This window comes from Prosopis cineraria, unplaced genomic scaffold (assembly GCF_029017545.1).
Source record: "Prosopis cineraria cultivar Desert tree isolate PC_DT_omini unplaced genomic scaffold, ASM2901754v1 PC6, whole genome shotgun sequence".
NCBI classification, from domain to species: domain Eukaryota; kingdom Viridiplantae; phylum Streptophyta; class Magnoliopsida; order Fabales; family Fabaceae; genus Prosopis; species Prosopis cineraria.
The window spans coordinates 21916825-21988913 of NW_026555337.1; the positions used below are offsets into that span (position 1 = coordinate 21916825).

At 27.8% G+C, this 72089-nt stretch overlaps 2 protein-coding genes across 2 annotated transcripts; both read left to right on the top strand.

The window, feature by feature from the left end:
- Positions 1–32595: 32595 nt before the first annotated feature.
- LOC129313995 (putative receptor-like protein kinase At3g47110) lies at positions 32596–48516 on the top strand. Its single transcript, XM_054957376.1, has 2 exons — positions 32596–32956; positions 48314–48516. The coding sequence occupies exons 1-2, from the start codon at positions 32596–32598 to the stop codon at positions 48514–48516; spliced, it is 564 nt and encodes a 187-aa protein (XP_054813351.1).
- Positions 48517–48987: 471 nt separating this feature from the next.
- On the top strand, positions 48988–51314 carry LOC129313996 (receptor kinase-like protein Xa21). Its single transcript, XM_054957378.1, has 3 exons — positions 48988–49587; positions 49990–50320; positions 50953–51314. The coding sequence occupies exons 1-3, from the start codon at positions 48988–48990 to the stop codon at positions 51312–51314; spliced, it is 1293 nt and encodes a 430-aa protein (XP_054813353.1).
- Positions 51315–72089: the final 20775 nt, after the last annotated feature.

A 72089-nucleotide genomic window follows, 5' to 3' on the forward strand; every position in this document is an offset into this window, starting at 1 on the left:
TTATTTTTTTGGCTTTGAAATTCACATTTAATTTTTTTTTTGTGAAATCACATAATTGATTTGAGGTAAAAGGATTTTTACAAGATTGTATTATTCACTTGACAAATTAAAAGCCGCGGGGTTAACTAGTAAACTTATTCTTGTTTTTGTGTTTGGCCAAAAAAAAATTTTATCTCAATTATTAAACAAACTACGATAATGATTGGACGCTTACAATACTCCAACATTAATATATAAATATATATTTAAACACATTTTAAAATTATCTCCAATTTGAAATTCTAATAAGGGTCTAAATAATAATTATGTAAATAATAACTTTCACTTTAGGCAAACTTTATATAACAAAAAATTATATATTCAACATCATTCCACAATTCTCTCTCTTTTTTTTAGATTTTTTCTCAAAAATTAGATTTCCAAACAAGCAACAAAGACTGACTTCTGAGATTGAGAGAAGTCGAAAGAACATAAGATAACAAAAACAGTAAAGGAGAAGTTGAGATAGAGCTATAAATTAAAGACATAGACAACCCATAATCTAATCGTTCAAATTAGAAGGAAAATCCTCAATGAATTGATTGTTGAAAAATAAATAGAAGAAAAAGAAACTATTGAGAGACTTAAATGAAAAGAGTACAGATTTGGAATGGTAAATCTTCATATAATCAATAACAATAAAGGATGCTTACCTCTATTTTGTAGTCCAAAAAACTGAGCAATACAATTCTATATTTGAAGGATACCAAAGTGTTGTAAATATCACAACACAATTCACGTGCATATAGGCAACGACTCTAAATGTGTAACTGAGGGCTCTAAAGTACAATGATATATGATGGTGAAGGTATAAATGTAAATAGTGCCTTTCTTGTCACTTGCAAGAGCATGGGAAGGTAGAAATTGTTGCATAAATAATTAGATAAATACAAAAAAGGTGCACTGTTGCATATTCGCATTGTTTTGTGCAAAGGCGGGGGAGGGAGAGTGGTATAGATTAGGAATGGAATCAATGGCATTTAACAAGAGTAAACAAGTAACTTTAAATTGCTAAGATGCTCTTTTTAATAAATAAAAAGTATTTTAGAATCTTTGATATAGTATTTTTTTTAAAACATTTAAAAATTAAATTTAATTGCGTATTTTTGAAAATAATGTGATGGCTTGTGTAATATTAATAAAATTAAATATAAATGAATATATTTCACTCTAAAGTTGAATCATAAATAATATGAAAATTTTCTAACAATATATCAAAATTTACAAAACACTTTGATCATAAAGACTTACATATATAAAAACATTAGAATTACTAGCAATAATTATAAGAAAGAAAATTAACTAAGATGTCTTTGTACAATCAAGTTTTTAATAAAGAAATTTAATTTAAATTCAAGTATAAGAGATGCCTTTGTAAGGAGAGATAGATTTTGTAAGTTTAAAGTTTCATGCAATGTGTTAAATGATACAATATGACTTTATGAGATGATTAAGGCCAATGCTCAGCTAGGCATCATCTTTCAAGTTTATAATTTTTTTATTTAATTTCAAGAATCATCCAATTCTTATAAAATATTTCATGGAATGTGCTTACAAAGATATGATGTTTATAATTATTATTCACAAAAAACGTGGAAAAGAAAAAATAATCATATACTTATAGTTTGATGATTACTGTCCCAATTTTCAAAATTAAAATATAACCCATGACACGTGGAAGTGGATGCCCTCCTACAATGCCAATTGCATGCAATTTTTTTCTTCTTTTCTTTTTCTCCCCTTTTTTGTTTCTATTTGCATTCAACGTTACACTCTTAATATAATATCACAGGCTACATGCAGCCAGGAAATAAAAAAGATTATATCATAAAAAACTAGTTATTTGTTCTATATAACATGCAAGTTGAATACTAAAATAATTTCTTTAATATTATACTTATTTATGTCAACGTGTAATTATTCGACGAAAAGAAAAGAACAGCTTTTTGGGCTATATATATAGTCTTTAATGTTTCAAAATATATTTTATTGAGCTTTACATAGATTCAAAAATATTAAGATTGAACGGTGATGGTCCACATAGGTTCTTCACAGTTATTTAATTTTACTTCACATAATGCATGGATATCATATTGGAAATATATGTAGTTATATTTATAATTATTTTTCAAAAAGGGAAATTGTGCTTGTTTTGTGTCAGAAAATTACTAAAAGATATCAGAAAATATTGAAGGATTAAAAAAAATGTCTGCGAAGCTGAATAAAATAATAATTTATTAATTAATGTGCGAATCAATAAAGGCACATCCATTTTGGCAGCAAATCCATTTTCCTCGCTATGAACGGAGCTTCGTTTGTTCCAATCAAACAAAATGCTCCACACGACATCCTAAACCGCATTTCTAAATTTATTGGAAAATAAATTGTTTTTGGCCAACCGGAACTAATATTTTACGGAAAATAAATTTTTTTTGTTTAAAGAATTGTTAGAAAAGAAAATTTCGCCCATACACATTTATTAAAACAAGATAACATTTATTAAAACAAGATAAAGTAGGAAAAAAATGCATGGTTTTTCATAGTAATAATGAGAAAACAATTAAAGAGAGGAGAAAACCTATCGTAGCCAGAATATCATAATTTGATGAAAAAGTTGCGTTGTAAATTATTATGTTCAAGACCTAGCACTTGAAGCATATCCAATTTTCCAATACCATTTGGTATATCACCTACAAAAACAAAAAAGTTAATGCTTAAAGATATTGAATTTAAATTGGTTACAGGTATATCTATTGAGAATATTTCCCATCCATGTGATAAAGACACAAAAAAGAATGCATATTAATCCTATGAGTGTCCATATATAATGAATCTTTTTTACCATGTCTAACAACACATGCAAATTATAGGCAACATATTGTGCAATAATTGTTTGAAAAATTTTACATGGTTTTAACGTAACTATAAAAGAAATTCCTAAACGTCTAAAGTGACAAATTGTCTAGCTAAAAGTGGATTACAAAGAACATTAGATTATTTTATCTGAACCAATTTAAAAAATTATTATCATCAATATGGCATTGAAAAATAACGGTTACAGAATTACCAAACATTAATTTTCTCAGGGGAAATTAATTTGAACAAAGAAGCAAACTTTTGCAAAGCTGTTTTCATCAATGCACAAAATAACCTAACTTTAATAATTTGAATACCCGTAGAGGAGGGCACGAAGTTGGAAAGGCAAATTTTAAAAAAATCAATAACACAGAAAAAATGTGTTTTGGATTTATATGCAATAGACTTACCCATAAAAAGCGTAAATTATTTTCTTTTATTTTTTAAATAGCTAAATAGATTTCATCACCACCAAAATTTATATCATATAAAGTTTATAAATTTTTCATTGCTAAACAGAAATCACTAATGTTAGAAAGGAATCCAGGGACTTTAGAGAAATTATGATATTTAGAGGAACCTAATTGTTATTTTTTTATTTTGATGGGATGTTATTGTCATTTTTCCAAGTTAATATGTCATTGATATATTTTATTTTTATACATTTGTATTTATAAGTTTTATATTTGCTTTCAGAATGTTTAGGTTAGGTGGGTTTGGGGGCTCACCAAGGCTGAGAGAAGCCTTCCTTAAAAATTACTTATAGATATACTTATAGATCGTTCACCAACAAGGCGTTTATAAGTTTTATATTATTATGCGCCATCAATTATATAATAACATTTCCCTCAAATCATAAAATTAGTAAATTACTTTTAAAAATATCAATACTATAACTTAAAAATGAAAATTCAAATATATACCACAGTTTATGTATATATTTATATATATATATATATATATTTTAAAAAAATCTCCCATCCACCTTTGATTCTCATTTCAGCCCCAATTCAAAATAATAGAGATAGCTTAATAATTTGGTTGTCTTTACAAATTTTTTTTTCCCCCATGCCATCTATAAAATTCTTACGTGTGAAAAGCTATCGGTTGGATAAATTGATTACACATTTTATGACCAGTCATCATATGTTTGATTTATTTTAGTGGCGGATCCATATATGATATAGCTTGAACTTTTTTTTTTGGCATTTTATGCTAAAGATTAATTTTTTTTCAAATAAATCCCAATATATGCCATGCTGCCACTCTAATAATTTTATAAAGCCCAATTAGAATTTGATTTCTTACCCGCTTATTCCTCTTATTAAAATTCTAATGCTGCTTATAGCCAATAAGAGCAAAATTGACTGTGATTGATAAGTAACGAAATTGGCTAAGAAAACGTTGAATTAGACGTTGGATCCATCCAAACTTTACTTTCTATTTACATATTAACATAACATTATGTATTCTTTCAGGTCCATTTGTTAAAGATTAAAAAATACATCATTATTAGATAATTTAGGGATTTTATAAAAGAATTATTTTCTATAAATTTTATAAAAAGCATACATTATTTTATGTTTGGTTACAATAATAAAAAATTAATTATTGACTAGTTATTTTTAAATTTTATAATATATTTATTGATTTTTTAAAAAATAATTTATTATTTAATTACTTTCAAATCTTTGTATATCTTCTTGCATCCCACATTTTTAAAACATTCTTTCTCAAAGTAGTTTTTTAAAATAATCAAAAAATTTATTTTCTATTCTAATTATTTTCAAAAATTTAAAGAAACACCAATAAAATCAGAAAATAATTTTTTTCAAAAAAATAAATTTCTTCATAAAATAAGCTAAAATAAACGGGGCCTTTTATCCCTTAAAATTCGTATAATTAACTAAGTGAAAACAATGAAAAAGAGTAAATATTTTGGATAAGTAAAAATGTGATATACTTTAAAATATTGAATCTAAATATACCAAAAATTTAATTATAAAATATAATATACTTTAAAATATTTAAACTAAATATATTATTTCATTGAGATTTATGGTAATTATAGTAAGTAGAACCTTTTAAGAAAAGGTAAGACTACAATTGTGGTGATAGAATTATCAAGAAAATTTCAAAAGTTATAAACCAACTTTTTATATAATTATGTATGTGTATCAATATAACAAAATAAAAACTACAATGCTACAACTGTTGATATATATGTTTAAAAGCTGCATCTATGAATGATAGATTTTATGCTTCTATCACCTAATGTACAGTGTCATTTTTGTTTGTATTTGAAGAGACATTAAATGGAAAAGTTAAAAAAGAGACACGTGCCAATATTTAGTTAAAATTTTTAAAATTATTTGTATTTAATTTTTAAATTAGAAAATTTGCATTTAAATCCCTAGAAATTTTATAAAATAAAAATTAAAAATTACAAAAATACTCATCTTTTTTAATAACATGCCCTTACTTTATCAAAATTGGATTTAGTAAATATTCTTGATTTTTAATTTCATTAAAGTCGTTTGAAATTTAAAATCAAGCATATTGTTGTTGGTTCTAGCAGGATGGGTGTCTACTAGTTAAAATTATTTGCCTGATCTCTCATATGTTGTTGTTGATTCTGATTTTTCTTTGTTGCTTTCCTTGTTTTATTTCTCTGTTGTCGCTTGCGGTTTCAGTTGTACTGTACTGGTTTATTTGCCTTAGGAATATATCAGCAGTTCGAAAAAGAAAAAGTCCTTTGAAATTTAATGAAAGTTTCCTTGCAAGAGACCTAACCGAGATTATCCCCTTTTATATTTGAAATCTTTGTAACAGGTTGTGTTCTCAATGACATTATAAAATATTAAAAATTATGTATAAAAATATAATGCAATTTTTGTTTTGTGAAAAAAAAGTTTATTCTAGACTTTTACATTTTGGGGTATATAATTAATAGCATTTTGACGAAAAAGATTGGCGTCTAAGTTCATAATTTCAAGTTGCAGGAGACAAGAAGTGAGAAAAAAGAAATGACCTATAGTGAATTATAATTTGCACAAGGCTTATACCTTGTAAATTATTGAAACCAAGATCTAATTCTTGAAGCAAAACCAAATTTTCAATGCTTCAAGGTATGTAGCCAATGAGTTGATTTTGAGCCAAAGACATAATTTTAAGATTTGAAAGATTGGCAATTTCATTTGGAATATCTCCTGCATTATCGCAATAACAAATAAAAATACTGACACTAGTGCTTGTTTATATATTATAGAAAATCATAGAAATACAATATAACTTTACGGAGATGATCACGGACAACATATGTTGTATAAAAAATCATATAAATTTAAGAAACATTAAAAAGTATCTCTTGCATTATGGCTCCATGAACCCAAATGAAAAGGACAAAAATTAATAAAAGCATGCAAAATATTTGTTCCTTGCAGTGCAGGGAATACTAAATGATGTTAATACACTATGTCGTGTTGAAAGCATAATGACAGAGTTACCAATATCACAATAAATTAAAATTATATATACTTTGTAGATTCATTTATTGCCCCCTACTCAACATAATCAATATATATATACCCCATTCCCCTCTCCAACAAAATCAATGTTGAATAAGAAAGTGTAAATAGCTTATTCTATGACATTCTAACACGTATTAAATTTTTTGAAATGGTTTAGAGAAAATATATGAATTTATCTAATATTATTAAAAACACGCCTACTAAGGAGTTGTATGACATCAATTCAAGTGAGGATAAGTTAAAAATAGCTGGAGGTATTTTTCTTGAAATATCATTCCCTGCAAAACGTGAAATCTTTAAACATTGAAGCCTTCCAATATCAAGTAGAATAGATCCATGTATAGAACTAAAATTCCAAGCCAAGATCTCTAATTTTGACATATTTGATGACAATTGCAACTAATGATGACATAATCAAAAGAAAAGTCATGGTTTTCTAAACAAATTGGGCCATCCAATTCCACCTATTGTATTAGGAACTGGCTCTTAGTTTAGTCCTCTACAACCTTAAAAACCGAACACTCAAAGATAGGGATATCTAAAGAAGTTTTAGGGCCTAAGGTCAAATTATTTTAGAGGCCTAATGTATTATTATCTTACCACTTCAAATTCTATAAAAAATTAAGACAATAAGAAATAAAGGTTAAAAGAGGAACAAACACACCGAATATATATGGCCATCTACAATTGGATTTCTTAATTCTTTTAATAGAAGTGCAAAACTCCTATGAACGAATAAAACGACTTGTGGACTTCATAATGACAAATGGAAAATCGAGTTATCAATCAAGCCGTGCCCATGGAAACGGCTAATCAAGAGCTATTTTTTAATAAGAAAACAACGGTAGAGAAAGAAATGATTTGGTTGTGAGAAAAGAAGAGATGAAATGACAAAGTGGTTGTGGCAGAGTATAGGCAGCCATAAATTTTTAATGAAGAGATATAATTAACATTAATGCTTAGTAAAAAAAATAATTGTTGGTTATCTAAGATAAAAGTAAGTACTAAATTCTTAATGAAAATATATAATTAACATTAATGCTTACCGAAAAAAAGAATGACCGATTGTATAGGATATAAGTGAATACTCCCTCCATTCCAAATTATAAGATACTTTCAGGAAAGATTCAACGTCATAAAATATAAGACATTTTGATGAAAATAAGGTTTCATTAATGATATTTTTTAATATTATCCTTCCCATATATTCTCTTTTTCAATATTCTTTCACCAATAGATTATTATATGAAAGGCATTTTTGAAAGTTTATATTTTTGTCCTAAAAAAATAAGGTAATAAAGTATATTTGATGAGTTTTATTGGTATCTGAGATTTTATCTAAAAGTATCTTATAATTTAGGATGGAGGGACTATTTTTTAGGTCTAAGATGGCAGCCTTAATGGACTAGTGGAGGGACTATTTTTAGGTCTAAGACGACAGCCTTAATGGACTAGTGTTACACACGGCCCTACTGATAGAACCAATGAAATACCAAGTAAGTGATAATATTGCAGATGAATTCTTATATGATAGATGATGTGGTTAACTATTAAGCATTACTAAGAAAAACAAAACAAGATCAATAACCAAATTTCAAAGTCTCTTTCTCTTTCTTTCACCTTTGCCCAACGCCTTAAATATAAATAAATAAATTTTGGCACTGTGTATAGCGGTATATGTTTACCTCTGTTTTTATCTCTTCAAATAGAGATAAATAGAATCATAAATCATTATTTTCCTTAGGGACTGATTCTTAGAATTTGGTAAAACTATAGGGATTAAAGTTTTATATTTTTTCAATTTTTTTACTTCTTCTTTGCAATTTAAGAGAAACAACTGAAGTGAAGACTTTATCTTTTAATATTGATGCACTCCATATTAAAATTATCACTCAAATGAATACATTTCAACTCTAATATTACATATAATTAATGGTATTTTGACTAGAAAGCCGTTAGCATTTAAGTTTATAATTATTAAGTTTCAAAAGACAAAATAACAACACAAGGGAAACAAAAAATTGATGATACAAAATTACAATTAACTAATAGTATACCTTGTAAATTATTGTGACCAAGAACAAATTTTTAAAGCAAACTCAAATTTCCAAAGCATCTTTGTATATATCCTTGAAAGTAACAGTAGTCTAGGGATTATCAAACATTAATTTTCCCAGGGGAAATAAATTTGAATAAATTGTGCTAACTTTGATCATTCGAATACCCATATAGGAGAACATGGAATTGAAAATGCAAATCTTCACAAAATCAATAACAATATTATATGCTCATCTCTATTTTTAACCAAAAAAAAATAGAGGTAAACAGAGTAATATTTCTAAACAATATTAGACAAGTATGGTTGACCGATGGACCACATGACCAATAATAACATGCAAAAATAAAACAAAATTAATAAAAAGTTCTATATTATGATGTTGAAAGCATATCTTCTTAGATATTATCATCAAGATATAATTCCTGAAGCATAGTCAAGTTTTCAATGCTTCTTGGTATTTGGCTAGCCAACTTGATAATCTCTAGGTATATAATTTTCATGTTTGTGAGAGCACCAATTGTTTTTGGAATATCTTACATTATGATAATGAGAAAACCACATTATTACGAGTTCTCATGTACAAAATGATTATGATAAAGAAGAAAAATAAGTAACAATAATAATTTTATGAACGCATTCTTTTAAGCTTATTTTGATCAAAATATTATCAGTCCTGATTTTGTATTTAGAAAATAGGAAAATGACAAAGCTCTTAAACCAAACAAGTTATTTTACGTGTAGCAGCTAATTTGAGCTCTTTTTTTAATTAATTTTCAACCAAATATTTTTGGACCAAATTTCATTAGCATAAATAGATAAATTTTGGACGTGTACTTTTTTTTGGGTATGCTGGAACTGTACTTATTTATTATGGTGCATAAATGATTGAATAAAATAAAAAAAGTGCATCATTATGTCGTGTGTTGCATGCGTTGTTTTGTGCAAAGGCAAGGGAGAGTGATATGGTTAGGAATGGAATTAATGGTTTGGGCGAATGGTATACTAGTAAGTTTAAATTGCCATGATTCACCTTGGAGAATCTTTGATAAATTACTTTCAATAGAGTTAAAAAAAATTGAAACTAAAGTGTGTATTTTGAAAAGTATGGGTTGGCTTCATTAATATTAAGAAAATTAAAGATAAATGAATATATTTTATTGTTCTCTTTCATGCCAATGCGAACCTCCAACTTTTTGGTTACATGTACAGAATCCAGTACACTAACCAAAAAAGCCAAATCCGTGTAGCTGAATATATTTCACTCTAAAATTAAAATCATAAATAAGATGACAAGTTTTTAACAATATATATCAAAACTCACAAAACATATATGAACAAATTTAGAATTGCTAACAATAACTATAATATAAAAAACGGGTGAAAATAGTGTATTATATATATAAAATATATATGTGTATTATACAAAGATATGAATAAAATATTAACTTTGTTGAATTTGTATCTTTACCATTCCTAAATCCTTAAAATGTTAATTGTTTTTATATTCTTCATATAGTTTTTCTATTACTCACGGATATCTTCTTATTGAAGGCAATCATGTTTGATATATGGGCCAATAAAAATTAAAATGAAAATTCAAATATCATAGTTGATGTATATATTTATATATTAAAAAGATCTCCCACCCATCTTTGATTCTACTGCACTGGTTCAAATGAAGATGGCTTGAAATGTAGTTACTTTTGAAATTTTTTTTTCCCACCCTATCAATAAAATTCTTGTGTGCGAAGAGTTGTTGATTGGATACAGTTAGAATGATAAGGACTATTGTGGGATAGATAGTAAATTTTAACTCAAGGAACAGTAAAAAAACCTTGGAAGCCCATAATGAATGTTTAATTTTAATTAATTTATACCCTTGCGATCATATTTGATTTACTGCCACACAGTAATCAATCTATATAGCTCACAAACCTACAACAATATTTGATTATATGTCCAAAGCATGTTCCTCTTAAATATCAATCCCCCTTCAATTAGAAGTTGGTAATTCTGTGCCTTACACCTTTTTATGCATCTCAGTTGAAATTATAATGATGTTTATAGCCAATAAGAGAAACAAAAACACAGAATTCACCTAAAAATTTACACTCAATACACGTTTCTTCGCTTCCGCTGACTTTTTATATAACTCTTATTTTGTGTTGTGTTTAGATTAACAAGGATTTGGATTTTGGATTGAATTCTTCATTTAGATATGCAAAAATTTATGGCTCCAAATATATTTCTCATTATGTTTCCTTTGTAATTTCAAATTTCCTCTACATCCTAATCATTTGAAATTTCAACCACTTCAAACATATTGTTTTTTCCTTTGTTTTCACTATTGATATCTCTATGACTCTCATTTTTTTTTATCTCTCATTCTTGTCTTTCATTTGAGTTTTTTTTAAACTACTCAAACCAAGGATTTTAAGTACATGAATTTTAAATGTGAGATTTGAAATGCAAGATTTCAAATCTAAAATTTAAATTCAAATCCATCAATCCAATCATTATCATAATTCTTTAGTAGAGCTTCCCTTCACTCCTATCATCTATTTGCTACACACACACACACACACACACACACATATATTTATATGAATAATGAACAAAATTGATTGTGATTGATAATGAACAAAATTGGGCAAATGAAGGTTGAACGAGAGATTGTAATTAATAGCTTATCTTATGATGCACTAACATCAACACAAAATTGTTTGAAATGACCTGGAGCAAATATAAATTTATCTGATATTATGTAAGGCATACCTTTTAAGGAGTTCGATGACAATGACATCAGCTCAAGTGAGGATAAGCCAGAAATAGTTGGAGGTATATTTCCTGAAAGATTGTTCCCTACTATACGTAAAATCTTTAAATGTTGAAGCCTTCTGATCCCAAATGGAATAGATCCATGGACGAAATTGTGATTCTAATCCAAGGTCTCTACTTTTGACAAATTTGATACGCTTAGAGGAATAACACCTCGAAAACTATTATCTCAAAAGATCAGGCGTTGAAGAGCAAACAGACTTCCAATCCACGGAGGAATTTTCCCATCAAATTCATTATACACTACAACAAAACAGTATATTTCTCTCAAAAATTTCTCTTAGAAATAATAAAGTGAGAAGTTCTCTCTGATTTTCTCTCGGAAAATCTCTTATATGAATGTTTTCACGAATTTTCTCTCAATTTATGAAATAGAGAGAAAATTGGAGAGAAAATCTAAGAGAAACTTGAGAGAAAGTAAGTGCGCTATGGCGGGAATTTATTCTCTCAAACAATATCGAGAGAAACATTTGGCAGAAATAATAAATAAAAAACAAAAAATTGTAAAAAAAATTTGCATAATGTTTCTCTTGGATAAATCAGAGAGAAGATTTCTCTCAGATTATTCGGAGAGAACCTTAATATTTTCTCTCAAAATAATCCCAGAGAAAGATATTTCTCAAATCTTTAATTCTCTTTCATTCCAAAAAGTACAGTTTATTTGTTTTCCAAAATTGCTCTATTTCTGGACAGAATTTGTGCCATACTTCAAAAATTCATAACTCAAGGTTTACACATCCAAATGACCTGATTTGTTAGAAACCTCTTTAAGACCATTGGAACTACTATACTTGCTCTTTTGACTTAAAATTTCACTTTTTCATTCTTATCTTCTAAAATTATTCTCTTGACCATTTGCCACTCAATTTTCCATGAGGAATTCATTTTTGAGCTCATATCTAATAAATAACAACTCTTTCGAGAATATCATTATTTGGCTAAAGGTTTAGGGTACTTGAACCTAAATCTTACTTTGAGTTCTATTTTAATTCTTACCACATTTTTCATAGCTTTAGGATTAGTTATAAATCATACTCCATATGGTTAAATGCTTAACTAATCATTCTTAATTCTTTGGAAAATTGGGCTGCACTTCCCATTGAAAATTGGTCATCTAAAAATTACATCAACCTTGAAATCAAGCCTCCATTCATCAATAATCATTAAATAACATCTCTATGACCATTTTCAAGCCCTTTCCTATCATTTAATCATAAAAAATAAAAAGCCTTATTATTTCTAAAAAACAGGGCAGCATCTCATCATCATGAAAACTCAAGAAACACAATGAAATATAGCTAAAAAAAAAGCTCTTGCATGCCTCTTCTCCATGCACTAACTTATTCTTGCTTTCCTTGTAATGACCCGAAATTTAATCAAATTTAAAATTGATGGTAAGGTATTTTAATATTTATAAATAGTTAAAAACATGTGACAATTATATAATTAAGGCTAAGTGGATTAATTTAGGGTTACGTTTCAAACCTCAAAGATATAATTGGTTTGGAATTAATGTGTAAAGATCAAAATCATATTCTAAATTGTGTGGCCAGATCACAAATTTAAGGCCTAAGTAAATTCTTAAAACATTATTAGGTTTATTTTGGTCCGTCAACTACCACGTAAAATTCCTTTTGCTTCTTTTCAGTTTATATATTAATATTATATTTCTATGCTTAAAACCATTTAAGGCAATGACCCCCTTGACCCAATCCGCAACCTTGTATCGTACTATGACCCAATGGTCTAGAACTATTAGAGATTCTAGCCCAATAACTTACAATGTAATTTAGCTTATATTCTACACATAAAGGACGAAGTACTTATAAATTATAATGAGATGGTTTGAAATAAGACAAATGGATTTTTTTATCTGAAAACTAAAAACAAAACAAAACAAAACAAATAACATTGATGGAAGTGAACGTAACGCTTCCCCCCCTCTAATAGTAATACGATTGATATACTCATTGAGTGGCCAAAATGGCACAATGATATAACACAAATGATGTGAGAATAATGTGTGTATATTTATTTTAGTGATGTGATCGATAATATTGATATTTTATAAATTGGGATGTGTACTTGTTTTAACTCGCTAATGAAACAAGTCACAGAATTTTTCTTAGTCAAGAAACTCATAGATCTTCCACAAGAAATAACGTGAAAAAAGAAAAGACAACTTGTATACCTAGTGCTGAACAAATAACACAATGATATGGAATTTTTTTTTTTTGACTTAGAATTTGAATATGCTGCCCATTCTCTAACAATTATTATTATAAATTTTTATTTTTAATTAGATGAAAACAAGAGTTGTTACTTAAAAAGTAGCCAAAATTAAATTAAGAATCATCAATGAAATACAATTACATCAAAATAAATTTTCAAATCAATATTTTATAGCTATATTGTAACATACCAAAATTCTTAAGACTCAAATTTATTTTAAAATAAAATATCTATAATTAAGAATAATTTAATAAAGGTCTAGAGTTCAAATTCTATATAAAAAAAGTTTGATTTTATTTAATTTTTAATTATGAGAAAAATTATCAAAGTTGTCTTGGACTTTTGTGTTATAACAAAAAGGCTTGGGCTCTTCCTTGTAATTTTTTCCAAATTGCTAAAGTCTGTTTTTTTAAAGAGGAAATCAACGCAGAAATGAAAAGAGAAACAAAGGAAAGGAACGAACAAAAAACAAAAGAGTGAGAGCAAGAAGAGATAAGAAAGAGAGGAAGTTAGGTTCAGATTTGAAAGGCTTTTCAGTGATTGCGAGCTTGGTTATGCGATAGATAAAGTTCCTCCTTCAATCCTCTTCTTTTTTTCTTGGTTTTCTTGAGTTTTTTGGAAGAGGTAAATTCTAAATTTTGATCCCAAAGGCTTTATTCTTGTAAGTTTTAGTTTTCTTAGGTCCTATAGAGGTTGTTTTGAATTTTTATATGGTGTTCTAATATTTTGAGTAGGTAATTGAATAAAAAAAGGTGTCTTGGGCACAAATTTAACCTCAAGAGATTGGGTTTTTTCTCTTTAATAGTTTAAGCCTATTGATTTAGTTATAATTGTGCTATTTGAATCTAATAAAATTTAAATTAAGCTTTGATTTTCATTATAAAGGCTAATTGTGAAAGTTGGTAATTCTAAATGAGGGTTTTTGATTAATTAAAAATAGTATGATTCGGAAATTAGCCTAATGATGGCTACTACATGGTTTTGGTGGTTAAGTGATATTATGAGAATGGTTGGTTTAATATTTGGACCATTAGGATGGATTATGGCTCATTGACCTAAGTTGTGTGGCATGAGTTATAATCTTCTTTTATGCCATTAGGATGGATTATGGCTTATATGTTGTAGGAATTGTTGGTGGAAATTTTTTGGAAGTTAAGGGACAAGCCAAGTCATATTTTTATATGATAGGAACCCTTTTGGTACAAAAGGGTTGAGGTAACAAGAGAATTTATATTTCTTATTACTTTTTTTATCTATTTTTGAGTAGATAATATTACATGTTTTAAAAAATTGAAGGAAAATAAAATGTGTTCTAGAAGGGTTTATGGGATATTACTTCAATAATAATGCATCTATGTTTACTATCTATTTAATAATGATGTTATTTATGGAAATAAGATTATTAGCATGCATTGTGGTCATAAAAATGAGGAGTTGCACTTAGGGAGTGCAACTGGGTTTCGTGCCTTAGATAGGCTAAGGAACCGCTTAAGGGATGAATTATGATTGTTATACTATCTTAGAGTGTTGAAGTGGTCAATACCCAGGAAAGGTATAAAATGGTAGGAGGCATAATCTTGATGGGAGTTCACTAATGGAGAGATGTGGTCTTGTGAGACTCTATGGCTCACTGTTAGTACTCAGTGTTGCCTTTCATATTGTGGGCTCAACATAATAAAGTTGTTAGTAGATTGAGTGTTTGACACCTCTCAGTGGGGATGGGAATTCAATATATGAAGTGTGAGGTTGAGTGCCTAGGCTAAAGTAGCCCTCACATGAAGAGTAAGTCAGGCAGGCTCTAGGAGGGAGTTAGTTTCAACTGCTCAAGATTCATGTCGAAAGGGCACAAGCGATTCAGTAGATTAGATCATGCCTTGATTTATATTTTGTACTTGTAGAGGTATAGTGGGTATAAGGTTTACCTGCAAGCTAAAGAGTGCCAAGGGGCATTTTGCTAGTCAGAAAAGGTCATATCTACCTATCTCATGCATTCAAGCATTCTAATTAGTTAATTATATGTTATTTTGAATTTACTATTTATTTACTTGACTATGACTTTCTTTGTAATAAGGAATATTGATTTCTCTGTTACTAAGACTTTAGTTGTCTCACCCCTTTCTTTACAATATTTACAGGTCTAGATAAAGGATCCAGGGGTGGATGGGAAAAAGAGCAAAACAAGGGATTTGTTTGTGATTTGTAAAGAACTACAACCCCTTTCTTTTGAACAAGCACATTGTATGTATTTAGGTTAGGGTGCCAGTAGGATGTGACTATACATATACATATATATGTGTGTGTGTGTTTGTGTGTGTGTGTAGATTGTGTGCGTATGTATGCATTTTTATCTGTTTGTAGACTTGTGGCTAGGAAACTTGGTTATGGTGTGTGGTTTTGATGGATTTATTTGATAAACTAAGTTTTCACTACAAGCAAATATATATATTTTGGTATATATGTGAATATATGTGATTCTATAAGTAAATGCAAAGTGGTTGTATTGCCCTTGGATAGAGAGAGTAGGTGCATGGGCCCCACGTGGATATCTAAACTAAGTGAAAATGTTTAACATGTGTATTTATATGAGTATATGGTGTTTGAATTAGTTTTTAACCACTCTTGTGTGATTTATATATTTTAGGGGCATAGGGTCAATTTTGAGAAATGGCACCCGGGTGGTCAAATTTTTATATAATGGGTTTTTCTGTCATGTGAATGTTCTATTAGGTACTACTAGTCCTATTTAATGTGTTCAAAGTGTTCCCACAAGTTTGTGACTCTTAGGATGAGATTTGGACAATTTTGAAATGGTTTTTACCAAAAACCTGTACTTTTACATCTTGGTGTTCAAATTTCAATCCAACTGTTAGAATTTTCTAAAATTTGGGTCACAGCTAAAACCTTTTATAATCTTCATGTGATCTTTTGAATCACCTCAAACAAAAATTAGACAGAGAAACGGTGCACTTCGAAAGTTGGTCTGGAGGTGCTGTCATGATAGTTATTTAATGCTGTCATGACAAAAAAATTGCTGAAGTTGTGACATGTACGAATTTCAATCCATCTATTGGATCTTTTCAAAATTTGGTATACTAGTAGTACTCTTTGAATGTGACATGCAGGCTCTAGAATCACTTCAATCAAAGGTTAGATGATGAAATGGTGCACTCTGGAATTTGGTCTGAAGGTGCTGTCATGACAGCAAAAATGCCAAACTTGAAACATGTTCAAATTTTAATCCGACCATTGGATCTTTTTAAAATTTGGAAAACTATTAATAATCATAAAAATTGACATGTGAGCTCTGAAATCACTTCAATCGGAGGCCATACGGTGAATTGGCGAAACCTGAAACTTTGCACAAGAGGACTATCATGATAGCAATTAATTGCCTCTATTTGCCCAAATTGCTTCCATACACTACATATTATTCCTTTATACTTTTCTAAGAGGTTTTATATGTGTGTTTTTTATTGTGTCAATTGTTTAGTGATTTAAAGGGTTTATTTCCTAAGTTAATTTAAGGATTAACTTCTTAACCATACTTAGCTTATTAGTTGTGATGTGCTTTTAGTAATACTCAGGACAAATGTTACATATATTCTATTGTCATTTTAAATTATCACCATAAATCTATTGACGTTCTATAAGTGTGGAAATTTCTTACACATTCAATGGATCATTGGTGTTCTGGCCAAAATTTCTTACACATTCCATAGATCATTAATTACAAAAATTTAACTGCAAACATGCATCCACCCAATTATTAAATAATTTTTAAATCACACTATTAAAAATTATTAAATGGTGGTTATCATTCTATTAGTGTAATTCATAGCAATTCATACACTTGTTGCATAAATAAAATGACACAATCATAGGTCAATGGAATAAAAATAATTGTTTATTTTAATTTTATTCATTTCATTAATAATGTGGAGGTTATATGAATTGTGTTGTTTTATTTCTTTTACACAACTCATTGATATGGCCAAAAATAAAAATAAGTCATAAATGGTGACCAATCATATTTTGTACAAATTTTACAAGTTTGGAGTCATGACATCTCATAAATCTATATTGTGGAAAAACATTACACAATGATGGAGATTTTTTTTTTGTTAGGATTTGACTATACTAAACATTATTCTCTAATAATTCTTATAATAAATTTGATTTTGTAATCAATAAGTGGTGTATTTCCAAGTCAAGTAAACTCATATGTCCTTGGTGTAGAGGAAATGAGGCAATAATATGTCTTTGTTGAAGTTTGAGTGTAATTGATATGTCAAGTAAATTCACAAGTCAAGTAAACTCATATATGGTTATCTTTGTATCAATATATAATTCATATCAATATATATTATTAATATATATTTTTGTAATCATTATATATTATTATCATTAATTAAATTTTTCTATAACTTTAAAAGTCAAATCATAATAAAAAGTAATATATTTAAGCTTATATATACAATGTATTTTAATAAAATCATATGATTTTTTCAGAAAAATATTTAATCTATAACTCTATCTTATCATTAATATTTTCTATCTTTTAATTGAAAATTCAATTATCCTTATTTGATTGAAAAAATACATTATTTAATATCTAGGTTCTTTCAATAATAAATTGTGTAAAATTATAAGCCACTAAATATTGATGATTTGGGGGAATATGATAAATAATGAATTTTTATAAAAAAATTAAATCAATATATATAATGAAATTTTAAAATCAACATTTGGCATACATAGAATAATATTAATTAATATTATATGCAAATTAAATAATAAAAAAATATACATTAACTCAAATGCTCAATTTTTATAATAAGTAATATGGTTTTAAAAATAATCTACTTAAAATAAAAAAGAAAAAAGACTTATGAGTATATGTAAATATTAAGTATAGTTCTTTTTTTTTATTAATGAAAAGTAGATGTTAATTAACAAAAAATATTTTAATTTTCTAATAAATTATGTACTTTTAAAAAGTGAAGAAGAATTTTATGCTTTATAGTGTGTGTGTTTTTTTTTCTTTTAATATAATACATATAATACATAATATTAGTGGAAGCAAGAAAGTAAGGAATGGGTCACTATTAAATAGGTGACTAAACCAATGTGGAAATTAACGGGAAGGAGGTGTGGGACCAATTGCATTTAATGTGGAATAAAAAGTTGATGTTCTGCCCCTAGCATAAAGAAAATGGCACAACATTAATAGGTTAATGGAATAAGAATAATTTGTCTGTTTACTTTAGTCATTTCATTGATAACATGGAAGTTTTATGAATTGGAATGATTTCTTGTCTTTTTATACAACTCATTAATAGGGCCAAAGAGAATAAGAAGTCATGAATGATGACAATCCATATTTTATACACAATTTTTCTAATCAAGACAATTCATATACCTATATTATGGAAAAACATTACACAATGATGTAGACTTTTTTTTTTTTTGGGTTAGAATCTGACTATGCCACACATTATTTTCTAACAATTCTTAGAATAAATTTGATTTTATATTCAAAGAGTGATGTATTTTCAAGTCAAGTAAACTCACATGTCATTTCAAGTCAATTTGTTTTTTTTTTTTTTTTGGCCAACAAATTAAAAGGGTTCATAACATGTGGACGTTTGAGTGTGATAACATCTCTCCCACTTGTCATGGGTTCAAATTGATACTGAAAAAGGAGAAGATTGACAGTTATCCATATCATGTATTGTACCACAGAAGGGAAAAGAATGTTATTATTTTACATACAAACTAACAAAAATAAACAAATAAATATGATTGCTTATTGATAGATTTGTTTGCTCCAATTGTAATTTTATAGTAATTTCAACACCCCGAAGTCATTATTATGTTGAAATTATGTGATGATAATATGTCCTTTTAGAGTTTGATTGATGCAATAATCAAAGAGGAAGTTAATTTATATATAACCATAATTTTAGAAGTAGCAATATTATGATTTTTTTTTAAGAATTTGAATACAGTACGTGCGTTATTCCGTAACGAATTCACTTTTAATATCCTATCTTATAATTGTGCGAAATAAATGTTTAAATTGGTAACAACAATGCAAGTCAATGCAAAACTTCTCAATGCTAAAAAAATGTTAATCCAGTTAACAAAAATTTGATCCATAATTCATAAGTCATGGATTTAAATCCTACAATCGATGTGAAGATCTTGTTATGAGATGCTAATTTAGCCATTAAACTATTCTAACCATGAATGGTGATCTTGTCAATCAGCTTTTATTATTACATTATTTTTTTATTGTCTATCTTTTTATTTATTATAAGAGGGTTTAAATCAACCTTGATTGTTGCAACACTTTCTTTTATTCTTATCATCTTTGCTACTGGAATACCTATGGTATGGTGGCTTCGTGTTGAAAACAATTTGAGAGTATCTTTACTTTTATGATTGTAATCCTCTACAACCAATTGATAAATACGCCAATGTTGTCAAGCTCAAGGATACTTGTTAGTTGTATTTAAGTTGATGAAAACAACTTTACCAAAAAATAATTGTTGGATATTATTTATGGCATTGTATACTTCCCTCAAAATTTAAGTTTCATGTAAACCTTATTATGAGGATTTGGTACTATGCACATTTCACAAAGATATCATAGGTATGCTAACAAGGGTGGATGATTAAATTTGTCAATTAGATAAAATCCATTAATCCTTCGTATATCAGTTCAATCGAGTGCTTATATGCATATAAACAAGAATTGATCATTGAGATTTTACTCAGTTAGTTGGGAAGAGGGATTCTTTAATTTATTTGGTTGTTTGTCTGACTCGTCATTTATCAATGTTAGTTCTTTAAATATTGTGCTAATATAGTAAGTAATTTTTTTCATTTAAATCTCTTGAATCCATCTTAGCTTAAAATCAAAATTGGATATTGTGCTGATATAGTAATCTTAAAATTAAAATTAGAGATTGCTTCTGAGATTCAAGAGATACCATATGAATCTTACTCTGTTTTAACCAGTTGACAAATTAAGAAATTACATATATTAACCAATTCAACAGATAAAAGTGGGGATTGCTTATGGGATTTAACCATTTATTAAAATTTCATGCATGTTAACCAATTCAAAAGATGAAATTGGAGATTCAAGGATTAATAAATCAATATAAATATGAATGTAAATCTATTTGTGATAGGATTAATAATTTGTTACCCATTCCTAAGATTATATGAGATTTGTTATAAGATATTTATTATTCTTTGCTCATTGTGATATTTATCTTCAATAGATAAACTCAAAATATTAATTAACCCATTTTAGTTATAATAAAATCTTATGTATCATATTACAACTTATAAATTAGCATCCTTAGCAATTTTACTGTCACATTTTTAAAAAGAGTTTAGTTTTTTGCTTCTTCTCCATTGTTTTTTTTTTTAATGCCTTCTTGGCTACCATGACAAACCTGATTCCTATCAGTTTTCCTATATCTTCTATGTTTCAATTGCTATAAGATTTTGATCACTCTAAACCCAGTGCCAAAGGATATCTTTGATATTTGCTGCTTTTTTTTTTTTTTGCTAGAAATTTTGTCAAGTTTGCAAATGATATTAGAGTTCCTTGAACAGTCACGGAAAATGATAAAAGCTACAAAATTCACTCACATAATATTTTATAATACTTCTATTCATGCAATGTCTTGAGCGATGTGCCTTGGGTTTTATAACAACGGTTATAATTTTTTGAAGAATTATAAAACTACTTGTTTCAAGGTGTGCAAAATTTAAGCTGATGTCAAAAGAAATAAAGAGATTGATATATTTGATTGAGGAATGTACAAGGCATGTTCAAGTATTTAACAGTGAAATCCTAATCATGCACTGAAAATATGAAATTGATCAAAACAAGGGAATTTTGATCCCTAAAGGTTATGTTTTAATGCTTAATGATACAGTGGACTGAACATATATAAACATTGAAAAACATGTGACAATTATATAATTAAGCCCAAGTATAGTGGTCTAATTTTGGGCAACGTTTTAAAGCTCAAAGATATAATTGGTTTGGAATTAATATGTGTAGATCAAAATCATATTATAAATTGTGTGGCCAGATCACAAATTTAACACATAAGAAAACTCTTAAAACGTACATAGGTTATTTTTTGTCTGTTAGCTACCAAATGAATTTTCTTTTTCTTTTTGTTTTTATAATAGGATTTTTTTTGGGGGTTTATATTTCTAAGCTCAAACCATTGAAGGCATTGATTTCCTTGGCACAATCCTTTGTTTATCATATTGAAGAAAAACCTAGTAGTGCTGAAGCCCAATGGTCAAAGCCTCATTAAAATTTCTGACCCAATGATTCACAATGTTAATTTAGCTTATGTATTCTACACGTGGAAGATGAAATGCTTAAAAGTTGTAATGAAATGGGTTGGAACAAGACAAATAGAAGGTTTTTTTATCTAAAAAACATAACAAAACAAAATTGATGGAAGAAGTGGACATAAGTTTTTTTTTTTAAAACTTCAAATAATAATATGATTAATATACTCATTGCGTGGCCAAAATGGCACAGTGATATAAGGCAAATAATATTTTAGTCATGTGATTGACAATATTGAGGTTTTCTAATTTGGGATGTTTACTTGTTTCAACTCACTAATAATAATAATAAAAGAAGAAGTCATGAATTTTCTTAGTCAAGAAACTCAGATCTTTCACAAAAATAACGTGAAAACAGAAAAAACAAATTGTACATACCCAGCGCTGTACAAATGACACAATGGTATGGATTTTTTTTTTTTTTTGTTGCGAGAATTTGAATACGCTGCACATTCTCCAACAATTATTATTAATGTTGTTGTTGTTATTCATAAATTTTGAGTTTATATATACTTAGATCTAAATAAGTGTTGTGTTACTTAAAAATTAGCCAAAATTAAACTAAAAATGTAAATGAAATACTTTTACATCAATAATTTTTCAAATTAATGTTTTATTAAGACATTATATTGTCATATCAAATAATCACCAAATCTTTCGAGGTTCTATAAGTGAGGAAATTTCTCATATATCCCACAGCTCATTAATGTTATGGCCAAAGAAAAAGAATCTCATATCATCGTTCTACTCTTGTACTAATTCAATGTCAACTTATATATTGTTACAAGGATAAAAAATAAGTTATTTTATTAAAATAATATAGCCCCTTATAGAAAATAAATAGTCCTTGTCAATTATTTTATTAAAAGAATTCACATTTATGATTGAATATTATTATTGAAGTAAAATGAATGTTAAGTATTTCACATACAAATTAGCCAAAAAAAAGTTATTCTATGACTTGTGAAAGAATTTTCAGGTGATTGATAAATCATTTAAAATAATACAAAATTTAGGAAAAAAGTATAAAGACACAGACATAAAACATATTGTCATTATCATTTTTCTGAATATATTAACTAAGTGAGGCAAATACATGTTTGTTAAGATGCTAGAATTATTTATTAATAATATTCTGGAAATACTTTGACAAAAAAGTTCTTAAATTATGTTTTATTTGCATCTTCAATTAATTATCCTTTCCTGACCAACTAATTAAATATCATTTTCACATTAATATGTATGTACACTAACAAACAAGCAAATAGGTAGGTGTTAGAATAATGCTATTTAACAAGACATGGATACAGCGTTCTAGACCAAGTCAACAACACTCCTATATTTTTCACTTTATTGTTGTTGTTGTTGTTGTTCCTTGGAATTGGCATTGATATCAACTTGTATAAGCACCGTTATATTTGCTTCTAAATTCAATCAAAGTTGAGGTCCAAGTTATATTATAAGTCCTATTTTTGTATTATATTTAAATTTCTTTTTAAAATACACTAATGATCAACCTCTTATCTATTTTTTAATAACAAAAAGTTTAACTAAAAACATGCATCCACCCAACTACTAAGTTATTGTTAAATTACACTGTTAAAAAATTATAAATTATGCTTATCTTTCTTCTTTAATATAAATGAAAGTTTAGGAGAGTTGGGTTCTAGATGGTTATCTTTCTATTAGTGTAATTCATAAAAGATAAATCGTTCTATCAATGTAATTCGTATCAATCCATATATTCATTGCATAAAGAAAATGGCACAATGATAGGTCAATGGAATAAAAATAATCTATATACATTAATTTTGGTCATAGTTTCATTGATAATGTGAAGGTTCTATGAATTTGAGTATTTTTTGTCTTTTTACACAATTCATTAATATGGCCAAAGAGGAAAAGAAGTGAATGGTGACAATCCATATTTTATAAATTATTTGATTAGTCAATAGTCAAGATAACTCATATATCTATACTGTGGAAAAACAATACACAATGATATTGATTTTTTGACTATGTCACACAGTATTCTCTAAATACTTCTTAAAATACAATTGATTTTTGTCATCAAAGAGTGGTGTATTTTCAAGTCAAGTAAACTCATAAGTGCTTGGCACAGAGAAATTGGGACAATAATATATCTTTGTCGACGTTTGAATACAATTCATATGTCAAGTAAGTTCATATGAATTCATATATTTTTTACGTAAGGCAAGGGCGGAACCAACTTATGAACTTAAGGGAGGCCAAGTATATTTGTGAAATCAACATTAGTTACTAATTAAAGTTTTTTGTAACTTAAAAAATCAAATATTTAAGCTTATATATAGATTGTATTTTAATAAAATCACATGATATTTTTAGAAAAAAATATATGGTTTTTTAATCCATTGCTTAAGCTATAACTATCTTTTATCATTAGCATTTTCTATTTTTATTTAAAATTCAATTCTACTTATTTTATTAAAAAATACATTAAATACATAAATTTAATACCTAGGCTTTTTCTATAATAAATTATGTAAAATTTTGAACCATTAGATATTTGATGATTGGAGGGAAAATACTAAATATTGAAAATTTATAAAAAAAAATCAAAGAGGAAATTAATGGCGACAAATTGTAGGGGCCCAAGTAAATATAACAAGGTTTGCCCTAGCGTAAAGAAATGGCACAAGGATAGGTCAATAGAATAAAAATCATTTAAGAATATTTATTTTAGTCATTTCATTGATAATGTGAAGGTTCTAGGAATTGTGGTGCTTTCTTATCTTTCTACACAAGTCATTAATATGGCGAGGGGGGGGGGAAGTCATGAATGATGACAATTCATATTTAATTTTATACATAATTCTCCTAGTCAAGACAATTCATATACCTATATTGTGGAAAAACATTACATAATGATGTAGATTTTTGTTTTGATAGAATTTGACTACGACACATAAGTCTCTAAACAATTCTTAATTAAAGAGTGTTGTATTTTCAAGTCAAGTAAACTCATGTCCCTTGGCATATATAGAGGAAGTGGGACAATATGTTTGTTGAAATTAGAATTGTTCATAACATTTCCACATTTGAGTGTTGTGGTTCCTTCAAGGTAACAGCCCTCCCGCTTGTCATGAGTTTGAATTGACACTGAGAAAGGAGAAGAAAATAATTTTATTAATTTCACATACAAACTAACAAAAATAAATAAATAAAAAAATAATTGTTCATCGACTGATTTGTTTTGCTGCTTATGTAATGTTATAGTAATTTCAATGCTCCAAAGTCAATTAATATTATTGATTTGTTAAAATTATGTGAATTAGATGCTCGTATGTCATTTCAGAGTTTCATTGATGTAGCAATCAAAGAGGAAATTAATTATATTTCCATAACTTTTCAAGTGGGAACATTATGGATTTTTAGGAATTTCAATAGTATGGGCGTTATTCTATAAGAATTCACTTTTTAACATCCAATTTATAATTCATGCAAAATAAATGTTTACAATAATACCTGAATTTAAATGATTTTCTACCAATGGGGGTGTTGGTTCTAGAATAAGGAGCTAGTCTCTCACATGTTAAATTAAGGTTCAAATCCCTACTAAGAGAGGTGTCCACAATGAGTGCCCAACTGTACTTCAAATAGAATTGCTTATACTAGAGAACTACTTATGACCCAAAAAAAAAAAAAGTTGATTCTCTCATTCTCATTTATGCTTGTTTCTTAAAGAAAATTGTGATCATAATTTCAAAATTGCCAAAGGGATATGACGATTTCCCTAGGCGAGAAAATGAAAATGAAAATGAATCCCTTGATAGAATATGATGAATAGTTTGATTTGTATACTCCTATTAAAAATAACTAACCAATAATATTCGTGAAATAGGGTAACGGCAATGCAAGTCAATGAAAATTTTTTCAACAACATATGGATGAAGAATTATAAGTTGAGATAACAAAGCTAAGACATGACCAGGAATTACATTTCTCCTCATACACTTATATTAGGTAAGTTTAATTTTGCATATATAATACAACTGCAGGGTTAGATATGGACATTTTTCAGTAAGATATTTATAATGTGTGATAATAGCACAATTTTATAAAAATCCATAGCAATAAGAAGTGATTTAATTGAACTTCAGGTACTTTAAACCATCCTTCCCCCAAGGATTCCAAATTATATTCATCAAACATGTACTTGCTCTAATCGTGAGCAAATAAGTGGGTGTTAGAATGTTCTAGAACAAGTTAACAACTCTCTTATATTTGTCACTCTTTTTATTATTTTTAATTCAATTAGTGGAAATTGACATTGATATCAATCTGTGAGCACAGTTAAATTTGCTTTCTAAACTCAATCAAAGTTGAGATCCACACTATATTATAAATCTTATTTGTTATTATATTTGAATTTATGTTCAACATAAACTAATGACTAACCTCCTATCTATCTTTTAATTACAAAAATTTAACTGAAAATATGCATCCACCTAATTACTAATAATTGATAAATGACACTATTAAAAAAATTAAAATTGGCGGTTATCTTTCTGTCAATGTAATGTTATATCAATTCATATAGTGTAAAGAAATTGGCTCAATGGAATAAGAATAATTTATGTATATTTATTATAGTCATTTCAGCGTGATAATTTTGAGGTTTTATGAATGAGGTATTTTCTTGTCTTTTTACATAACTCATTAATATGGCCAAAGACCAAAAGGAGCAATGACTGGTGACAATTCATATTAGACATAATTTTCCTAGTCACGACAATTCATATACCTATATTGTGGAAAAAATACACAATGATGTAGATTGTTTTGTCTGGATTGACTATGCCACACGTTATTCTCTAATAATTTTTATAATTATAATAAATTTAGTTTTATAATTAATGAGTGTTGTATTTTTAAGTTAAGTCAATTCTCATGTCATTGCCAGGAAGGAGGCGGGACAATAATATGTGGTGCTTGTAGCTTCTTTAATAAAGTTGATAAATAAACACGGAAGGGAATTCAGGTTGATAAAAACAACTTTGTAATATAGAATCATCTTAATTATTTTTTGTTATATTTTAAATGAAGAATTTGCAAGTTACGTTATTGCAGGCCACTCATTGGTACAAATTTAATACAAATTAGACATCTATTAGTATAAAAAATACAAAAGTTTTGTTATATTTTTATTCATTTTTTCAAGTTTTTGGAATTAATACAAATCAGACATTTATTATTTTAAAAAAATATAAATGTGTGATGAGGTAGACTTACAAATGTACAAGGCCAATCGTTGTAATAGTATTTTAAACCATCCTTCCTTCTAGAGGTTTCACATCAACCCTTCCCTTAAACACTACCACAGAGTGAGTTCATAATACGGAATTTTCTTTTTAAAGCTTTTTGAATAGCCTAAGCGTAATATTTGGTAATGAATACACATTTAATATCTTATTTTTATAATTTGTGCAAAATAAATATCCTTTCACTTTCAAATTATTGATAATTGATTACAAAGGGATTCACATCATTAGTTTTATCAACCAAAAATATTAACATTAATTTTTTAAATATTAATAAAACATTCTCAAATATTTATATATTAAGCTTAATTTTTTAAAATAATAAAAATTGACACAAAAATTATCATTTAAAATCAACGGTATTTGAATTAAAGGGTTGAAAATATACTTTATAAAATTAAAGTACCAAACTAAAACCTTATGTAAAGTTAGAGAATCAAATGTACACTTTTGTCGTTTTTTCTTAAATCAAGTTTGTGATCACTTCAAAATTGCTAAAATGGATTGTTTGATTGGATAGGAAATTCAATTAATTAAAACTTATTAACTTAAAACTTAGAGAAATATATTCTTTTTTTAAACAAATTAGTTGTGCTCATTTTGGGAATGGAAGATGGCCAGAAGATGAAGATGATAGGGTTTGAGAGACATTCTTCTATGATTGGTGGGGAGAGAATTGAGAGTTTGAGAACTAAAACCATATTTTTATATTTTAATTTTTAATATTCTTAAGTATTATTATTTTCTGTTTTTTATTGTAACTTTTACATAAATTTATTTGATTTTTATAATTTCCATGAATATTTTTATAGAAAAATTTAAGACTTTTAGTAAACTCATTCATTTATTTCTGTTTGTTAATTTTTTATATTTGTATTGTTTATGTTTTTAGTTGAAACGATGATTAATATGCATTTTTGCCCCTTAATTATTCATGCAAGAGCTTTGGTATTTTAATTGCATGCTTGGCACATAAAAAAATAAAAAAATATATTCTAGAATGAAAATGAGAAATATACCTAGAAAGAAAATGAAATAAATGCATTTCCTTTTTCCTTTTTAGCTAGATTTTTTTTTTTACTTACCGAACAAACATTGTACAAGTCTCTGTTTGGTTGTTGGACCAAATAATTTAATTTTAAATTAATTATTTTGATTATTCTAATTTTAATAAGGTTTTGTCTTCAATTTATTTTTGTGAAAATAATTATATGAAACATGATATATTGATATCAGGTTATTTTAGTCGTTTTGATATTTGTTTATTTGTTCTTTCTATTTTCTCCTATTTATCCAAATACATGAAGTGACAACATTTTTTTTTTTTTGAGTTTTCTCTCCTTTCCATTTTTTCTCTCTCTCATTTTCTTTCCTCCAAGTTTCTCTTCCTATCCAAACAAAAGGTAAGGGGTTAATGATTTGACCATAAAAACTTTGAGGGGTCGAAGTAGTATTAAATTTAATTAAAACCATATAATATAAAAAATATTTACTTTTCAATAATTGAATCAATATAGTTTTTTTAAATTATTTACTTTTAAAAGTTAAATCAATATAATTTAAAAAAAATCTTTACTTTTAAAGAATTATTCAATTTTGCCAAGAACACAATGTCTAAATCTCTGGACTCGTAAATTTTTAAGAGAAAGGAGATTATTAACTTTCTGCAGTTTCTAGGCATGAATTTAACTTTGTTTGAGTTTGTTGTTTTTCACCTTCTTGTCATATAAAAAAAAATATCTTTATCTCAAATAATGTGTTATTTAGTAACTGTGATATGGTTAGAAAAAATATAGGAGATATAATTAGGGGCAATATAATATTTTAAAAATATATTTTGATATTTGATCCTTTTAAATAATAACCATTTTTAATATCTAGTCCAATAAATATTTTTTTCTAGGTCCTTCGTTATGATTTTCGTGGTGAGTGGTGGCCATTTCATCTAATCAGTGGAAAGCATAGAGAGAAGATTATCTACGTCCCTGATGATCAATGAATAAATTATATTGCCTAACGAGCCTAAATGCTATTTTTAATTATATTTTTAAGATACTTGAATATTTTTATTTAATATTTACAAATTAAATAAATTTTTTAAAGTCATTTTTTTTACCCTGGTAATATTTTTGGGCTATGTTTTATGGAATTATTCTTAGTTATATCACAATTTGGTGTTCATATATATATATAATGTAAAATAAAATAAAATTTTTAATTCCATTAATATCCTCTAAAAAGCCTTAAACCTATCGAACATGGAAAATATTTGTTTTCATTTCCACTTCCTCATAATTTGTTTGTTTCATTTTAAGTCACCCAATTACTACAAATGAAAAGTGGACACTGCTTGCTTTGAAGTTTAATTTTCTGTTAAGGACCCTTACAATAACTTGATTAATTGGTCCGACTCTTTTTTCATTTGACAGCAATATCTATTGAGGATATGTAATTGAAGAAATTGTCTACACATTTTACAGCTCATTGATATGACAAAAAAATTCATAATCTCATTTTTCTATTGGCTTTCAGAAAATAATTTTTTTGGAATTTTTTGGGTGTTGGTCACTCGTGTCGGACATGCGTAGGGTTAAAACCAATGGATGAGACTGCTCCACGTATGTTATTCTTTGGCATGATTTCCACCGCACATCAATTTCATGTAACTGTCATTTTCTCTTTTTGGGAAAATGACAGTTACACACCCAGTAACAGTGTTTAATACAATTACAGACCTCAACTTTACATATTACATCCCTTAAGAATTAATAGTTAAATTTAATAGATTATACACCAAACATGTGAAGACTTGCTTGAAAATGAATAGGTTTTTCTTTCTTGCATAAAAAGAAATATTTACATCAAATAAGTTCAACTTTGTATATAGAAAACTATAGGGTGATATATAGTCATGTCTCCTCATATATAAAAAGAAAAAGAAATATAAAATTTATCATATGAAATGGCAGAAGAAGATCACATGCATAAAGTTACTCCAGCCACTTTTTGTCTATGTAGTGATAGACTATATCGAAGACAGATAGGATCCGTAAAAGAATCATCTTATGAAGGGCATTTTGGTTCAACACATATAACTTAATGGTTAAGTAAAGATTGGAAGAATGAAAATAAACTCCTAAAAGTTGAAGCGATGTTTGTGTTTTGTCATTATTGATTCTATAGGAGATTTGTATAGGATTTAACAGTAAAAAAGTGAAACGTTTGTAATTAAGATAAAATAGAAGGGAAGGTTGGTGTATTTTATGTTTTTATAATGAAAAATATCAAGAATCTATAATTGAGGAAATTTCCTCAAAATTTCTTGACACATTGATGTAGTCCTATAAAAGGAATTTCATCTTATTTTTCTAGACTCACGATTGAACTCAAGTCAATGTGAACGTCTTTATAGTAGAGAATAGGGCACAATAATTCCAGTCTTACTTAAAAATACTTTTTTAATTTCTTATTCATTTTATTCTTTGAGTTCTCTTTCTCTTCATTTCTAATTCCTTTCTTTCTGCCTTTTTTTACAAAAAGTGAAAAACTGTAGAATGAGAAATAAAGTAAGCAGTACTTATCTTGAAAAAAAAGAAGGCATAATACTGGAGATTTTGTATTTGGCCAACTAATGTATAAAGTAGATTCCACTCAGTATGTGTATTTATAAACTACTTTCAACATGTTTTATAAAAAAATTTAAATTCATTAGCTTTATTCAAAGATTTAATAAAATTTTTAATTTTTTCATAGCCAGAGGAGCATCTAAGAAATTTTTATTTTCAATTCTATCAAGTATACATGTTTTAATAATAGATTAACACACACCAATGTTTAAATAGGGTTTCTTAAAAGAAAAATCCATATGTTTTATCATCAAAATAAATAAAGTTTTCTTTCTCTGCTAGTCTACATTAATTATAAATGTGATTGAATATTTGCTAAATTATTTTAGCCAAATTCAAACATTTAAAATATGATCTTTTTTAAATGGAGTAAAATAAAGTTATTTTTCTACAAGAGTTTTATGTGTTATAACCTAAAAATTTATTTCAGCAAAATCTTATTTATGTCTATAACCTTACATAACAAGAGTTTTAGAAAGAAGGAAGCAATAATTTTAAACAAGTGATTTTAAAAAATTAAATTGAAAATTATATCACAGAATATTTCTATACTATATAAAAGAGGTAAAGTAATTTTTATTAATTAAAATGAAAAGTAAGGTACTAGTAGATATAACTTCAATGTTTTATGCATTGTTCTTTATTCGTATTTTATTTTAATAAATTTTATATTTAATATAATTTAATAAATATCCAAAATTAATCAAGTATTAATATTAATATTTATCTTAATTATAAATTTTGGTCCCATTAATTAATTATTTTCGGCTTATCACTGAGGTCGGATATTAAAATCTAAGCTGTGTTCTTGTTAGACTCAAAATCATTTGTCATTAAATATAATTTCATAACTAGAAAGTATGTGCCCGTTTAGTAAATCAAGTCATTTCATTGACACCAAACTAAAGGTTCTATCTTTTATTTTTCACAAAAAAAAAAGGTTCTATCTTTGGACTGGTGGCCCAACAATACAAGTTTGTTCTCTGGACCAGCTGCACAATAATTCAATAATTTTTTTTTATTTCTGTCAATTCATTTTGAACATTAAAGTTGCGTAGAGAAAACGGCACAATTCTATATTTCACAATTTTTTTGAGAATTTTGTATCGTATTCGTGAATTGTCCCTTGAAAATTCTATCGTACCATTTCATGACAATTCTCATACATTAACAATAAAGGGAGCGATTTAAAAAAATTGTAATCTGAAAAGTTAAATTGAATTGTCTTTTTCAATTGTGCTCTACGTAAAAAAAAAAATTATATTTAATTGCAAGGCATTAAAAAGTTGTCCTTATATTTATTTAAAAAAGAAAAAGGTTGTCCTTATCAACGTTGTTGCATATTTATAGTAAGGCCTTCTCCTTTTTCTTCTTCAACCTAAGAATCCCATACACCATGGCAAACCTTCGTTTCCATTTCTCCTTCTCCATGTTCTTATTGCTTTGTCTCATGGTTCGCCCCACTTGTTGTCATACCAATTTCAGCACTGATGAATTGGCACTTCGTGCCTTTAGATTTTCTGTGAGAGACCCTTATAATCACTTGAATGATTGGTTCAACTCTTCTTCTATCTGCAATTGTGTAGGGGTTACATGTGATTCTAATTATGAGAGAGTGAAGATCCTAGATCTTAGTAAAATGGATCTTAAGGGGACCTTAACCGTACAAATTGGAAATTTATTTTTCCTCATTAAACTCGTCATTCATAGCAACAACTTTTATGGTGAGTTACCAAGAGTTGTTCCAGCTACACAAGTTGGAAATTCTCAACTTGAGCTATAATGCATTCAATGGAGTAATCCCAACTTGGATTGGAAGCTTGTCTTCACTTCAACACTTGATTCTCCACAATAATGCTTTTGAGGGTGTTATTCCTCCAAGTATATCCAATTTGTCAAAGTTGGAGAGCTTGGAATGTAGATCCAATTTTATAAAAGGTTCCATTCCATTTGAGATTGGAAGACTTGAGAGTTTGAAGATTTTACGCATTTCAAGGAACAACCTTTCAGGGAAAATACCTCCAGCCATTTCTAATTTATGGTCACTTGAGAGGATCATTTTATCTTACAACTCTTTATCAGGTATGTCTAGAATATCTGTAATATAACTATTATATATATATATATATATGATATATCTTTCACCAAACTATTTGATGGGTATAAATTAATTAGACATTCATTAAAAGGCTTTCAAGGTTGGGTTTTCTTATGCCTTTAATTAAACTATTTACTGTCTATCCCACGACAATCACATTATAATTTTGACTAATCTTAATATTTGTATTGCCCTGTAAGTGTAATTAATCTACTGAACTGAAAACTGTTCACATGTAAGAATTTTACAGATGGCATGAAACAAATATTTTCAAAAGATAATTATATTTTCAGGCTATTTTCATTTGAACCAAGGCTGGAGTCAAACTCAAAGGTCGGCAAGAAGTTTTATTAGACAATAGATGATTTATATTACTATAAAACATAAAAAATACAAATATATAAAGATAAAACATATAAACAAACATATTAACTTTAGAAAAGTACTTCAACAAAAACTTGTAAAGAATACAAAAAATTCACTTTTTAATGATTTAGGAATAATAATGATTTAATTTCAATGAAGTTAATAATTTAATCATATTTTTATATAGCATTATATATGTTATACATTATGTTCACCCGATTTTGTGTTATAATTATCGTTAGTAACTCTAAATTTTTTTAGTTAATATACTTTTGCTAATCAAATCAAGACTTGTGGACTTTAATGTGTTAGTAATATTAATAATAAGAATTCATTATACCACAAGGCATTGGAAAGTTGGCTATGCTTCAAAATTTAGGTCTTGATAATAATAATTTACAAGGTAATTTTTCTTCAATTTTCTAGCTTCTATATTTTATTCTTTTTTAAATTGTTTTACCATTATTACTATGAAAACAAAGCAGTTTCTCTTCCCATTTTTCCTTTCGTTTATAAATTTGTTTGTGCGAAATTTTTAAAAATAAGTCTTTAGTTATTTTTAGTGATGTTAATTACGACGTCTTGTGTGAAGCATTTTGTTCGTTTGGAATAGAGAAAGCTCTACTTGGAGCGAAGAAAAACGGATTTGCCACCAAAGTTTGTTCTCTAATCCATGAATAACAATTCCATTCTGGTCACAGACAGTTTATTAATATACTAGAGTTGAAATTTTCTTATTGAGTGACAATATTAACATCAATACTAAACTATGAAGTCTCTATCTCATTGTTCCCTTTAAATTGTAAACGAGAATCAACAAAATAAAAAATATATAGAACTTCAATCCCAATAATTTAACCAAATTTAATTTTTAATACCACATTAAATATAAGTTTATGAACAAGATGTATATTATTTTTCATTTTTCACATTATTTTTTATAAGTTTATGTGTACGTGAAATTTCTTGTTTCAATAATTCTTTATATGTATAAAAATAAGTCTGTAGTTATTTTCAATTGAAATGATGCTGTATAGATTGATTAGTGTGGCAGTATGATATGTAATGGGCTTTACCTATATAAAACATATGATGTATATAAATTAATTAAACATTTGTTAAGGGCTTTCAAGGTTGTTTTTTATTTTTTTTTTTACTTGTGCCATGAGTTAAATTATTTACGATCTATCTCTCTATAGTTGTTATAATTCTGACTAATCTCAGAATTTGTATCACCCTACAAGTGTAATCAATCTATCGAAATAAGTCATGAAAAGTCAAAAGATAACTTTATTTTCAGGTTATCTTCATTTAAACTAGGGTTGAAGTTTAGAATTAATCAAAGGCGGGTGGGGGATTTTGTAAATACACACAAAAACTATCGCATTTCAATTTTCATTTTTTAAATTTTATCATTGATATTTTTAAAAGTAATTTTATGATTTGCAAGAAATGGTATTAGGTAATTGACGATAGTATAATAATATAAAACGTAAAAGAATAAAAATATATAAAAATATGGAAATATGAAAAACATATCAACTTTATAACAGTACTTCAATAAAGAACTTTGTAAAGAATACAAAAATAATTCATATTTTAATTATGAAAGATTCGTAATTATACAAATTCAATGATGTAAATAATTTATTTATATTTTTTATATAATACATTATTTTCACCCGATTTTATGTAATAATTATTCTTAGTAATTCTATATTTTTATAGGAAAAATTAACTATTTGATTTCTATAGTTTAATTTAACTCATTGTAATTTTTTTGGTTTAAGCTCGTCGTGATTTAGTTCTTATACTCTGTCCCATTATTTCCATCCATCCTTATTCTTTAGAAAATAAATTAGTCCCTTATAACTCATCCTACATTGCAGTTACAGTAATTAACAATATCAAAAATTGTTTAGAATAGAGATTGAGAAGAGTATAAGAACCAAGTTGTGATTAATTTAAGTATAGAGATTGAGTTTGTGATAGAAACAAAATAATTAATCTTCCCTTGTTTATATAAGTAAGGTTTTATTCAAAATGTTTTGTGATTTATGATATTATATGTTGTTAGAAACTTTTCATATTATTTATGATTCATTTTTAGAGAAAATTATATTCATTAATCTTTAATTTTACTGATATTACTGAAGCCACCCCATAATTGGAAAACATAGACTATAATTTAATTTTTAACTGTGTTGAATGTCGTTCCCCAAAGGTTCTGAAATACTTTTTTATTAATTAAAAGGTGCATCATGGCAATTTCAAACTTCCTAGTTACTAGTATAATGCTTTGACTATATATCATTCAATTAATCGATGCTATTTAGAACATGTCTAGAAGGTTTTTACATGTTTGGAAAAACCATTTTTTGGGGGCAAAATATAAGAATACTATTGCAGTGAAGCTGTGTCAACAAAATTTCTCTTATTTTTTAGTTTAAATTCATTTCTACTGTTTTTATTGCTTCAAACATAATTACAATTTTAGTACCCTGAAAGGTATATAGGAGCATAGTTTTTTAATCATGACATTAAAAGGTTATATTTTGATTGAATCAAATCCACAAACTTAAATTGAGGTGAAAATTGCAACGTTAATATAAAATATGGATAAAGTGCAAAGGGAATCGGAATGATAGAGTAAAACAGAAAGTGATCATATGCAACAACCTTAATTAATTCGTTACCACCCAAAAAATCCCTCACTTTCCATGCAGAATGCCTATCACTTGAATTGCATCTGCACGATCTATAATGCATCACCACTCTTGTCATTTCAAATGATTTTCATTTGCATGCTTGATTTGACATGAGTTATGAAAAAAATAAAAACAATTTAATGATTAAAATAATACTTATATACATGATTCAAAAAATCAGAAAGATAACAAATTATTAGTATAACATATACTTTTAAACAAACGACGTAATAAACATAGATCAGAAACGTTTTCAATCAAAGACTCAACCAGAAGATGACATGATCTATAATCTACTATCAATAAACACCGTGCTGTGTATTTTGAAATTTTAAAAAAAAAAATCTCCTACCTTCATATTATCATATATATGTGCATGAAACTTACATCTAACTAGATGAGTTTGTGATATTTAGAGTAAAAAAATTGTTATTAATAATTTGTGAATTGTATAATTTACTCTTAATTTTATATTAATATTTGATGCGGATGATTTTGACATTGATGATGATAATATTAATATCAATAATGATATTGAATTTTTCAAGTTATATAGAAAAATTATATATAATCTTGTCGTATCAAATATAGGAATTAAATCACGTAATTAAATAATATATTTTGGTGTATTTATATTAGGAAACTTTGAACCGAAACAAGTTTCCACCCTACCCCAATACAAAAATAATCAACCCTTTATATCGATTTTAGCATCATCAACAATCTAAGTACGTAATTGACAAGTAATGATATTCATCCTCCAAATTACTATATATTTATTTTCAATTAACATGGTTTCTACTTCCAAACTCGAACGAGTAACTTGTGGGCACTATATTAAGACAATTCATCGATAAGAATAAACTTGATATTCAACTCCATGAAAAACAGGTTCCAGTTTCCTAGTGACCCTCTAGTGCAACACCAGATCCTTGCATGGTCTTGCATTGCATTTCCTGAGATGAATGATTGGAACAATCCTAATAACTGTACTAGCTAGTTATTAGATTATGAATTCATGATTTTAGTTTGCCTTAAAAGCTTTATTGTTTTTCCATTTTCTTTTAAATACAAATTCAAGAGTTATTATTATATCTTGATCACAGTAACTTTAAAACAAACAATCCATTCATAATTAAATTATTTTTGTTACTTATGTTTCTTTTTTACCATAATCATTTTATATGTGAGCACTCATGATAATGTGGCTTTCTCATTACCATATCGCAGGCAATATTCCCAAAACAATTGGCACACTCACAAACATAAAAATTATAAACCTAGCTGTCAACAAATTGTCTGGCTAAACACCAAGAAGTATTGGAAACTTGACTATGCTTCAAGAATTAGATCTCGATAACAATAACTTAGAAGGTATACCTTCAACTAATCATAATGCATAACTTCTCAACAATTTTGTGTGCTATTATGGGTCAAGTGGTGCGTGCTTCAATTGCATCTGCATGATATATTGTTTATAAATATATTACCATGTTTACCTTTGTTTTTTTCTTTTTGGGCTTAAAAACAAAGGTGAGCATACAATATTGTTATTGATTATGTAAAGATTTGCATTTCTAACTCCATGTCTTCCTATACGGCACATGTAATCGAATTATCAAAGTTAGCACATTTTATGCATTGCATGAAAACAATTTTCCAAAAGTATACTTCCTTATTCAAATTAGCTTCCCTTAAGAAAATTAATGTTTGATAATTCTTTGACTACTGTCATTTTTCAATGATATATTGCTGATAATATATGTTTTAATTTGAGTAAGATAAAATAATCGAATATTCTTTGCAATTCTCTTTTAGCTAGCTCGAAAGTATTTTCACGTCACATGTTTCATAGAGTTCCCTATATAGTTACGTTAAAACCACGTAAAACTATTCAAACAGTTACTATCTCGATATTTTACTCAATTTGTTTTGTCATTAGGGTTTTGATTATTAATTGTGTTCTTATTTGGGACTTGATTTTAACTCTCCAAATATCTTACTTTATTGAATCCCAGTTGATATTTTTAACCAAGTTACAGTCTCAATAAGTTAGTTACTTATCTTTAAGCTAATGTTATCTTTTCATACTTGTTCTTATTTAATTAGGGAGTCTCACTTAAAGGTTTCAGTTGAGTAGTTTATTAAGGGTATTTTTGAAAAAACTCATTAATTACACATTGAAAAACTAAAAATACCTTAACAAAAATGCCTTATATTTTTTAATGGTGGAAATATATGACATTTTTAGTAATTGTCATATACTTGGCACTTATGTGCTACAAATACTTGTACAAGCCGACATTTTAGAGACTAAACATGTACTTGGCACTTGTACGCTGCTAATACTTAAGTTCAAAGTATGCATATTATGTGGGTGAAATTTTTCTTTTACATATAAATGATTATCTAAAAGTAACCCATTAATTATTGTTGTTTTAAGTCATGATGACGTAAGGACGTGTCTTATGTTAACCACTTTTCAGTTAATAACTTTTCATTCGTATTCTTTATTTCCTTTAATACTTAACTTTTGCCTTCACCTTTTCACTGGCTACTCTTATTTTTTTCCCTTTCATACTCAATTATTTTCTTCACCTCTCAAGGAAAATACCTTCAGCTATTTTTGGCTTATCTTCACTTGAGTGTATGTCTTTATCATACAACTCTTTGATGGGTATATCTTTGATTATATCAAATAAATTCATGCTTTATCCTAATCATTGCAAACAATTTTATAGGTGTTAGTGTGCCTTAAGATAAGTTATTTACAATTTGTTATTCAACGTTGATTTTGTTGGAAAATAATTGTGTCCCATGTAAGTTGTCCAACGTGGCACTTACAGTAATTAAAAATATTAAAAATTGTTTAGAATATATATTGATAAAATAAGTATATGGACCAAGTTGCATTGAATTAAAGTATAGAGATTGAGTTACAAACTCTATGAATCTATAGGGACTAAATAATTAATTTCCCCTTATTTATATATGTAAGATTTTATTCCAATTGTTTTGTGAGTTTTGATATATATTTTTAGAAATTTTCATATTATTTATGATTCATTTTTAGAGCAAAATATATTCATTAATCTTTAATTTCATTAATATTCCTGAAATCGCTCCGTAATTTTCAAAATATAGACTTTAATTTAATTTCTAATTCTGATGAAAATAAAGATTCTAAAATACTTTTTTATTCATTAAAAGGCTTATCATAGCAATTTCAAACTTACTAATATAATGCTTTCACTATAAATGATTCGATTAACTGATGTTGTTCAGAACATGACTCAAGAAAGATTTTACATGTTTGGAAAAACTTTTTTTTTTTTGGGAAAAAATATAAGAATACTAGTGCAATGCAGCTTTGTCAATAAGATTTCTCAGTTTTTAGTATTGCTTCAGGAATAATTATGATTTCAGTGACTTGAAAGGTATATATGAGCATAATATTTTTTTATTATGACATTAAAAGATTATATTTTGATTCAATCAAATCCACAAACTTAAATTCAGGGGAAATTTGCAATGGTAATATAAAATATGGATAAAGTGCTTAGGGAATTGGAATAATATAGTAAAACAGAAAGTGACCATGTGCAACAACCTCAATTAGTTCATTCCCACCCAAAACATCCCTCACTTTCCATGTAGGATGCCAATAGCGTGAATTGCATGCATCTGCATGATTTACAATGCATCACCGCTCTTAACGATGTGTTTTTTATATTGTCATGTACATCGCAAGAGATATTGCTGAAACAATTTGCAATCTTACAAGTATGAAAATAATGGTCTTCGATGTTAATATCTTTTAGATTTTTAAATAAATTTATAAGCACCTCTATTAGAAGCATTTGTTTTTTCCCTTTTGTTACCGGCCAACTATTTTAAATCTTGAACTTTGATTTCTTTGCCAATAAATTTTAATTGCACTTTAATGATTGCAATAACAGCGCTAGTACTTTTTGTTTTGTTGCTATTTTGCAAGATGCATTCCTAAACAAATTGGTGATATCACAAGGCAGATTTTATTTTAAGTTTACCTTTTAATAAGATTTTTGGTTCCATATCAAAAGCTTAGAAACCTGACTATGCTTCAGTTATTTTAAATCCCCCCTGGCCACTGCAGCAATGAATTTGTCTAGTTTGTACACACTCTTTACAAATGTCATAGAAGCAGTTTGCAAAACATAATATGACTAGATGCTAAATTACAAATCAATAGAATATTCTACTTTCAGTATTTAAATCCTACTTATAAAATGTGAGATATCTGAGTTTTTTTATAATTTTTATATTTGTTTTAAATTTTTATATGTTTTGTTGGGATTTTCATATAACCTGAAAGTATAAAAGATATTGCTCCGTCTCTATACAATTGTCTATTCTTTCATATTTCTATATATATTTTACTGATATTTCTAAACTTTCTTTAATCCTGTAATGTTTTCTGGTATCTTTTAGTAAAGTTCAATACAAAACAAGCACAAATGTTTTCTTTTTCTTATTTTTATAAAATTTCTATCCATCTCCATAATTTCCAACCGACATTATTTTGAAGAAAACATGATAATTGTGAGGAACTCTTGTGGACCTACACCGTTCGATCTTAAATAGTTTTGAAGCCACACGAGGCGCAATAAAATATATATTGAAAGATTAAATATATTTATATATATAACCCAAAACAATAAAAAATTATGTGTTGAGAAAATAAGTATAATATTTTAAAGATTTATTTTAGTATTCAAGTTATGTAAAAAAATATAATCTATTTAGTTATATTATTTTTTCTGTCTGCATATAACGTGTGATGTTAAGAGTGTTTTTTCACCCAAAAAAAAAAAAATATGGCACGGTAGCGGATCCTCTTTCACGTGTCATGCATTATATTTTGACAATTTAGATCGTAATCAACAAATTATAAGAATTACTAATTTTTCCTTTTCACTTTTTTTTTGGTGAATAATCACAAACATCATACTTTTTGTTAGCACTTTCCATGAAATAAGAAATTATATACATAGTGGATATACATACTAAAGACAAGACTATGCTACACTTTTTATATTCAAATTTCTATACTTTAACTTCTTAAAAACTTAATTTTAATTAACTATATATTCAAAAGTGTTTGTCTTTAAGTGTTCATCTTCTTTCATATACCAAGATGCATTCACTGGAAATTTGACTATGCTTCAATAGTTATAACTTAATTAGTGCCAATAAATTATGATGTGCTAATTTCTACGCGTGCACACATTACTTTTTATATGCTTTTTTATGCAATTGCTCTGAGTAATAAAGCATTTGTTTTTGGAAGAATTAGATTTAAATCCCCCACAATATAATTAAATACTACAATGTTCATTTAGCTGGATGCTGATGTTTGTATTACATGGAATCTAAGATTAGTTTCACAGTCCAAAGCTTAATTATGTGACTTTCTAAAATACTTTAAAAATGTTAATCATAGATTTTTATTTAAATAAAAATGTTATTGTTAAAAATTTGCAGATCAATTCAACAAATTAAAAAATACTAGAGTATAATTTTTGTTTGAATGAATTACATAGGATGTAGAGGTAAAAGGTTTTATGCGTTCCTTAGAAGAGAAAAAAAAATAATAGCCAAATTTCAAAACTTTACCTTTTTTTAAAAAAAAAAATCTTTCTGCTAGCATCACCTCAACTACAAATAAAAATGGCACACCTATGTATCACTAAAACTAACAGATGATCCAGGTGTAACACATCAACGCACATAATAATTTTCTAAAAACAATAATGAGTTGCTTTCAATAACTCACAATACATTACCGTCATATTTTTCAAATGGTTTTCTTTGCATAACTAGAAACAACTACAATGCTTTTTTTATATCTTGTTTCTTTCATCTAGGATTTTTGAACCATAACGCCAATAAATAATCTTAAAGAAATTAGTCATAGTTGAGTTTTAAAAATTATGAGCTCTTAGACAGTAAGCTCTCTCATCGCAAATACAGACAAAATATGCTACTTAAGATTCTTGTTCAACATTTATTTACCCCATTATATTTAATATTATACACAAGTATATCCTTAACATTTAAATTATAAACAAGAATGAAAACGAAAATAATAAATGTGATATGGCCTATGGAGTATTCAATTTATCGAAGTTAAATATATACATTGTGTGAAACAAAAATACTATATTTGATTAACATGCTAAAAATTAAGATATTACATTATAGGTGATTGCTCTAGAATATTATCTCCTCAATTCTACATGAGCCATTTTTTGTTGTCACAGTGGAAGAGATACTGTAGGAGATATTATGAAAAAATTAATCATCTTACATATATTAAAATTATATACCTAGTTACATTTCTTTAACTTGTCTTGCCACATCATCAAAGAAGCATTGAAAACTTAATTGTTCTCTCAACAAATCATAATGTTATACTGTCATATTGTTCAAATAGTTTTCATGGAATTGCTTGAGACAACTTCTATGAATGACATATTCAGATACTTTCTCTAAGCCTATTTATAAGAAACAAATGATAGTTTAATATTTTAAGGTCATACGTGACTTTCAGGTCACATACCAAGAGGCATTGGGAACTGACTATGCTTCAAAGGTTAAGGCTCGATCGGAATACTTTCCAAGGTATGTTTTCATCAAATTTATGATATGCCATCTACTCTGTTCGGGTTACTTTTCATATGCTCTACTATGAGCAAAAATGCATTTCTCTTTCTTTATTTCTCTTCTTCAATTGTGTCATACTCCTTTGGTGTCTTTTTTTTTTTTTGGTAATTACATTTTAGGATATGTTTCTAAAGGGATAAGGGAATGTCAACATTAGAAAATTATATACGTGAATTCTGATAAGCTTTCAATCGTCAAAACCATAAAAATATATAAGCAAAGACTTTGCAGCCATGCTTTTTCAAAAAAAGAAAAAAAAAGTAAAATAATCAACAACTCAACAGTCTATATGTTAATATCATTTTTTTGTCTTCCTCAAAATGGTTTTCTTTGCATAATCCGAAAGAACTATATTTTTGCTTTCTTCTTTATCATATAAAAGGAGTTATTTATAGTGAAATTTTGTTAATGTTCGAAAATTAAAGAAGTATGAGCTTGGATGCGAATAAGCTTTCATCAATTGTCTTTAATAATATGTAGAAACTACCAATAAAGGTTGGTCCACCTGGTTAGGATTTGACCTATAACTTATGAGATTGTGGGATTAACTGCCAATGTTAGTGTGAGAATCTTACTAGTGGGCAATCTGTAAATACCTCTATAAGGACTCTATGAGCCTGAAGGCATGTCTTGACTCTGGTGAGCCTTTGAAAATCAACTCACTTTAACTATTTTTAACAAGAAAAAAAAAATTGTGGAAGTTGAATTTCTTTTATATCAGTGATAGTAACTTGTGAGGATGCATGCCCCCTGATGTATCTCATGGATTTTCAAAATTTAAAAATGAATGTTTATTTTAATTTCATTTCAATAAATTATATCCATAGAAATTTAATGTGCCATCATTTTCCTTCAAATTGATTTTAGTCTATATAAATTGTGTAAAATCTATCTCACAGAACAAAACAACAATAGGATAAAAAAATTTAAATTCTTATAATTTTCAACAATTGAATGTACATGGTCTATAATCCTTTATAAAGTTACCCACACTTTTATAGATGCCATTAAAATTCAAATATCTTTTTCAAAATTATGCAATCGAAAAACTTCCATAAAATAAAATAAAATAAGATAAGATAAAATAAAACCACCATTGAATATTGAGGTAGTAAATACCACATCACCAAAACTAAAAAGCATCCAGAAACAAGCCTTATCTCATTAGGTGGGATTGGCTACATGAATTGCATGATACTATTGTGCTATATTATTGACCAAGCTTTTAGGAATATTGTTAACTAAGAGGTCCTGTTCAATAACTTTCATAACTATTCTCTTTTGTCTTCCTCTACCCCTTTTAAAAGGACTTAAGATTTTTCATTCCACTCTCCTTACTAGTGCCTCCTATAGCCTTCTTTATACATGTCGAAATCATCATAAACGATTTTCTACCATGTTCTCCTCAATATTTGCCAAGTCCACTTTCTCTCATAAATGTTCATTTGGGATTTTATCTTTTTTGTATTTTCGCACATCCATCTTAATTTCTCATATATGCTACTCCACCTTATGTTTTTATCATCCCTTCAAAGCCTAGCATTCACTACCATATAGCATGGCTAGTCTTATACAAGTTTGATAAAATATTCCTTTAAGTTTATTAGGTACCTTTCGATCAAAAATAACCCCTTTAGACTTTCTTCATTTAAATCATTCAAGTTGTATCTTATGTGAAGCATCCCCATCAATTTCTCCATCATGTTGAATAATTACTCCCAAATATCTAATTTTTCCACTCAAGGTATGATATGATCTCCTAATCTCCTTTCTAAATTACTACTAGCTGATCTCTTTTCAAAATTGCAATGCAAATATTCAGTCTTACTCCTACTCAGTCGAAAACCCTTCAATTCCAAGGTCCTCCTCCATAACTCAAGTTTGTAGTTAACTCTTCTCTTGACTCCACAATAAGAACTATATCATTTTGTCAAAAGCATGCAATTGGGTATTTCCTCTTGAATATGCACAATTAAAATGTCTAGAACCAAGTCAAATAGATAAGGGTTCAAACATGATCCTTGTCATAGTCCAATCCTTATGAAAAAGTCCTCTATCTCACCTACAATGTTTTTATACTAGTTGCCACCCTCTCATACATATCTTGTATAGCTCAATTATAGGTAATCTAAATTGCTTTCTTTTCCAAGGCTTTCTAAAGTACTTCTCTTAGTACCAAATCATAAGTTTTTTTTTTCAAATCAATAAAAACCACGTGTAGACCTCAACCTTTGCTTTAACACTTTTCCCGTAATCTCCTTAATAGATAAATCGTTTTTGTAGTCTCCTTTCTCAGAATGAAACCAAATTGATTCTCAAAAATACCAGTCTCCAACCTCAAACAATGTTCAATCACACTTTCTCACAATTTCATTGTATGACTCATAAGCTTAATTCATCTATAGTTCAGACAATTCAAAATACCCTGTTCACTTTTGTAAATAAGAACTAAGGTGTTTCTCCTTCATTCATTAGGAATTTTCTTAGACTATAAGATCTCATCAAATGACTTATTTAGCTATAGCCCCCTCTTCTTCTAAACATTTCAACACTTCAATAGGAATACAATCAAGTTTGATGGCTCTATCTTTTGCCATTTTTTAAAGAGTTTCTTTTACCTTACTATTGCATATCCGTTGATAGAATGGCAATTTTTTTTTCTCCTTCATAAGTTACTAAATCCTCCAAATTATTAAACAAGCTCCCTCCATCATTGAAAAGCTCATAAAAGTAGGTCTCTCATCTATCTTTAATATCACCATATGTAACCAAAACTCTTCCTTCTTCATCCTTTATGGACCTTACTTGTTACAAATCTCTTAATTTTCTTTCCCTACTCTTACCAATCTTTTAAATTTTTCATTCTCCTTCCTTTGTTCCATGACCCTTGTAAAACTCTTCAAATGTTTTAGAATTTGCTTCACTCACACATTTCTTAGTTTTCTTCTTAGCCGTACGATATCTTTCCTAATTTTCAGCATTATTGCTTAAATGTATAGCTTTAAAACACTCCTTTTTATGTTACTTTCTCCTGTATGTCCTCATTCCACCTCCAAGACTCCTTGTCCCTTAGACCAAAACCTTTTAATTCTCTCAAAACTTCTTTAGCAACCTTTCTTAGCTTAGCTATATCTTCCCACATGATGCTAGCACTTTTCTCAGACTCCTAAATTCCTTTGTCCAAAAGATTCTTCTTGAAAATTTCTTAGGGATCATCTAATACTTTTAAACTCACATCAAGGATAAGAACCCTATGTTGTGTTGTTACACCATTCTTAGGGATCATCTTACAATTGTTACAAAGTTTTCTATCCATGTTCCTTAACAAGAAAAAATCAATCTGTGACCTAGCTAGATGCTCTACTTATGTAAGTGATAAGATACTCATCTCTCTTCTTATTGAAATAAGCACTGACAATCTTGAAATCATACACCAAAGAGAAGTCAAAAATTGATTCTCCTTTGTTGTTTGCTCCCTAAAACCAAAACCCCTATGTTCCCTTGTATGGTTACTTGCTTCTCTATTGACATGACCATTAAAATCTCCTCCAATTTTTTTTTACTTGGTGGTATACTTTGAATCAACCACTCTGCATCCTCCCAAAACAAATCCTTATGATTAGCTTTTGCCTCAACCTACAATGCATAAGTACTAACAATATTGATAGTTTCACATCCAACCATCATTCATAAGGAAATAATTTTATCCTCAATTCTTTTAACTTCTACCACATTCTTCTTTCACTCCTCATCAACAATGATACTCTCCATTCCATGTGCTTACCTTCCTTATGTATCAAGGTTTGAAACAATTAACTGGACTTTATATATGTTTGGAAGCGAAAAAAATTGCCATGTTAATCTATGAAATGAAACTAAAATTGAGTTGGATTATAATACTAACCCAACATCAAAAATTTTATAAATTGACTACCCAAATATATTCTAGATAGTGTAGGTTTAATATTAAAATTTTTATAATTTTTATAAATTTTTAATATTAAATATATACCCTTCATATTAAATGTAAACCTTGTTGATGGTAATCTGTAAGTACCTTTGTAGATATATTTTTTTTTGAGCCTGAAGGCATGCCCTAACCCTAGTAAATTTAGACTTGGCTTCCCTTTTCACTTCCTCTGAGGAGGTGAATGTCTAGAGGGTCTAGATTTAATGCACTTTTTATTTTTATTTTATATTTTTTAAAATTAAAAATTTGTATAAATTATAATTTTTTTAATAAATCTAATTACTAGTTTGGAAGTCTATATTTAATATTAAAAATTTATAAAAATTATAAAAAAAGTTTAATAAGTTTAATACTAAACTATGCTATTTAACATATATATTTGGATAGTCAATTTATAAAAATTTTGATGTTAAATGTGGACCATTCATATTAAATCTAGACTATGCAGAATGGTGAACAAATTTATTAAATTTTTTTTACAATTTATACAAATTTTTTATTTTAAAAATATAAAAAAACAATAGAAAGTACATATCTGGACTGTCTAGATCATGCACCTCTTTTGAGGAGGTGTGGTGGGGGCTTACCTTGGAGGAGGGAAGCCAATTTTGGTGAAATCTTTAGATTTAACTTACCTAAACTTTTTTTAAACCAAAAAAATGATGTATGGAAGTTGAAATTTTTTATAGTAGTGATAGTAACTTGTGAGGATGCATGCCCCCAAATGTATCTCTCATGGATTTTCAAAATTTAGAAAAGAACGTTATCTTTTAATTTCATCTCAATAAATTATATCATTAAAAATTTAATGCCTCATCAATCATCATTTGCCTTCAAATAGATTTTAGTGTATATAAATTGAATAAAAACTGTCTTCATAAAACAAAACAATTGGATAAAAAAATTTCAACAATTGAATATAAGGTCTATATTCCTATATAAAGTTGCCCTCACTTTTACAGATGCCATTAACATTCAAATATTTTAAAAATTTATGAAATCAACAAAGTTAAAAATATTATAATAGAATTTTTGTTTGAATGAATTACATGCAATGTAGAAGTAGAGTTTTATGCTGTATTCGTTAAAACAGGAAAAGAAACAATATATAAACAAAATTTTAAAACTTTTTCCTTTTTTTTCACTTTCAGCAAAAAAAAAAAACAATAAAATGAAACAAAACAAAACCATTGCTCTATATTGAGGTAGCAGACGTGTCATCAACAAAAAAAAAAACTAACAGAAGATCCAGATGCCATATTTTCACACGTCGATGCTCATTACATTTTTAAAAAAGCCATATTTTTTTTAGTGCACTCTAAAAAAAAGGAAAAAACTATATTTTAATTGCATTTTAAATATGCTTTGGGATTGATACTATAAAACAATTAAAAAAACCTGACATGTTAATGAGTTAACCTATGAAGCGAACCTAAAATTCAGCTGGATCATCTTATTGACCCAACATTAAAAGGTGAGTATCATATATTTGTCTTATTAATTAGATATTTATATTTTATTTTATTTTTCTTTATTTTAGTATTAGCATAAACTAACTTTGCCTAAATCTAAAACAATAACTTTCCTTTCAGGTTCAATACCTGTAGAAATTGGCAATCTTTATAAGCTTGAGCATCTTGTCTTGGGCCATAACAAATTCAGGGGATCTATTCCTTTGGAAATTCTTAACATATCAACTTTGCAAGTGTTGGCTCTTCAAAATAATTCTTTATCAGGTAGCCTTCCATCAGATGTTGGATGTGGCCTTCCTAATCTAGAAGAGCTATATTTATAGGGCAACGTAATTTCTGGAAGAATCCCAAATACAATGTCAAATGCCTCTAAGCTGGCCAGTTTACAATTGTCAGAAAATAATTTTAGAGGGGTTTTACCAACAACAGTTGGGGATTTAAGATACTTGAAAAGATTGCAAATACATGACAATAATTTAACTACATCAGATGCTTCCAATTCTAAATCAATTTTATTACCTCATTGACTAATTGTAGACATTTGAAAGTTTTGGATCTCTCAAACAATCCATTGTATATAAAACTTCCCAAGTCCATTGGAAGCTTTTCTAATTCTCTATAAGAGTTGGACATTGTTTGTTGCGGTATTAATGGCAACATACCATCAGAGATAGGGAATCTTTCTAATTTGATTAGTCTTAATTTGGATGAAAATGTTTTGAATGGACCAATTCCAATAACCATTGGTAGCTTACAGGCTCTTCAATTATTGAGTTTTGAAGGCAACAACGTGCATGGTCTACTTACTTATTCATCAGCTTTGTGAGATCAAACCACTTGGCTATTTACATCTAAGCCAAAACAAATTTTCTGAAGCAATGCCACCTTGTTTAGGAAATCTTTCCTCTTTAAGGGAACTTCACTTGGGCTCTAATAAGTTGGCATTAGAGATACCATCTTCCTTTTGGAATGTGAAAGACATATTGCATGTGAACTTGTCTTCCAATCATCTTGTTGGGGGTCTTTCATCAATGGTTGAGAAATTAAAAGCTCTTATCATATTAGATTTGTCTAAAAATCATATTTCAGGAATCATTCCAACAACTATGGGTGGCTTGCAAAATTTGCAGATTCTCTCTTTAGCACACAATGAATTGCAAGGATCTATTCCTAGATCATTTGGGAATTTGCTAAGCCTAGAAAATTTAGATCTTTCCCCAAATAATTTGTCTGGGGAGATTTCTAAAAATTTGGAGTTCCTTAGTGCTCTTAAGTATGTCAATCTCTCCATTAACAAACTCCAAGGAGAGATTCCAAGTGGAGGAGTCTTCAAAAATTTGACTCCTAAATCTTTGATGAAAAATCAAATTCTTTGTGGCATGCCGCAACTCCAAGTGCCCCCTTGCACAAAAGGAATAGGGAAAAGATCAATGACAAAATTGCTTTTATTGAAATGCATATTACCCATAGTTGTGTCAATAATTTTGGTTATTTCAAGGATTATTCTTTTAAGACATAAATGACAACAAAATTCAAGGGGTCTAGTTGAAAGGGATTTATTAGCTTTAAGAGTGCCAAGAAAGATTTCTTATTTTGAAATCCAAGAAGCAACCAATGAATTTGATGAGAGTAACCTACTTGAAAGGGGCAGTTATGGTTCTGTGTTCAAAGGAAAGCTTTCCAATATAATGATCATTATAGTTAAGGTCTTCAATTTTAATTCCCAAGTAATGTTAAGGAGCTTTGAAAAAGAATGTGACATATTGTGTAATGTGTGCTATTGCAATTTGGTGAAGGTTATAAGCTGTTGTTCCAATGTTGATTTCAAATCTTTGGTAATGAAGTTCATGCCCAATGGGAGCCTTGAAAAGTGGTTATATTCTCACAACTACTTTTTAGGTTTTCTTCAAAGGTTAAATATAATGATAAATGTAGCATCTGCTTTGGAGTATCTCTATCATGGCATGCTAGCACCAATTGTTCACTATGATTTGAAGCCAAGCAACATTTTATTGGATGATAAAATGATTGCTCATGTGAGTGACTTTGGAATTTCCAAACTTTTAGATAAAGGGGAATCTAAGACATACATAGAGACAATACCTACTATTGGCTATATCGCACCAAGTAATTATTCTAAACATGGTGTCTCACCTTTTTTCTTCTTGAAAGAAAAACGAGCTATAATATTACTACAAAAATAGAATAATACACTAGAGATTTACATCAAAATTAAAAAGATAGAAATCTTTTAACATCTACCCCTCCCTAAATATGAAGCTTAATTGATGAACTACATTTTATGAAAGTTATCTATGCATAAAACTTGGTCCTTAATTATTCTAAAGAGAGAAATGTTCTTGGATATTTGCTTCAAAATTTTCCATGAGATAGGCTCTTGTATTAGAACATCAAGAAGCAGGTGTACTTTGAAAAGTGTGTAATGTGTATAGCTGCGTGCACTAGAGGACGCATGCGCACACATGTATGCTTGTGTATATGGGGCAGGGGGTGTGTGTCTAAGTTTATTTGATTCTTCCACTTGAATATCCTTTTGCATTTGATCATAAAAGTTTCCTATCAATTTTTTGGGTTAACAAAAATAGACATTTACAAAATTCAAGGACTACCACTAGGCAACAAAATATAATTTACCTCTTAGTTCCCTATTATTCCATCTACTCTAATTGACTAAATGAATAGTCTGATCTTGTTTAGTTATTAGGCATATTTTACTACTTGAATTTAATTATATACAGAGTATGGATCTTCTGGAGTTGTTTCAACAAAAGTAGATGCGTATAGCTATGGAATTATGCTATTAGAAGTCTTTACAAGAAAAAGGCCCACAGAAGATATATTTGTCTCAAGATTAAGCTTGAAGAGCTGGGTAAGTGAGTCAATGCCACATGCAATAATTCAAGTCATGGATTCAAATTTATCGCAAGGAGATGAGCATCATATAAATAATACTTTGACATCTGCATCTTCTATTCTTGATTTGGCCTTGAATTGTTGCATCAATCTTCCAAAAGCACAAAGCAATATGATTGATGTTGTAGTATCATTAAACAAGATCAAGGCTAGTTTTATGCATAGGCAACAAGTCATGTTTAAATAAGCATATTTTTGCAATTTGTGTTGTTATATGTTTTTCGTTTTTTTATTATTTACTTTCCAAATATATTGGACTCATTATTTATTATATATGTGCATTTACTTTCCTCCAAGCATAGAAGACAAGATATTAGCTGTAATAATTATTATTCTACATTATCTATTAGCCTTTTCGATCAAATAACGATCGAGTACATACCCAATAAAATTTTCAGGTGGCTGTTCAATAGCCAAATCAATTATATAGGTCATATTTATTAGATGATAGTAGCTTTTTCTATAGGAAATGATTAGGTATGAGAATAGACTAAAGGTGTGTCATCATTGTGTCACACAACCTTTGTAATGAGGATGAGACCAGTACAAATTGTGAGATTCCAAATCATTCTTGTAGCATTGCATGTAAAATCTCCCTTAATACTGATTCTAACATCAAGAAAAAAATAATAGAGGATTATTTTAATTTGGGTTAAAGATCTAATTTATTCCTCAACTTTTTTTAGGAGCACTAGGCATCCTATAGTGTAGAGTAAGGCAATATCCCCCTAAACATTTTCTTAAGAAGTAATATTATCCCGCTATAGAGGAAAAATAATATAGTAATATAGTTTGATTGAAGAAGGAAAAACTATTGAGTCACGCTTGAGAAGAATGAGTCTCTTTTATGTCTGAAGTGAAGGTTAAAGATAGAATTTGAAATTTTCAGTCTCAAAAATCATTCCTTGGTGTTGAGTTAATACATTGACTTTCTCTAGCCACATGTCAGCACGTACCTAGTTTGAGGATTTAATCCTTGCACAAAATCTAAAATCCATCCATTAAAACTTGAAAATACACCATGGAGTTTTTAATATCAGGCAAAATTAACTAACTTTAGATTTATTAAGAAATGTTAGTTACTCCTCTTGTCCTATTTATAGCATAAAGAGAGAAGATTAAGTTTCATCCTATTTATAGGGCACTTCACTATTTTCTATGTTCTTTACCTTTCTACCTTTATTGGATGTTAGGAAAAATTATTAAACATAGTTTTTTTTTTGTCCTTGTTGGGGATAGAGTTGGTCACTTATTATTTTTTAAGATAGAGTTAATGAATTTTAATATATTTTTTATTTTTAGTAAAATATGTTAGAAATAACTTATAGATAGGACGAGTATGAGTATATATTTAAAATTGTTAAAAGTTATATAACTTTCCAATTTTACCCTTCTTTGTAATTAATAACAATAATATATTGTTTTTAGGGATTCAAACCATAATAAATAAACAAGGGTAAAATTTGAAAATTAAATTAATTACTCGAAATTCTAACTTTTCTTTATATTAAGGGAAAAAAACGTTTTTAAAATTTGCATAATATTAAAGATATGATGAAGCAAGTCACTATAAATAGAAACTAATTTAATGATGCCTTTGGGAACTAGAAACAGAGTGCGTACCTTTTCATTTGACTATATTTAAATTCAAATATGTAAATTTTATAAATTAATTTAATTAATTAAGCTGGGTTCATTCCTCTGGTTCTATTTATAAGGTGGAGAGAGAATATTTATTTTTGTCCTATTTAGTGGGTGCCTCAATGATTATTATGCCTATCTTTATTATTTTGCCCCTATTAAATGTTAGGAAGATTATTAAATACTTGAGCATTTTATTTTTAAAATAGGCACATTTAATAGGGGTAAAGTTGAAAGTTAAATTTTTAGATAGAGTTAACAATGTTTAAATGTTTTTTTTTCAATAAAAATGTTAGAAGTGACTTATAAATATGACCTAATGAATTCATTCTTTTGTATACCAAAGAGGATTGGATTTACTTTAAGCGGAAGGAAAAGCAAGGCAAGCAACTTTAAAAAACAACGAAGAATTTTTGTTCATACAATTTTTGTCCATTCAACTTTTGTAAACAATGAAATTTTTGTTCATTCAATTTTTGTCATTTTACTTGTATACGATACATTGATTATTAACAATGTAATTGATCATGTAATTGCCTTTTGTAACAAGGGTCGCTTTTCATATCTTTATTATCTTTTTGCTAAGTTTTCTTTATTACAGTAAATGATTTGTTACCTAAAAACAATTTTCTCAAATCACAAAAGTATTTCATTTTGGTTCATTTTTAAGTGAAATAATTAAATAACATTAATTTTACCACTGCAATAAAATACAATCATCCAATTCAACACCACCCGTGGAGGAATTTTTTCATTGATATGTTGAGATGACAATATGGATTCTCTCAAAACGTCAGCGTTCGAATTCAAAAGGAATTAAGAAATGGTAGGTACTGACACAATTTTGCTGATGCAGCACATCATCAGGCACTTTTTAATTGTTGCAACAATCAAGCAATTTAATTTAATATTTTATGTTCATAATTATTTGTTAGCTAATAATTTAAATAACTCAACAAACTTATACTATTTTTCTCTTTTTAATTATATTTTTTTTAAACAACCATAAAACTTATACTCGTTCAAAACTTGTGTACCAACATTTTAATACATGTGAAATTATAAGATTAAAAGTGTAATATATATTGAATTTTGATGAGATGTGACATATATTTATTTTTGAGAAAATATAATTTTCCATACCTAAATTTTTTTCTGAATTCTCAATTCAATATTCCTTAAACTTTGATTAAGAATAGCCTAATTCTTATAGTTTATTGAATTAGAACAGCTCAATCGTCATGTTTTTTTTTTTTTTTATTTGGCCCAACTCAATCTCTATAATTCATTAACTTAGTAAGTTACAAGGATTGAGTTGTATCAAAACAAAATTCAAAACTAAGTTGATAATTAAGAGAATGTTTGGAGACTACAAATTATCTTACCTATTTACTTTTAAAATATGTATTTTTCTTAAAATAAAAAGAAATACTAAACTTTAGTGTAACTTTGTAGCTGTTGCAAAAAACTTTATTCAAGCCAAAATTTTTGCAAGTTTAAATTTAGTCACCTTGGTAATTGTAATCCTATTATAAAATTGATAAGGCTAGGTAGATTGAATCTCACAAGAAAAAAAGACCAGGAAAAATTGACCACAAGTACCAAAAGACTCAAATATTTTGACATAAGTCTCAAATGCAGAAATAAAACTTACAAGGAACTAAGGTCTTGGATCAACAATTTATGTTTAGAGAAAATTAAGAAAACATACCCTTCATTTTCCGGTGCTAATCTACTGAAGTCGTTTAGGAATCTTTAACAATAATCTTTACTCCGGGAAAAAGGCTATTTTGATAATTTTGCTGGAAAAAAATATTATCTTTCAAGGAAGATGATCCCCTGCAGACTTTTATTTCTATATTAATTGGGATGACTCATGCACAAAATATTTAATCTTTTTTATCCTTATGGCCAATTTTCCAAGAGATTACGCAAGAGAACAAAGACGCGTGAGAATAATCAACATAATAATCAAGAGTTTTTGTATCATCATCATGATCACAATTCAATTGAATATATTAATCTTTTCTTCTATTTTGTTTCTCTTCCATTCTGATTACTTTGCATATATTTAATTACGAATGTTGTTCAGTGTAGTTACATTATATGTTTATATTAAAACCAAAGGTGCAAGAATTATATTTAGAGATGGACCCACATTCTCCTTTTAGTGCAGCCTATTATCTTTATTAACTTTTTATTAAGTTGTTATATTACTGTAACTGATTTGTTGCCTAAAAACATTTTCTCAAAGCACATAATTATTTAATTTTGATTAACTTTCATGTGAAATAATTAACATTAATTTTATCACAGTAATAAAAAACAATCAAAAATATAAATTATTTAAAATTAATATGGATTATTTTATCCTTGAAAAGACCCAATATTATATATTGTGCCCCTTCCTCTACGTCACACGATATATGAATTGACTTAGACTTGGAAATATATGAACGTGATAGCAAGATAAAATGAGTAAGTTAAGTACTTATTCTGTTTTATTATGATGGTCTTTCTTTGATAAAACTTTTGGTGAACTAAAAGAAAAATTTTTATAATGTTATTTATATCATGCCATTTCATCTTCAATTCCCTAAATCAGGGGTAGGAAAAAATGGGTTTAGGATGGCTTGAAAGGTCATCACATCATATGCCACTCTTTATTAAAAGAATTCTAAACAGTGATATAAAACTTCTAGCCATCCCACTTCATTCCATTCCATCCAAAAAACTCTCAAACATTATATCTTAGGTAGGGAAAAATAATAGAAGAATCATAGATTTAAAAAAAACTAAAAGAATAAATTAAAACATAGTATAAGAGACTTGCTAGTTTTATAAAAATTAAATTGATTTGAGGTTTAATTTGTTCTTATTTAACTACATGTACATGTTAAGTCATCAACATACTTTTTTTGGTACTAAAGGGGTCAAAAGCCAAAAAAGAAAAAAACAAAAACAAAAACTAAACCTCCCTCAACCCAGCTCCAAATGAAGCACCTGACACCACACCAACCTTATCCATTTCAAACTCCTCAAACACCTTAGGATGAACTGTATCCCACTATGGAAACTCTTCCAGCGACCTTTATCTAACCTTTGCCATTCCATCAGCTCATCCATTTGCAGTCCTTCACACAGATCTAACACGTATCTCCCATCTCTTCTCTAATAACTGCAGCACCTTCTCCATGACACTTCCAGCCCTCTCCTCAACCTGATGCTTTACATATTAGATTAATTTTAGAGTCAGTTTGGGCTTTAAAGCTTAAAGAAGTAATATGATAACTTAAGAAAATGTAAGGGGTCAAATTCATTAAAGTTGTGTTTGGATGGGTGGATTTAAGTTGGGAATTCGGATTTAAAATATCATACTTGAAATCTCACATTTGAAATTTATAGATTCTAAATCCTTGGTTTGGATGATATAAAAAATTTCAAAGTACAATATTAAAATCCTTTGTTTGGATCTAAAGTAAAATTTCAAATTTCAAACTCTATATTTGAATTTAAAAGAAATTTGGAGGATTGATCAAACTAGATGATTCAAATGTCCAACTTCCAATAGGATCAGACAAACAAAGCTGACTGGCACTGTATCACTAGTCACGATTGGGAAGGGACCTCTGACTTCCACTAAGATTAGGTCATCGTGGCGATATGGACAAGATGGCCAGCTTCCATCGAGACTGGATTGATAGCCACGATGGGGATTGGATAGCTAGTTTCCACCAACATTGGATCGATGGCGATGATCGAGAACAAACGGCAGACTTCTATCGAGACTGGATCAACATGGGTATGATCCTTGTGAAAGTCGGCTATTCGGTCTTCATCATCGCCATTGGTCTTGTCCTTGTGAAAGTTGGCCATCTGATCTTTGTCATTGTCGTTAGTTCAGTCCCTGTAAATGTCAATCATCCAGTTCCCATCGTTGATCTGGTCTTTGTGAAAGTCAATCATCCAATCTTGATCATCACCATCGGTTTGTTGCTGGTGGAAGTTGACCATCCAGTCCTCGTTGTGGCCATCAGTCTAGTCCCAATGGAAGTAAGCTGTCTAGTTCTTGCCATCGCTGTTGTTGTCGATCCGATCCCGGTGGAAGTTAGCGGTCCAATCCCCATCTTCACTGTTAGTTTGGTCCTGGTGAAAGTTGGCTGTCCTATCCCGGTCAACAATGGCAGCTTATTTCTATGAACTTTAGTGGTTCAGTGCAATTACCGTTAGCAAGTTGATCAAGCCTTCATATGGGTCAAAGTACAAAAGAGCTTGATTTATGATTTGAAATAATAGGGGTTTAGAAATGATTTCAAATTACAAAGAAATTAAGAAAGAAATTGGATTTGGATTTGGATCAAATCTAAATCTCCATATACATGTATATCCAAACAAAGCATAAAGTTAAACTTGAGCAACAAAATCGACAACTAAATGAAACTTGAAGGACTAAAAGTTTGATTGTCCTAAAATATTTTTTTATCTAAATTAGAGAAAAGTTCCGTTGGGGTTTGGATAGAATGAAGCAAGTAAATTTCATTATATCAAACATCAGCGGGATACTATTGTTGAATCCATTATTATCGCATAAGTAACTACTAATAAATTAATAAACAAAATTTCATAGATTGATACTTGCATTCAATCTTCAAACATAATTTTTAAATAAATAATTAAAATTCGAAGCCCTCATACATCCAGGTAAACACTTTTTTATTTTGTTGACAAATACAAGCAAAATTTTAAGACAGCATAAATATATAGGCAAATTTATTCTCAAAAATATTCTTTTCAGCTGTTTGAATTCAAAACTTCAAATCTTGATTATTGACCAATTAATTGGAATTATTTATTCACTAAAAACTATCTTCTTTTTTTTTTTTACTAATTGTCTCAATGATAACAAATTTATTATAGTTTTATTGAATAAACCCATTAACTTTATTAATATTTTTCTCTAGTTAGGTCTTTTTTAAATTAAGTTTAGTTCCCCACAATACAATTAAATACTACAAGATCTATTGACAATTCGTATAGCAAAATGATAGCCAACATTATTTTTTAGTAATTGTCAAAAAAACTCATAGTATCTAATTATGATGTATGAGATTTGGGTACAATTATCCGTTTTTTTTTTTTTCGAGTGCAGGCCTTTCTTAGTGCTTTGGTTTTAATATATAGATAATGCAGTCATGATGAAATTAAGTTACTTTATATTGGCTAAAGTATACTTTTAGTCCTCTTACTTTATATAAGGTTTTAATTTTGTCCTTTAAATTTGTAAAGTATATTTTTAGTCCTTTTACCCTAACATTGTTAGTTTCAAATGATTATTTTTTGTATCAATCATTTTTTTTAAATTAAACTTAATATGTCAATATTTGATAATGTTTTGTCAATATTTAAAAGTTTAATATAAAAATTTGTTAGGATAAAATTAATAGTGTTAGGGTTAAATAATTAAAAAGACACTTTATAAAGTTAAAAAAGTGAAACATTGTGTGAAATTAAACTAAATGTATACTTTAGCCCTTTATATAAGCATATAGTACAATTTTATGATGTCCAGCAAAAAGTTACTCTTTCCTTTTTCTTGGACGCATTTGATTTCATCTTTTTATATTTTATTAATGATTATATCCAAACAAAATTTTTATTACTTTATGAATGATTGCCTTAATTTCCAGTACAGTGACATTCTAACAATTCATTAATAAAAAATCCTGCCGACATGATTCTAACAAACACCAATTTCCAAGTAACTTTTTAATTTTTAATAGAAAATATTAAAAGGTTTTTTTATTTATAGGGGCCAGCACTAGCAGTGTAAGATTATCAATACTAGCAAAATCCAACCAGCAACCTCCCACTTATAAGGAAACTTACATGCCACTGGACACAAAGCTATCATGAGTGGAAAATATTAAAAATTGACTAGATAAATTGTTTGCAAGTTTTACTAATTGATAACCATGTTTCTCATATTTGATATTAATTTATTATAACCTGCCTTCTCTGCTTTTTAACATGCAATATTGAAAATTAATTTCTATAGGTTAAAGGACATTTGCGTCCTTCAATTATATTTGTGCAGAAACATATGGTATATTAGAATTTTGTTTGTGGTGATATATTCTACTTAAATAATTGAAAATAGGGCAATATCATATCTATGGTTAAGAAGTATTTACTTTGTTTGTTGAATTAGGAAAGAGATCGTGGGATCAAATCATGCTACCGATGTGAAGATCTTGTTGGTGAGTAATTTGTAAGTATCTCTCTATAAACATTCTTTAAGCTTAGTATTCCTGGCCCTAGTGAGCCCTCAAATCCCAAATCACCTAAACTTTCATTTATATTAAAAAAAAAAGTATTACAAGGTGATAACAAAGCTTTGACATTAAAAAATGCAAAAAAAAAAGTTGTAAAAGAGACCTAGAAAAAGCAATAATGTATTCACATGCATAAGAAAGTTTTGATCCCCAAATAATAATTAAAGAGATTAAATCAAGAAGCAGCTAATAATGCTCGAGATGCTTCGTGGAAGGCGCATAATGCAATTCAATTATTGCTTCTTCTTCTTCTTGTTATTTGTTTTTTATTTTTTACTCCAAGAAAAGAGAAATTTATCAAGCCACCAAATTTGCACTATTGAAACAATGAATAAAAAAACAGCTAAACAACAAATTTAGGAATTAGGGGTTTGGAGAATGAAACCTAATTAAACAGGCACAATCCCTTTAACATAATACTTAACTACTCAAATGATAGATAAGTAACAAGATTAAGAAAGACATTAATTTGTAACTAGGTTTCTCGAATTTGACAATAATTTGTAACCCAGCTTCTCTACTTTTTTTAACCCGCCTGCTCAAATATTTAACTTTTGTATATTGTCATTTTATTGAATGAAATCATATCGATGTTGTCTTTTCTTTCTCAACTCATTATTGTAGTCATGGAGAAAAATAAAATCATGGACAATCTTTTTATGCTTGTTCATGTTTTTATTAGTCAAGTGAAAACTCAAATATTTATGCTATGAGAAAAATGGCATTATCAAGAAGATTTTTTGGTCTGAAAAGGTAAAAATTGCTTAGTCTTTTTTTTAACAACTTGCTGATTATTAATGGGCTCAAAAAGAAAAAGGATATCATGGTTTTTATTCATACGCACATAATTCCAAGTCAAGTCAACTTATAAATCCAAAAGGCAAAGTAAGTGGCACAACAGTCAATAACAAAATCTTCGCTAATATTAGGACGTTCATATTACTCCTTTACTCCTATTTATAAAGTATTTTGAATATTTTTCACCTGTTTTAAAAAAAATTATTATGTTTCTATATTTGTTAAAAAATATCTCAGCATTTCAACTATACTCTTATTAACTAATGGAAGATATTAAAAATAATGACCTACCTTATTATTGATGCAAATGCTTTCTCTAGTTAAAGGGTAAAACTGGAAGATTATTTCATCTTTTTGTTTTCTATCTTACTTTTGTTTTAACAAAACACTTTATAGATAGAATTAGGGTAGTGTATTTTTAAGAATTTGTGTTTATGATTGCATTATTTATTATTATTAGAGAAAATAAATATTATTTTACATATATATTAATATTATTGTTGAAAATGATTATTGATGCATTGGTATTACTGTTTTTTTTAACAAAGTTTTAGAAGATCAACAAGTTTAGGGCAGAAGTATTTATAGATTACTTTATAACAAAGTCCTCATATTGGCAGAAGAATTTGAACATATATTCTTATAGAAAATGGATTAGCTCCTTATTAGTTGGATCATCATTGTTACCCTCTAACAATTAAAAAAGTTGAGATGACATGAAGAGAAATACTTAGATATATTGGCTGTACCACATCATTTGTGGTCTATCTAATAAAAATATGACATTTAGATGGTATTAAATATAAATTGATTCCGATATTAATAATAGTAGAGAGAGAAAAGGCAATAAATCAAATGTGCATTCTGTTATAAAAATAAAATCAATTTAAAAAATGTAACAAAAGATTTTATTTAGATTACTTGGAGCATTTTAATTGGACAGACAAAAATGACATAGTGCACCCGGTCTACCTAAGTATTTCTCTTATGTGAATATAGATTATGTCATTATTAAAGCCAAAGAGAAAAATAAGTCATGCATTGTGAAAATAAGTCATATGTGTCATCACTCCTATTAAAATAAATAAATATAATAATAATTTATAACTGATATCAAATATAATAACAAACAGAGTAAATTTATTGATATTTTTCAATAATTAACTTTTTTCAATATTCTGAGATAATAATTAACAATTATTTCTTCATAAAATAATTAACAATTATTGGAGCAGAGTAATGACAAATAAATGAATGAATGAAAAATAAATAAACAATTTTCTTTGGTTATATATAACGTTTAATCAATTTCCAAACAACTATGGAAATTGAAATTCTCTTTGGTCTTTTAGAGGTTAAACAATCTATATATAAAAATAATTTGATCAAGATATAATTTAGAGCCAACATGTTTTTTATCCAAAATTTTATGTTATACCACAAACCATCAAGTCCTTTTCCTTGTCATCTATATTGGTCATTCTTCAATTCTTCCACAAAAAAAAAATTAAAAAAACACAGAGATAAAAGACTCTCAGTCATTAGGAAGATTCAATGAATTTTCTAATTTTGTAACTATAAAGTAAAATATACAAGTGAATTTGACAGCATTTTCTCTTTTGTAATTAAAAATGATATGATGTTTGGTCCATGGATCCTACTAATTTCACTTGTTTAAAGTCTCAACTTAATTTCTTGAAGGTTCCCAACACTTCAGCTTGCATAAGATGCATATTACTATTATAAAAGGCAGTAGTGCCAATAAATATTGATTTAATTGATAAGGATTTGGCCTATAATTCATAAGGTTGTATGATCAAATTTTACTGTCAATGTGAGAATCTTATTGGTAGATGATCTGTAAATACCTCTATAAGTTCTCTTTGAACTTGGAGGTATACTTGGTCTTAGTGAACCCTAGCTCCCAACTTGGTTTCTCAAATTTGACATTAATTTGCAACCTGCCTTCTCTACCTTTTAAAAAAGCAATATTGATAATTAATTAGCTAAATCATATGTTTGAAAGTTCTAGGGTTAAAGGACATTTGTGTACTTTAACTATTTCTGCAAAAGCATATGACATACTAGACTTTTTTGGTGTCATATTAAATTCAAGTAATTGAAAATAGTGCAATGTTATTTCTATTGCCAACAAATATTAACTCTGATCATTAGTTGTCTTAAGAAATTGAAAATACAATCACATAAATGAGTCCTTTATTGGACATTATATGGACAATTCAAATTTTACCCAAGACTATTATTGTGCCACTACATTAGTAATCAGTTTTAATTTATTTTTTATTAATTTATATGTGCAATATTATTTATTTTTCTCTAATATTAAAACACAATCAGAAATGTGAATTAGAGTAACTATATGAGAGCTTTATTAGTGGGTGATCTATAAGTAACTATGTAAGTGCTTTTTGAGTCTATAGATATACCTTGGGCCTAATAAATCCTCAAAATCCAACTCACCTAAGCTATTTTGAATAAAAAATTTAGATAATGTCATTATGGTCATCTGATTTTTCTATGCGGATACATAATTTGAAAGTCTAAGTCAATCCATATGCGTAGAAAAAGTGGCTCAATAATAGAAGTAAAGGAATAAAAATAATATATATATATTTATATATTTAAGTCATTTTATTTTGAAAATTAAGGTTGTGTAAAGAAAATGGGACAATCATATAAGTCTAGGCTCTTATTAGTCAGTGTCCACATTTTTCTTTGGTCTAACCTGCTCAAGTACTCGTATCTTGGAAAAAAGAAAAGGCACAATAATGAGGATTTTGCGTTTGGCCATGCTGTAGATTCTTTGATAGAAATTGAATATTGGTGTATCAAGTAAAAATACTTAAAATATGATTTTATGAATGGAGTAAAGCAAGTATCATGCAAAAATATAAACATCATTAAAATAATAATAATGATTAATTTTCCGATTCTCATGCATATGTGAATTTATTTAAGAATTTGCATTTATGATTTTATTTTATTGTGAAAGAAAAATAAATATTATTACATGCATGTAAATTAATAAAAATGAATTAAAAATTATTATTTTTTTATGATGAAATTTAAAATGATTATTGATGCATCTATGTTATCCTTTCTCTTTTCTTACAAATGTTTACAACTCATTGATGCAACCAAGGAAAACATATTCATGGCATTAATATAGTGACACAATAAAAATCTTTGGTTTAAACTGTCCATAATATCCATTAAAGAACTCACGCGCACGCACTTATGATTGCATTTTATTAAGAAGTAAAGTAGATGTTATTTCACATTTACGATTGACAAAAACTAATTCAAAAGCTACCGCTGATTCATATGTTCAATTATTTTCTTGCAAAATTATTGACTTATTTTTGCGCACACCAAACGTAATTCCATAATTTCAATATGCCTAGATATATGGATAATGACCGATAGGGATTAGGTCTAGCTAGTCCCTCATAATATGATAAATCAAGATTTGAATTTTTTTTTTTGAAAGAGGTGCCTACATTTAGTTTCCCATCTGTGTTTCAAACAAGATTGCCTTGATCAAATGAGAGGATATGTGTAAGCAATTAAAAAAGATACATGGATAATGAAATGAAGAAAGCATCTTACTCCCATCGCAAATAATTCTACGCACTTTTTTTTTAGGCAAAAAATCAATCCTAATTAAGCCTTCAAGAGCGTTGTTAATGTCTTAAGTTCTCTGTTTGTAATCTGCCAAAAAGAATTTGATATACTAAATGACAAGCAAGAGATATTTTTTCCAGCTTTCCTGTTACCGAAACGTTTTAAAAAACATTTAATAATAATATATATTAATTAATTAGTAGTAATAATTTTGATTATTTGAGTTCAAAATTTCATCCTTAATTATAATATTTTAAAATTATATTTTGGTATGTGGTCCTTCTAAATAATAACTATTTTTAAGATCATCTTTAATAAATATTATTTTTTTCCAAGTCCTTCATTATAATTTTCTAGGTGAGTGGTGCCCATCTCATCTAATTGGTGAAAAGTATAGAGGGAAAATTAGCTACGTCTCTGATAATTAATGAATAAAGTATACTGTCTAACAAGCCTAAATGCTATTTCTTAATTATATTTTTGATATAATTAAATGTTTTTATTTAAGGTTGACAAATTAAATAAATTCTTTAAACCATTTCTTTTAGCTTGGTAATATTTTTGGGCTATGTTTTATGGAATTATTTTTAGTTAAATTCATAATTCGGTGTTTGTGTACATACATACATATATCATGTAAAATAAAATCAAAATTTTTAATTCCATTAATATCATCTAAAAAGCCTTGAACCTATCCAACATGGCAAATATTTGTTTTCGTTTGCCCTTCCTCATAATTTGTTTGTTTCACCTTAAGTCACCCAATTGTACTACAAATGAAATGTGGACACTGATTGCTTTCAAATTTAGTTTTCTGTTAAGGACTCTTACAATAACTTGATAATTGGTCTGACTCTTCTTTCATTTGACAGCAATATCTATTGAGGCTATGTAATTGAAAAAATTGGCTAAACAATTTACAGCTCATTGATACGACCCAAAAAAAAAAAAATTCGTAGTCTCATTTTTTTCTATTTATTTTAGGGAAATAATATTGTTGGAACTTTTTGGGTGTTGGTCAATCTCGTGTCAGACATGCATAGACTTAAAACCAATTGCTGAGATTGCTTCACCGCACAGCAAGTTATCGTAACTGTCATTTTCTCTTCTTGGGGGGAAATGACAGTTACAGACCCAGTAACAGTATTTAATACCCCTAGAGTCCTCAACTTTACATATTATGTATTAGAATTAATAGTTAAAGTTAATACACTGAACATGCGAAGATTTTCTTGAAAACGATTAGGTTTTTCTTCCTTACATAAAAAGAAATATGTACATTAGATTAGTTTAACTTTGTACATATATAACTACAGGGTGATATATAGACATTTCTCCTCATATATAAAAAGAAAAAAATATTTGAAATTTATCATTTGAAATGGCAGAAGAATTTCACATAAAGTAGCTCCAACCACCTTTTTTATTTACGAATTAGTGATAGACTATAAGGAAGATAGATAGGAGCCATGAAAGAAAATCATCTTATGAAAGGGCATTTTAGCCCAACGTATATGACTAACGATCAAGTAACTATTGGATAAATGAAAATAAAATTCTAAAAGTTGACTAGAGGTTTGTGTTTTGCCATTATTGATTCTATAAAAGGTTTGTGTAGGTTTTAAAAATAAAAAACGAGATATTTGTAATTAAAATAAAATAGAAGGGAGGTTGGTGTATTTTACTATTTTTTTATAATGAAAAATATTGTGGTTATGTAATTGAGGAAATTTCCTTGACATTTCCCTATTTATTCATTGATGTAGTCTTGGAAAAGGAATTTCATCAACACGAATATCTTTAGAGTAGAGAATGGGACACAATAATTCCAGTCTTACTTGAAAATGCCTTTGTAATTTCTTGTTATTTTATTCTTTCAGTTCTCTTTCTCTTAATTTCTAATTCCTTTTTCCTAACATTATGTAGAAAAACTGTAGAATGAGAAATAAAGTAAAGAGTATCTTGGAAAAAAATACATAATATTGGGGATTTTGTTTTTTGGCCAATTGATATATACAGCAGATTCTACTCAGTACAGGTATTTATAAAATATTTTCAACATGTTTCATTCAAAAAAAAAAATTAAAATTCATTGGCTTTCTTCAAAGATTTAATAAATTTTTGAGTAATCCCAACTTGGATTGGAAGTTTATATGCACTTCAACACTTGATTCTCAACAATAACGGTTTTGAGGTGGTCATTCCTCCAAGTATATCCAATTTGTCAAAGTTGGAGAGCTTGAAGTGCAAATCCAATTTCACAAAAGGTTCTATTCCATTTGAGATTGGAAAACTTGGGAGATTGAAGATTTTGCGCATTTCAATTTCAGGAATAATACCTCCAACTGTTTCTAATTTATCTTCGCTTGAGCGGGTCATTTTCTCTTGCAACTCTTTATCAGGTATGTCTAGAATATATGTGATATAACTAATATGTGTGTGTGATATATCTTTTACCAAATTATTTGGTAGGCAAAAATAAATTAGACATTCATCAAAGGGTTTTCAAGGTTGGGCTTTCTTTTGCCTCTTGAATTAAACTATTTATTGTCTATCCCACGACAATCACATTACAATTTTGACTAATATTAATATTTATATTACCCTACATGTGTGATTAATCTGAACTGGACTAACAACTGTTCATACGCAAGAATTTTACAGATGGCATGAAACAAATATTTTCAAAAGATAATTATATTTTTTGGCTAACGTCATTTGAACCAAGGCTGGAGTCAAAATCAAAGGTGGGTAAAAAATTTTATTAGATAATAGATTATGTATATCTTTTCTTTTGCAAAATATAATTCTTTAAAAAAAAAATGATCAGTAACGTGTCCCTGTGCATCACACCGAGGCATACTCTGGTTAATATAAAGCATAAAAAATGCAAATATATAAAGATAAAACATATTAACAAACATATTAATTTTAGATAATAAAAAATTGTAAATAATACAAAAAATTCACATTTTAATGATTTAGGAATAATAATGATTCAGTTTCAATGAAGTTAATAATTTATTCATATTTTATATAGTATTATAGATGTTATACATTATTTTCACCCAATTTTGTATTATAATTATTGTTAGTGACTCTAAATTTTTTTTACTTAATATACTTTTGCTAATCAAATCAAGAAACGTGGATTCTATTGTGTTAATAATATTGAAAATAAAAATTTGTTAATATATAAAAGATACAAATGTCTTGATCTAACTTGAAACAAGCACCTTAAGAATATAATGTTAAATATATAAGTTTTTCCTATTTTTTATATATGTAAGTTTTTATTAAAATATTTTGTGTGTTTTGATATGTGTTGTTAGAAACTTTTTCAAATTATTTATGATTATGATTCATTTAATTTTTAGAGTAAAATATATTCATTTATCTTAATTTTATTAATATTACTGAAACCACTCAATAATTCTAGATATACACTTTAATTTAATCTTTAACTTTGTTGAAAATAAATTTTTAAAAAACTTTTCATTAATTTAAAAGGTGCATGATAGCAATTTCCCTCACCTTTTCATTGAACAATGCAAGCAAACGCGCCACATGATGATGCACTTTCTACTTTTACCCAATCATTTATGCACTAAAAAAAAAGTACAATTTGAAAATTGGTCTGTTTGAGCAAAAGACAATTGGTTGATAATTAACATTGTATAGAGCTCAAATTAGCAAGTACGTATCAAAAAAGTTTGTTTGGTTGAAGAGATTTATTATTTTCTCATTTTTTAAATACAAATGCAGAAGTTATTACAACTTGATCACAAAAAATTCAAAAGAATGCATTCATAAAATTATATTTTTTACTTTTTTTCTTATCATAATTATATTTTTCTACAAGCACTCATAATGATGTGGTTTTTTCATTACCATATTGTAGGAGATATTCTTGGGACCGTGCTGTCACAAACTTGAAAATGATAAGCCTAAGTGTTAACAAGTTGTCTGGCCAAATACCAGGAAGTATTGGAAACTTGACTTTACTTCAAGAATTATATCTCGATCACAATAACTTAGAAGGTACACTTTCAACCAATCATAATGTATAACTTTTCATCAATTTTGTGTTATTTTTGTGTGTTATTATTGTCATGTGGTGTGTCCCTCAATCGCATCTGCATGATATCGTTTAGAAATATTATTCTCTTTGCCTCTTTTTTTGGCTAAAAACCAAAGATGAGCATACAATTTTGTTATTGATTAGGTGAAGATTTGTATTTCCCACTCCATGTCCTCTAAACAGGTATTCGAATTACCAAAATACACTTCCTTTTTCAAATTAACTTCCTCTGAGGAAATTAATATTTGATAATTCTTTGACTGTTAGTTTTCAATGATATATTGGTTATAATAAATGTTTTTAATTTGAGTAAGATCAATAATCAAATTTTCTTTGCAATGCTCTTTTAACTATCTACACAATTTTTTCACCTCCCATGGATTGTTTTATAGAATTCCTTTTATAGTTACGTTGAAAACACGTAAAACTGTTCAAGCAATTTCTATCTTAATATTTTACTCAATTTGCTTGTGCTGTTGGGGTTTTGACTAATTATATCCTTACTTGAGACTTGATAGTAATTCTCCCAATATCTTACTTTCTTAATATATGGCATTTTTGGTAATTATCTCATATTTGACACTTTATATATATATATATATATATCTGTGCGCGCGCGGCGATCTACGAGGACTCGAACAAGCCACCGTTTTAGAGCCTAAACCTAACCTTAGTCTCATTTGTTTACTTACTTGATGCATATTATGTCTGTTAAATTTTGTTTTCACATTTAAATGATTATCTAAAAGTAAGCTGTTAATTATTTTTCATTTAAGTGATGATTGTAAGAACATGTCTAAATTAAAGTGTAAATAAGTCTAGAGTTATTGCGCATGGAAGCCAATTTTGTGGAAGAATTTTTTTTTTCCCCGAAAAAACAGAGATAATATGTTGATGTACAATGAAAACTTTAAGTAATTTCTATTTTTTTAAGCATAATTATAATTTTGATTTTAACTGACATTGAAAACTTAACTATATTTCCAACAACTCATCATGAGCTACTATCATATTTTTCAGAAACAACTGCATTGCTTTTCTTAGATTTGTTTCTTGCATCTTGAATTTTTGAATCATGAGGCAATAAATATTCTTAATGATATTGTAGGAGATACTCTAAAAAATAATCATCTTACATATATGAAAATTATACACTTTATTACATGTCTTTAGCTTGTCTCGCCACATGGAAGAAACATTGAAAACATAAAAATGCTCAAGAAATAAATTGAATAATGGCTCTGATTGTAAAAAGTTATGAAAATCTTCAGTTGATTTCTATGACTTTTTTCCTTGTGCCATAAGCATCACTGTTTTTGTAATAAATAGAAATGATTATAGATTTGCCTATTTATGACACACAAAAAAGTGTGAAACAACTCTAACAGCCAATTTGACTCTTAATATCTCAATATTTTTTGTCATAATAATCCTTGATTTTTTTATTTTTTATTATAATAAAATAACTATTCCTCTGCTCTAATTTGAGTTTTGTGCAACATGGAGCCATAATATATTTTAAGATTCCTTTGCCCTTAAAAATAATTATATAGAGCTCCAGTTGTTTCACTACATGCATATAACTATTTGAACAATGAAACGATATTGTCTCATTATTTCTCTCAATTTTTGCGCTGTAAGGGTTTTGACTAATTTTATTATTTCAACTAACCTAATAATACACGTATTTAATCATTTAAAAATATCTTACTTTCTTCATATATTTGGCCCTAATAGACTGCAAATTAAGAGTTGTGCACGACACCCTTTTAGGGCCTAAACCTATATGACAAAACCCTTCAGATATGGGCATTTGATTGCTAAAAATAGAGTTCAAATTAATGGATATATATCATGATACATCAATTTCCTTTTTCCTTTTTTTCGGGATCAAGAGCTTTATTTCATTCTTTCTTTCCAATAAGAATTCAAGAGTTATAATCACAACATAACTCCAAAAGAAAGCATTCAAAAAGTTATATTTGTTGTTTATTTTTCTTTTATTGTGAACATTCCATACATTGACCCTAGCAATAATGCGGTTTTCTTATTATCATGTTGTAAGAGATATTCCAAAGACAATGAATACTCTTACATGTTTGAAAATTATATGCTTAAATTATAATAATTGTTGGTTGGCCTTACACCAAGAAGCATTGGAAATTGACAAAACTTCAACTACTATAGCTTGATCACAACAACTTGAAAGATATCATTTCAACTAGTCATAATTTGCAACATTCCACCAATTTTTGTGTGATTTTTGTGTGTTTAAGTAAGCTCCAAACATAGTTATAATTTAAATGAATCTATGTTAGTTAACATTGGAGGATTAATTTATTCCAAAAGACAATAGTCAAATTTTGAAACGTGCAAAGTGTCATAATTCTATCAAAAATTGCTTATTACTATACAAGATTAACTATCTTTCGAATTTTCAAAGTTGGTCACTTTATGCTCATAAACTTTATGGTCTACTTCATATTTTTTTCAATGACCGCATCCCAGTGGATATTCTCAATATAATTAGCCATTGAAAATTTGGTTATGTTTCAAGGGTTCAAACTTCATGGCAATGACTATTATTAATTTTGTTGGTAACTCTAATAATTATTAGTTTATTGCATGATTGTGATAATTAAGTATATTTATTTATATAAGATAGATAAATTAATCAGATCTTACTTTCTGTGCCATATTTTATTGACATTTCTATATCTTTTATGTATTGAGTCGGTATATAAATGATAAACATTTTTTTATCATGACATTAAAAACTTAATCTAAAGATATACATGTGCGAGAGAGAATTTTTATTTTTATATAACAAGATATGCGTGAGAACATTTATTTCACTTTAAAAGCTTCTTTTTTGTTTTTAAGAATTACAAAAGTTGCAGTAGCCACATGCCACACTTTTTTATTCTTTAATATTTTATTGAGCATCCAAAACTTTTTTTCGGTTAATATTTTCATACTTTTAAAATATGAAGCCATATCTGCAGAACAAGCAAAACAATTAATTTAGAAAAATGGGATATAAGAGACAAAGGTAAAATAGAAAATCTATTGTCAAAAATAAATAAAAATTAGAAATGTTAAATATAAAAGAAAAAAAGTAAAGATAGAATAAATTTTCTAGAAAAAGAATCTTCAACAAAAGATTTGCAGATAAATAAAATAAAAAGAAATGATGTTAGAAAACGTCCATACATAAAAAATTATTATTCAAGACCCACAATGCGAGATCTAGAGTTTGAAGAAAGACAAACCATGCCCTCCTCTCATCATGATAGAACATCAATATATGAGTGGAACTTAGATGAATATAGTGAATATGAAATAATGAATTTACCCCAAGAAATAGCTATGGTTGTGGCAGCTCACAGAATAAAAAATGAAAATAATTATAATATTTTTGACATGATAACCCAAGGTTTCACAGGAAGCCTTAAAGGATGGTGGCAAAATGTTCTCACTGAAGAAGAAAGAAATTAAGTTAAAAAGTGGCATTCAGTAAAGACAGATCCTATTGGTCATGAACAAACATATTTAGACAATATAGCTCAATTTATGCTAAAGTAAAATCCTTTGTAGGAGAACCCATAGGAATGCAAGAAAGATATTTGGAAGAATTAATGAATCTGCATTGTCCAACGCTAGCAGATTTTAGATGGTACAAAGATAATTTTATTCCAAAATTATTTCAAAGTTGACCCCGTTCCTGCATTTCCAATTTTTTATTTATTTCTGACAATAGATTTTCTGTTTTACCTTTATCTCTTTCTATTTCTGCACTGTTTTGAACATAAAAAGATGAACAACTCCATGGAGATTTGCTTGGCATTAATCATTTCTTTTCAAGTAATTGTTGAATTTTGGTTTTACAATATTCCAACAGTTCTTGATTCATCTATATAGGTCTAGCTTTTGTAGATATTTGTTTTTCATTAAAAAAATTTTCATAAGGTAATTCTACTATATATCTTTTTCTATTCCAAAAAGCATTTGAAAGTTATGCACAAATGTCTTTTTCAAATTTTTCTTTTATTTTCATTTATCCTATTTTTAACTTGTGGATTTTCTATATGTTCTTCGATTCTTTTATAATGTATTTCTTTGTTAAGAATTTTTTGTTTTGTTTTCTATGTATAGCATTTATCCTATTTAAACTGGAAAGGCAAATGTTTAAAATATAATATGACATTGACAATATATTTTCTGTTTTACCTTTATCTCTTATAAAAATGCAAGCACAGATAGTGACTCATCCAATCTTACAGGAAAGTTTACATTTGATTATATATATATATATATATATATTCCCCACAAATGTCATCTGGATATAATCTATTCTTCAATCAAATGTGTCCTCAAACATTTTGAAATGAAAAATTTATAAACTTTACATGATATATATTGTGGCGGTGAAATCTATTTAGCTATTTAAAAAAAAAGAAAAATA

Coding starts and splice junctions, on each gene's coding strand:
- LOC129313995 (XM_054957376.1), top strand. CDS start 32,596: ATGGTGAGTTACCAAGAGTTGTTCCAGCTACACAAGTTGGAAATTCTC. Junction 32,957..48,313: donor ATCTTACAACTCTTTATCAG/GTATGTCTAGAA, acceptor CTTTCCTTTCAG/GTTCAATACCTGTAGAAATT.
- LOC129313996 (XM_054957378.1), top strand. CDS start 48,988: ATGGTCTACTTACTTATTCATCAGCTTTGTGAGATCAAACCACTTGGC. Junction 49,588..49,989: donor GTGGCATGCCGCAACTCCAA/GTGCCCCCTTGC, acceptor AATTTGGTGAAG/GTTATAAGCTGTTGTTCCAA. Junction 50,321..50,952: donor TATTGGCTATATCGCACCAA/GTAATTATTCTA, acceptor AATTATATACAG/AGTATGGATCTTCTGGAGTT.